The sequence below is a fragment of the Malania oleifera genome, chromosome 9 (assembly GCF_029873635.1).
Source record: "Malania oleifera isolate guangnan ecotype guangnan chromosome 9, ASM2987363v1, whole genome shotgun sequence".
NCBI lineage: Eukaryota > Viridiplantae > Streptophyta > Magnoliopsida > Santalales > Ximeniaceae > Malania > Malania oleifera.
In genome coordinates, this window is record NC_080425.1 from 92,966,108 (window position 1) to 93,038,196 (window position 72,089).

Here is a 72,089-nt window from a genome sequence, read left to right on the forward strand (position 1 = left end):
TGTCTAGGTGATTGTTTTAACCCATATAAAGATTTATTTAATAAACATGCATGATTTTTATTTATTTATGTATCAAAGCCCTCGGGAGTTTGCATATAAACTGTTTATTCTAAATTACCATGCAAACTGTTTATTCTAAATTACCATGTAAGAAAGCAATTTTAACATCAAGTTGTTCCAAATGCAAGTCATTTACAGCAACAAAAGATAATATAATTCTAATTGAACTATGCCCCACAACAAGGGAAAATATTTCATTATAATCTACCCTTTCCCTTTGTGTAAATCCCTTAGCCACTAACCTAACTTTATACCCAGGTGGTTCAATTCCAGGGATTCCCTCTTTCCTCTTAAAGATCAACTTGGATCCTATGAGTTTTGTTTCTCAAGTCTAGGCACCATTACTCATGTCTTATTTTTATTTAAAGACTCAAATTCTTCTTGCATTGTAAGAATCCATTTCTCAGTCTCTTTACTATCCATGGCCTCTCTAAAAGTCCTAAGGTCCACCTCAATTCCTGTTTCAACAACAGAAAGAGCAAAAGTTGTCATATCAGCTTCCCCATACCTTTGAGGAGGTCTTATGACCCTCCTCTCCCTATCCCTTGCTAGAAGGTAGGTTTTACTTGATATAGAGATTTTTGTTTTTAAGTTTTGCACCTCAGAATCTGCAGCATCTGTTTCTAAACAGTTGTGAGAAGTGGAGGGTTGCTCCACCTCAAACTGTAGGTCACTGGTATCAGAGTACTTGGCAAATTCATCCGAATTTTCTAGTTTCCCTCCATTACAGTTTCATTAAAAACTACATCTCTGCTAATAATACATTTTTGTTATCCAGGTTTTGTAACCCATAGTTTATAACCTTTAACGCCCTCTGGGTATCCCAAAAAAATGCATTTAATAGCCATAAGTTCTAATTTATCAGTTCTAATGTGGGCATAGGCTATGCACCCAAAAGCTTTTAATCCTTAATAATTAGCTGCCTTACCATACCAGATTTCTTGAGGGGTTTTAAAGTTGAGAGCTGAGGAAGGACACCTATTAATAAGGTATACAGCAGTGTTCATAGCCTCTGCCCAAAAAATCTTGTGCAGACCCTTTCAAGAATAGTCCTACACATCCTTTTCAACTAACTCATTTTGTTGGGGAGTTTCCCTAACAGTCTTATGTCTAGCAATGCCCTCAGCTTTACAAAATTTAGAAAATTCATTTGACAAGTATTCCAATCCATTGACTGTTATCAGTGTTTTAACTTTTCTGCCAACCTATGTTTCAACGAAAGTTTTCCATTCTTTAAACTTCCCAAAAGTATCACTTTTATGTTTTAAAACATAAACTCATACTTTCCTAGAAAAGTCATCTGTTACTGACAAAAAATACCTAGAACCACCATGAGAACTAATCTTAGCAAGCCCCCACAAGTCTGAATGTATGTAATCAAGAGTTTGTTTTGTGGTGTGAGTGGACTTCTTAAAACTAACCCTAGTAGACTTACCCAAGACACACTCCTCACAGAATGACAATTCCTCAAGTTTCCTATCCCCAAGCAACCCCTATTTCTCCAGCTCCTTTAAGCCCTGTTGGCTAACTTGTCCTAGCCTCTTGTGCCACAAGGAAACCTAATCTTCTACCCTGTGATTGATAGGTGAAGCCTCACCTATTATTGTCTTTCCTACCAACGTTTACAACCCATTCTATAACACCCCTTTCATCACTACAAGTGATCCTTTACATACTCTCAGGCTACCTCCTTCAGACTTAAACGTGTACCCTGTCTTATCTAAGCTACCAAGAGAAATCAAGTTTCTCTTTAGCTTAGGTATATACCTCACATCTATTATCACTCTTTCAATCCCATCATGCATTAGAAGTGTAAAGACCTGAAAAATAAAATAATAAAAGAAATTGGGAAAAAGGGATTTTTAGTTAAGGAAGGAGAAAACCGGTGACAATTTTTTAAGGAGGAATAATATCGGTGACGGTTTCAAGGTTTTACCGCGGGTCAGTAAAGGGTAAACAGTAATTTCTGAGCCGGTTAAATAGAAAACTAGCTACAGTTTTCTGAGGGTCAGAGAACTAGTGATAGTTTTCTCTGCGGTGCTGAATATATGAAAGTCTCGCGAGCCATTTCATTTTATTAATTAAATTCCTCTCTTCTTTTCTCTCATCCAACCCATGAACCCTTTTTCCTTCCCTTCTTGATTCCGGCTTCATTTAAGCTCGGATTGATGATCAGGAACCACCACGGGGTTCCTGGGAAGATTCTCTACAACGTACGTGGAGCAGATTTTCAAGTTGGGGTTCCGGGGTACCATCCCAAAACCAGGGTAAGTGGTGTATTTTAGGGCTTTTTAAAGTTAATTTGGAGTATATGAAATGTAGGAGGTGTTAAATGGAAGTTATTTTAGGAGTTATGTTGAATAATTTAGGAAAAATGTGTATTGCAGGTTTTTGGGCAATAAACGCTGAAGGACATAGAAAATTGGGTGTTTAGTGTAATTTCAGTAAGTCAGGTAAGGGGAATAAATTATAACAGTCTTTTATTGAAGATTATGGGTTGAGAAATATGTGAAAATGGTATTATATTATTATACCTGAAATTTATTATGATTTAAATATCAGATGAAATTTGTGTGGCATATGATTTGTATTTAAATATATTTGAAATTGAGTTGAATGATTTATATTGAGAATATGAGATTATAAGATGTGAAATGATATATGAGATTTGAAATGTGGAAAAATGATGAAAATTAAATACACTGGAATATGTATCTTGTGAGAAATGATGAAATGTGAAATATGGAAATGTGTATTGAGAAACACTGAATTACGTGAAATGAAATATGTATATGTTATTATGAGATGAAATAAATTTTGAAATGATGAAATGTACTGAGAATACTGAAAAAGTGGACATTGCAATGATAATACTGCAATGAGAATAATTATATGGGAATAGGGAATGTGAATATGTGAAATGAAAATATTGTAATTTTAATTTTGCAATATGAAAATGAGAAATATGATTATGGGAAATGTGAATATGTGAAATGAAAATATTGTAATGTCAATTATGCAATATGAAAATGTGAAATATGATTATGGGAAATGTGAATATGTGAAATGTGAATGTTGCACCGTTAATTCTGCAATATGAATATTAAATTGTTACAAATGAAATGTGAAATTCTGAAAAGTTAATACAGACATGTGATTGATGAAATGCCAATATCACATAATGATTATTGGTATATGGCAGTGATAACACTGGTGGATGGATATGGAAACCCAAATGATGGGTTGTAATATTGAGAGCACGGTACCGTTGCTAGTGGTGTTAGTGCAATCAAACGAACTCATGGAGCATGTGGTGTGACAATTGACTGAGTTGTATAGTAGAGTTGTTGTGCCCCCTGAGTTTGGATCAGGGCTTTTAGCTGGCCAGTCGTACTACAAATATGAGATATGTGATGATATTTGACCTAACTGGGTCGGCCAACCGCGGTTAGGTCTAGCCTTTGGGCCGCACAAACCTATTCATAGGGGGAAGCATGACATGGAAAGATATCTTTAGGGCAACCATGAGTATAGACACGAATGTATTGGTAACTAATAACACTCATGAGCTAGACATGGAAATGGAAAAGAAAAGAAAATGAGAATGGAATTGAAATGAAAATGGAAACGAAATGAGAATGGAAACAAGAAAGAAAATGAGAAATGAAATTGCGTGAGTTAATAAATAATTAAAGTGAAGTAAAACACACCGCCTGAGGGTTATTGAGTAAGGTAAGTGCTCTGATAAGTATCAGTTGTAACTGAACCCAAGTTAATCGAGCTAGGATGCAGACGATATCAAGGTAGAGGGAAGCTACTTGTATGGGTGGGTAAGCTTCCCTATTATCAGGAACTTCGCCGGTAAACTTGAGTTATGAATGAATGGTTTTGGAAATGGAAGCAAAAACTTATGAAAGCTTATGTTGTATATCTATATGATTATGATTGTGGAAATGGTATATTTTCTTATAAGATATTATTATTGAAACGAATATATGTCATTATATAATGAATCTCATACTGCCACACACTGTAGATAATTTATTCCATTTTACTGTAATGTGTCTCACCCAATCATTTAAATATTTCAGGAAACTGAACTAGACCCTGTGATAGAGCTCCGAGGTAGAGAGGAACAGATACCCTATGTAACGACCTGCTAAATATTTTTTTTATATATATATAAACTGAAGTTTACACTGCTCTGATACCTGCTAACTTAATTCTAACTACAGCCTAAGCAACGAGAAGCTGAATTCATATGTCCATAAACATATATATATATATTACAATACCAGAGTGTCAGAACATTCTCAAAATACACATATATAACTGAATAAGGCTACACAAAAATACTCCCCTCCCTAAAAGACTCACCCTACTAATAGGGTAGCACTGTAGCCGAGCCTGATCTGCTCGCCTAACTAGATCACCTGAAAAATGTCAATTAAATGGGGTGAGATGATGCTCAGTAAGACGAAATATGCTATTACTAGTGTGTAGCAAGTGAGTTACACGCTTGTAAAATCTGATTTAGAAAAATACTGTAAATAACAAAACTGAATAAAACATGTATACCTACTGCAATATAAATCATACCTATGTTACTTAACGTAAACTGATTTTTTTTTAATATTTTATTCATAATACTATTAATATCTATAGGTAAGACTATTTTCTGTAAAGCTGATCATACATGCATATAATAACTAAGAAAATTCTCTTGATGGATAACTGAAAGTCATGATTTAACCCCTCATGACAGGGTTGTGCGGCCCGAAGGCAGGACCTAACCTGGCTGGTCGACCAGGGTAAGTCAACTGAAACTCCGGCAGTCAGATCGGCCCCCTCAACCTATATCTGATGGAGAGCCTGTCCACAACATAGGCACGATCGACTTCTGAATACCACATACTATTTGAGTAGTGGCTCAACTTTGAATTGAATATAACTATGGTACCGTGCTCTACTGGTTGAATATGGTCCATCAGGGTCTGATACTATATATATAAGTAACTGATATTTCTAAAATATTGCTTTTACCATGATTTTGTAACAACTGGAATAACCATAACATTATATAAACTGATCTGAATAAACTGTAAATACTAAGTATTTGAGATATCTGCATAACTGAATAACTGAAATATCTGATTAACTGTAATAACTGAATGTTATGGTTCTGAGTTTTGTATATCGTAGTATTCTGAAAATGCTGTAAAATACAAGTTTCTATACGTATATTGTAAATCATGGTATTTTGAAAATTATATAAACCCTGTGCTAATCTAATTTTAAACTTATGTCACACAACTAAATATCATTATTATCAGGCTCTAAAATCTGTATATATGGTATGAATAATAATTTGCTAAAAACATACCATTTGTATTGAATCATAATAGAACTGCCTAGCATAGCATATTTCCCTTACCTGATTCTTGCTAAGATCCCTCACTATGACATGTCCTACACCTGTAGGGTTCCCCACTCAACACCCTGAAAACAACATTTACCAGAACAAAACATCACTATTACTTTGACTACTACATTTCCTACAACTGCTGAAAAGTCAAATATTAAATAAAAGACCTTATCCTGAATTTGGGATGAAATTCAACTTTGTCCCACCAACGATCCGCTCCGAAAGATTTGGAGAGAACTTTCCCAAGAGCGTCGTGGTGGCCTCAAATTGTCGATTTAGCGACCAACAGGGCCGAAATCGGAAAGAGAGAAGGGAGGAACCATAGAGGAGAGAGAGAGAGAGAGAGAGAGAGAGAGAGAGAGAGAGAGAGAGAGAGAGAGAGAGAGAGAGAGAGAGAGAGAGAACTTTTTTGAATTTTCAGCCTAAAAATATGAAATTTATGACTATTTATATAATGGGCTTCATCGATGAGCCACATCATCTCGTCGACAAGGTCAAGAAGGAGGTTTGTTGACGAATGCCTACTCCTCGTCGACGAAATTTAATACTTGGAAAAACAGCCCCTCGGTATCTTCTCGTCGACGAGATCCTTATGTACTCTCGTCGACGAATCCCCTATGTTTGTCAACGAGGCTTTAATTAATTTCCTTGGGTTATTACACCCTAAGTAGTCAGGGTGAGTATTTTGTACTAGGGAGGTTTGATTCCCCTAGAGTTCTGTGGTTGACTTGTATTTATGAATGGTAGTACTCTGGTATGTGCATTCGTTGTGGTATGTATGTATATATATTTGAATTGACTTCTGCTGTTAGGGTTGTGTATGAATATGATTGTATACTTAGTACCCACTTTCGGATTAGGTTATGTATTATAGTATCAGTAGTTGACGTGGCCGATATGTGGTGTATGTATTATTTATATGGAAAAAAAAGGTATGAGAAATTGGGACGTCACAAGAAGCCTCATTGTCCCAATACCCTATATTTTATAGGACTTATTGTTACCTAAGATAACATGATCCCCTTCTAAACATGTAAAAGATTCAAACTAGTTTTTAAATGGACACATATGGAAGGAACATCCTGAATCTAATATTCATTCTTTTCCAGAATCTTTCTCAGAGATGTTCAACACTTTTGTACTATCATATCAATCTAAAACTACAACTGCCATACCCTTTGGTTCAGAGGTGGTGGCATTGACAACTTTTTTCCTTTCAGGGTAGTCCCTCTTAAAGTGCCCTTCCATGTGACAAGCAAAAAACTTGAGTGCTTTGATTTTAGACTTTGATCTAGACCTCTTACCTTTTCATTTCTTGTTCCTCTTTTTAGACCTACTTCTCACATTTAACCATTCCCCTCTCTGTTTTTTATTAAAAAATATTTTTCTTTGTGGTGGCATGATGCACCTATACATTTGAAACAAGTGTCTTTCTCAATTTGCCAATTTTGCCCCTTCAAATTTGAATTCACCATTCTAACTCACTCAGCTCAGAGAGTCCCAAGCGCGCGCTTCTCTCTCACTCATGGCCGGGGCCTCCACCTCTCTCCGCCCCCAACCACCATTCTCCGTCCACCATCACCCCTTACCCGCGAAGCTCCTCCTCCTCCTCACCGTGTTACCCCTCTCCCTTGCAGCCTTAGCCTTCGTCCTCCAGTGGCGCGGCTGCGTCAACGATCCCGATTCCGAAGAGTGACATCTCTCCTTCCACAACCGCCACTGCTGCTACCGGCTGCTCCTCGTCCTCCGACTGCGTTCTCTTCCCCAGCAGGGTGTCGCCCTCTTTTCCTTACTATCGAGATTGGAAGTTCAATTACGAGTCTGATCTCAAGCTCAAGCCCAAGGTCCGATTCTTTTCAAAATTACAATTTGGTGACCACTCGTAGTCAAATTCCCGTAACTGCTGTCGATCTGTGTGTGTTTTTTTTTATTGGTTGTTTTAGTTTTATTTTTTGTGGGCAATGCTTGATTTTGGCGGGACCGAGGGTCAGGGTCCATGCAAAATGGGAAAAATGAGAACTACACAAAACACTCGAAAACAAGTTTTTATTAATGTTTCTGAATGAAAATGATGTGTTTTTTGATCTCCAAATGCTGCTTTGAATTTTAATGCGTGCTGATTGAAAAATGTTCTTGCCCTTTTTTTGTTTTTTATTTTTTTGAAAATTAACTTTATTTAAGAAAATTATTAACCTATTTTGGTAACCGATCAATATGCCGAGCATCTGGTGCAAGAAAAATTGTATATATTGTTAATGAATATATCATATAACACTTGTCCCACATTGGGTTGATAAACAAACTTTTCCCTTAGAATTGACTATAAATAGGATATCCCTCTTATATACAAATTACATCATTCAATACAATTCTCTTCTCTTGTCTCACTCTCTCTCTCTCTCTCTCCCTCTCTCTCTCTCTTTCTCTCTCAATATGGTATCAGAGCCACTATTTTTTTGGTGGTCCTTGACCTATCAAGAGTGGAGTATGTTTTGTGATTGCCACTACAAGTGGATCTTTCACATCAGAAATACTTCTTGTGCAGCCTTGGTATATCAAGAGTTGAGTATGCTTTGTTATTGCAACTATTATTAGTTGATCATTCACATTAGAAAAACTTCTTATATATCCTCTCCATACTTGTTCGGCTGCCTCTAGCCGCCGCCTTCGGCTGCCGCCACCGTTTCCGACCGCTCGTCTCAAGTCATCGCTCGTCTTCGGTCACCGCCTCCGACTGCCCGTCTCTGATCACTGCTCGTCTCCGATCACCACCTCCGATCGATTGTCTCCAGTCATCACTCTTGACTGCCCGTCTTCGGTCACCGCCTCCGATCGTAGGCTCCGCAGCTGCTCGTTTCCAAATAGCTAACTATTGTCGTGTATAGGTGTAGTGATATATTGTGTTAATTACATGTCTAAGGAAAATTCTGTCTAAGAAAGTGAGACTTAAGCGGTACATTGTGACCCCCCACTTCCTTGGGAATTTACCTGGTGTAATTTTGCACAATCATTCTCTATTCACCTGTGCAATAGTAAACTATGGAGCATCTTGAGGCTTCAAAACCCATTGCCATCATTATGGAAGGCCCTAATTACATTGTATGGGCTCAGGCTATGTCCAGCTTTCTCAAAGGAAGAAAGCTTTGGCGATATGTCACTGGCGATATCATCGAACCAGAGAAAATTGATGGTGAAGCCACCAGCAAATACATAGACCGTCTTGAGGAGTGGGATAGCAAAAGCCAACGGATCATCACTCGAATTTGCAACACGTGCATACACTCCCTGAGTCTCCAGTTTGGGAGATTCAAAACTGCCAAATCACTTTGGGATTTTCTGGAGAAACGTTACACCACCGCTGATTTGTCTCATCAATATCAACTTTTGGGCACCCTACACCGCATGCAACACCAAGCTGGGCAATCCATCAATAATTTCCTATTCGAGATGCACTATGTTTGGGATCAACTTGCTTCCTCAGAACTAGAATTTACAGATGCATCTAATGCTAAATGATTTTCCAACTATCGGGATCGTCAGCACTTGGTTCTTTTTCTAATGGCTCTCACTAATGACTTCGAGCATGTCCGTGCATCTCTCCTTCATTGCAGTCCCTTACTTGCGTTGGATCAAGCTGTCACTGAACTTCTCTCGGAGGAAACTCGCCTTGCCTATCGCAAGACAGCCCCCACAGATGTTGTCTTCGCCACTCCCAGGGGACCTCACTCAAACAACAAAGGGCCTCCATCTGGATCTTCAAAGAAATCCTACTGCAATTATTGCAGAAAATCGGGACACATTCTCTTGGAATATCCGGTTCGAGTTTGCCATTTTTGTCAGAAACAAGTCCTTGGTCATCTTCAACGTGATTGTTTCCAAAACCCCAACAGGCATTCCCAGCAATACCCATATACCCGTCTCGTGGTACTCCTTCTAGATCCGCCGCCAATACTGCTGAATGTCATCCTCCACTACTTCCATTGAAACGCTTTTTGCTTCTGACATAGAGCAAATTGTCCAACAAGTCCTTGCTCATTCTGGTAATCCATCCTCAAAAGCTATGTCAGTCACATATGGTAATTCATCTTGGTTCTTTGACTCTGCATGTTGTAATCACATGACACCTGATTCCACCCATTTTTTCCACCAAACGTCTTGCTGGCCATACTCCAGCCATTCACACTGTTGATGGTTCTCCTATGAACATGAGCCATATTGGAAAAATTTCAACAATAAACACTTCTCTTCTTGATACTTATGGTATTCCTTAACTCACTCTCAATCTTGTATCTGTTGATCAATTATGTGATTTCGGTCTAACAGTTATTTTTTCCGCTTCTGGTTGTTGCGTGCAGGTCCATAGACAGGACAAACTCTTGGGATAGGTTATAAGGTTGGACAACTCTTTGAGCTCATTAATCTTCACATTCCGTCTCATTTCTCCTCATCAGTTCAGATGGTAGCTTTAGTATCGTCCACACTATTCATCAGTCTTTGGCATTCTCGCCTTGGTCATGTGTCTGTTGGTCGCCTCCAAACTTTAGTGTCTAGTGGAAATTTGGGACTTGTTAATAAAGAACAATTTGATCGTCTTCCTTGTCAACTTGCAAAACAATCGGCATTGCCATTTTACAAAAGTGACTCCTTTTCTTCTGCACCATTTGACTTAATTCACTTTGATGTTTGGGGCCCATCTTCCACTGCTACTATGGGAGGCTCTCGATATTTTGTCATTTTTATTGATGATTACTCCCGTTACACCTGGATATTTCTTATGCGTAACAGATATGAATTACCCCAGTTATACATTGATTTTGTTACCATGGTCAAAACACAATTTTCTTGCAATATCAAAGTATTTCGTGCTGACAATGTGGCTGAATATACAGATTCTTGAGTCCTTAATTTTCTTCGCCAACATGGCTCTCTTTCTCAGCGTTAATGTCCCTACACCTCTCAACAAAATGGGCGTGCTAAGCGCAAACACCGAGACATTCTTAATATCGTTCGTGCTCTTCTCATATCTGGTTCATGTCCTGAACGTTTTTGGGGTGAAGCTGCTCTTACAGCTGTTTACACCAAGAACCGTGTGCCTTCTCCTATCATTGGGAATCAATCACCCTTTGAACGTCTCTATGGTCACCCTCCAGACTATAACGCTCTTAAGGTATTTGGTTGTGCATGTTTTGTTCTCCTTCAGCCCCATGAGCGTACCAAATTGGAACCTAGATCCCGCTTATGTTGTTTCTTGGGATACGACGTTGAACACAAAGGCTACAGATGTTGGGATCCTCACTCCAAACGTCTCAGAGTGTCATGTCATGTTGTTTTCTGGGAACACAAGATATTTACTTCCATATCCAAATTTCAACTATCACACGATAACACCTCGTACCTCTTCACCGATCTCTCCACAGATCTTTTTCCCGATACTTTTGAGACAAGCTCTTCATCTGAGTCAATTTCCCCAGCAACAGATCCACCTAACATGTCTTCAGATACTCCACCTGAGTCATCCGCCTTGCCTACTTTTGAGCAACTTGTCTCTACTGATGGATCCGCACCAATAGCTCTTGATCTCCCTCCTCGACGAAGTGACCTGGTAAAACTCCTTTTGTTCATCTTTGTGACTTTGTTTTGTCCACTACTTTTACTTAGCATGAACCTTAGTCTTATCGTGAAGCTAGTTCTAACCCTCTTTGGCAGAAAGCAATGGATGAGGAACTATAGGCACTCGAAAACACTCACACTTGGGATCTCGTGGACCTGCCAACTAGCAAACATGCTCTGGGATGCAAGTGGGTTTACAAAATCAAAACTCACTCTGATGGATCCATTGAGCGGTAGAAAGCTCGCTTGGTAGCAAAAGGGTTTACCCAGGAGTATAGGATCAACTATGAGGAGACCTTTGCTCCGGTTGCTCGTCTAACTTCCGTTCAAAGCTTAATTGTAGTTGCCGCTATTCGTCGTTGGGGTCTATTTCATATGGATGTGAAGAATGCCTTTCTTCATGGTGAACTTACTAAAGAAGTGTATATGTGTCCTCCTCTTGGTTCTTATCATCTTCCACATCAAGTCTGCAAACTTCGTCGGGCTGTATATGGTCTCAAGCAAGCTCCTTGGGCTTGGTTTGCCAAGTTTAGTACCATTGTTGGAGATTTTGGATTCACTTCTAGCCCGCATGATTTTGCCCTTTTCATCCGCAAATCAAACCAGGGGACTATACGTCTTCTCCTCTATGTCGATGATATGATCATCATTGGAGATGACGCATCCGGAATTTCGGCTCTCAAGACCCATCTCAGCCAACATGTCGAGATGAAAGATCTTGGGAAACTTAGTCACTTTTTGGGACTTGAGATCACTTTCTCAAACCAAGTATGCTTCAGATCTTCTTACTCGAGCAGGACTCACAGATAATAAGACATGCACCACTCCTCTTGAGCTCAACTCAAAACTCACTCCTATGGATGGTACACCTTTAGATGACCCCACCCTATTTCGCCAGTTGGTTGGGAGTCTTGTTTATCTTACAGTAATTCGCCCGGACATCTCTCATGCCGTCCACATTGTCAGTCAATTTCTCTCTGCTCCTTGCACACCCCATTATGCTGCAGTACTTCACATTCTTAGGTACATCAAGGGGACCCTATTTCATGGTCTCCATTTCTTTGCCCACTCTTCACTTGAGCTTCATGCCTACTCAGATGTAGATTGGGTAGGTGACCCCACTGATCGTAGATCCACCACTGGTTATTTCATCCTCCTTGGCGACTCTCTTATTTCTTGGCGCAACAAGAAGCAAATAGTTGTCGCCCGTTCAAGCACAGATGCTGAGTATCGTGCTCTTGCTGATACAACTCAGGAACTTCTTTGGCTTCGTTGGTTACTTGAAGACATGGGTGTCACTCATTCTACTGCTACTATTATTAGTTGCGATAATCAAAGTGCTATCCATATTGCTCACAATGATATATTCCATGAATGCACAAAACACATTGAGATTGATTGTCATTTTGTACATCATCATCTCACCCGTGGCAACATTGGATTATTATCAGTTTCTTCTATTAATCAAGCTGCAGATATCTTCACTAAGACGCATCCTCCTAGACGCCTTCAGAATTTAGTTTCCAAACTCAAATTGGTCTCCATTTTGCCACCTTGATTTTGAGGGGGGCTGTTAATGTATATAACATATAACACTTGTCCCACATTGGGATGATAAACAAACTTTTCCCTTAGAATAGACTATAAATAGGATACCCCTCTTGTATACAAATTACACCATTCAATACAATTCTCTTCTCTTGTATTGACTCACTCTCTCTCTCTTTCTCTCTCAATATATATTAAAGAGAAAAAAAAAAAGAGGAAGAACACCTTGCCCCATGGGATTAAACCAGGATAGGAGGATAGTGAAAAGCACTTGGGACCCAAGCATTTGGGTCTGTCAACACATTTTATAAGTCTTTTTTGCTCACGTATTTTTTCTTCATGCTGTTTTCTTTAAGGAGGAGGATCAGAGGATCCCTTTGTTCTGGATCTTTTTTATGGTGTAAGGATGAAAAAAGGGGGTCCGGGGGTGAGGTTTGGGTTTGTACACGAGTATTTTCCTAGAAATTATATATGTCAACCTTACAACTTGCATTTGTTATGATTCTCTTACAACTATATTATCAATGTGCAGATCTGCATAACCAACTAGTACATCAGTTGGTTTAGATCAGATTCTACCATGGGCGTTCTATCATAAAGTTATTGGGGTTACGACCTTTTTACTTTTTGTGGAAGGGAAGGCTGCATCTCCTAGCGTATCCAAAGTCCTGGAATCCATTCCCGTGAGTTTTTGCTCTGTCCACCTTGCTTTTGTGTGTCAAAGAGAAGCTTTTTAATAATTATTTTGGTTCTTTTTACTATTAAATGCAGTTGTCACATTTTTTTTTTTTTTAAATTGACACATTCTGTTTGTCTAATTTAATTGTTGATGGGGTTTCCATTTCTTTTGGAGGGGGTAGAAGTGATATACAGAACCAGAGAGCTAGAGGAGCTGCAGGCTAAAAGGTTAGTGGATTTTGCCAAGTTGATGGTTGGTTGGAGTTTGATGCTTTTTAAAGTACTCCTTTTTGTTTCTATGTTCTTTCCGCTAGAAATATAATCTAGTAAGTTTAGCCGACTTTAGATTAGAAAGAGAAATGCATATAAATCATTCTCTATGCATTATATTATATCCCCTCATTTTCATTATATGTGTATATTTGTCATTAACTATTATAGAACTCTTATATTTTTCAAGTTAGTTTTCTAGATGATTAGAAAAATGCTATTTGTTAAATATTCGACACAAGCAACTTTGCTAAACTTAAGCATATTATAGTTTTTTTTACTCCTGGTTTTACTGAGATATTTTAGTTTATTTACTAATTATTTATTATTTTTGTTTTTTCTGCGTACCATTAGCCGGATATGGAATGAAACATGGCTGTCAAATTTCTTTTACAAGCCTTGCAATTATAAACTATTTGTGAAGCAATCACTTAACATGGAAATGGCTATTATCATGGCTAGGGTATTTAAGATTCTTTTATTGTGCATTAACTTAATTCCGCATAATTCTTATTTGTTAATAAATAAGTTTTTCCCTGATCCTTATTGAGGGATTCTCTTGTGCATTAAAATGTTAGGATGCTGGTGTAGATTGGATAATTCATCTCGACACTGATGAGTTGGTACACCCAGCAGGAGCTCAGGAGTATTCTTTGTGGCATTTGTTGCTTGATGTGCCTGAGAATATGGATATGGTTGTCTTTCCAAAATACGTGATTGACACCTCAATTTTTTCAAAAAATTATTATCAACATAATGGTAATATTGATAATTCGCAGTGTTTTAAAAGGCGAAGGCGTAAGGCGAGGCGTAAGCCTTTTGGGACTTTATTTTTTAAAATAATTAATAAAGGAAAATTTTTATACATGGTATAAAAATGAGAAAAATGTTAGAATAATGGAGAAACAAATAAGAACATAATTCTTAAGTATCATATGGGCCAATTTTAGCTAACAAACTCAAACAATGCATGTTAAAAATAAGCCATAAGTTTACAAAAAAATGAGAAAAAGCCAAATTACAGCATCACAATGTCTCATCATCCAAGATTCTAATTTCTAAGAATCTAAATCTTAATCAACAAAGTTCAGATGGAACTATCTAGATCTTCATCAAAGTCCCCGTCTTCATCAAAATCATCTATAATAGGAGTTCTTCCACTAATAAATTCCTCTCCCACTTCAACATCATCGCCTTCCTCAATTGTGCCCAATGTTGGCCCCTCTTGCCTTTGTCGTGAGTGCCTACATATTCAATAAAGCTATAGGTTAGGAGTTAGGAGAAATGGAGAATTATAAATTAGTAATCACTAATCTTCCTTTTTCTAGGAAGATTAGAATGCGAGCTACCAGAAGCTTGTGTTGCTTGAGCATCATCTCCTTCAAGAGTACCACGGGCAAAGCTGTAATAGCATCAACATCTAGGAGATTTTCATCATCAACCCCAGAAGTATCTTTTGGGAGGATATGTTCTTCCTTCTTTGTGATCCATTCATCATCTGAAGCTACTTCTGACACCAATATTGGATCATAATTTTGTCTTCTTCTTATAGCTCTCTTCCTCAGTTTGGTGTTGTACTTGACGTAAACTAGAGCATTCAATCTATTCCTCTTTTTCGTATGAATCTACAATTGAGTTTAAGCCATTTAAATTTTTAGATATTAGAAGATATTTTCGTATTTGAGTGAAACCATAATAACATGACATTTGTAAGAAATAAGAACTAAGAACCTGCTCAAATGTGCTCCAATTCCCCTCACATCCACTAGCACTACATGTCAGGCTAAGAATAAGAATAACAAAATTCATCAATTCTAGGGTCTTTGTCCCAAAACGCTTCCACCAATCAGCTACAAAAGAAAAAAAAACATGTTTAAGTTCCAAGTTATAAGAAAAAACAAGGATAGAGTACCACTAATTAACAAATTTTTATTGAAATATTATTTTTACCTGGGCTTCTCAACATTCTGGAGTACAGCCACTCGAGACCCAAAATCCCCTCGTGCATTATCAAACAAATCCAATTGGATGTCTGCAGCTAGCCTCTCCTCATATGACAACATTCTATCCATGCATTCAAATAGTCCTTGCTTCACTTCTTCACAATCAGAGAAGTTGTCCTTATAACGCAATTGGGTATTTAAATAATATCTTGCAGCATGTAAAGTGCGATGAAGTTGTGGAGTCCATCTATCATCTAATTTGTTCCAAATGGGTCCATACTTTTTTTTCATTTCTAGAAAAAATTGCAGTAATTTTTTCCTTCGCCGAATCCATCATCTCATAGAGACACCCCATAGCTGGTCTTTCCTCAGAATCAACTTCCCTTAGAACACACACAAGAGGGACAACACTCTTAATAACATATGCCACGTGAGGCCAAAAATATTGGTCAAATAAAACTATGGAGCGACTCCTTATTCCTTCATGCATTTTTGCATATGTAGAAGTGCACCACATCTCCAAAGAGAACATAGATTGAAGGCCTCGCTTTTGTTTGTAAATGCTCTAAAGTGTCAAAAATGCAGTAGCAAAGCGTGTCATTGCAGGGCGGATGAGTTCTTTGTTGTTGGTGAAATGCTTCCTCATCATTGCAAGTACATAGGAATGATCTTAAATAAATTTCACAACTTGCTTAGCCTTTAGGTTTGTGCTTGCATGGATCTTCAATTTTGCTATATCCTCCAACATGAGATCCAAACAATGTGCAGCACATGGAGTCCAATAGAGCTTCTCCTTCTTTTCCGTAAGCTTTTTTCCACCATTTATCATATTCTTCGCATTATTAGTTATCACCTCCACAACATTCTCCTCACCAACTTCCTCAACCACCTCATCCATATACTTAAGCATCAATTCACCATTTTTTATAGAATCAGAAACATCAAGAATACCTCGTTTTTTGGATTTTAATAAAAGTAATGTTGTATTTATTTTTTTCTGGTTCAGGATTGTAGCATTGAACGAGATGATATCAAGGAACCTTTTAGGGAGGTAAGATTTCTCCTGTCTGTCCCCATGATTCTAACTTCCTAATTCAGTAGATTTGTGTTGAGTTCTGCATCATTTGGGACCCCTACAAAGTTATTATGAGAAAATAATGCATTTATTTGAATAGATGTAAAAGATATAGATTTTCTCCCTCATTGGCATGATAAAGTTTGTGATGATAGAACAGTAGAAAATGTGAGCATGAATTTATAGTCAACATGCTGCTGAAGCAACATTAATGTTGCCTCCATGAGTTGATTTGCATGTATGCATATCTGATTTCTTGATCTATGATGACATTTTTATTTGCTTGAAATATTAAACCAGTGGTTTGTTTTTGTTGTTATATTCTCCAATTTATTTGAGTTGGTTTAGAAGTACAAAATTCTTCATCAGTATAGCCAAATTCCAAGAACTCAAAATAAGGTTCATTTGCTGTCTACAACTTAAGCCTTATTTATTTTTGAACATGTTAACTATGGAAAGATTTAAAAAATTATAATCCTCTTTTATCTGGCCTACTAAGATCAGGTTTGGATGTTCTTATTTATTGTCTCATTCTTGCCATGGTTGCATTAGATCCAACCCTTCCTTTTTCTGCATGATGCAAATTACAATCAGTTGAGATTGGACAACGAAGGTATTTGTGTGGGAGGATTATGCATCCTTTAAAAGAGAGACTTTGATAGAGAAGAATTGCTGGATATTAAAGCATATGAAAACAGAAACAACAACAACAACAAAACCAAGCCTTAGTCCCACTAGGTGGGGTCGGCTATATGAAAACAGGAACAAAAAGAAAAAAAACGAAGCAGCAAAATTTTATCAGATTGTATATGATCTTAAGATGCTTCTCCATGGTTGATGCATCAGATCATATTGGATATTTCAATTATATTTCTAATGACATGTGGGGTGGGAGGGAGATTAGGGTCTCAATCATTTTTTTAATCATCCAGACTGCTTGTTCAATTATAAACCCTTGTATTTATGACAAATTAACTGCAATTGTTAAGGAGATTTATCTAAGATAACTAAATTTAACAACTAAATGAGTAAATTTCCTAAAACATCCCATTTGAAGTACAACCCGAATTTTTACAATTTTTGATAGGTTGTCCTTTATTGATATGGCCATCGGGAGAGTGGAATTTTGAATTGACAATTTATTAGATGGCAGCTTGATGCTCACAATGAATTGCTTTTGAAAAATTTTTCAATAGAAAAGAAATATTATAAGAACAAGAGAGGTACAAAGTGGAGGATAAGGTATTCTTCTAAAGGAACAAAACAGAAAAATGAAAAAAGAAAAGGAAAACAGAAAAAAGTAGAAGATGTCATGATGTAGAATCAAGGTGGTGGGGTTCGGGGGGTGGGGATAGAGGATGGAAGTAGGAGATATCTTAATTTCCAAATTCAAATTCACAAACCAACTGTTTTCCAGTACAATTGCATTCTAATTATAGGAAATACTAAAAACAAGGAAATTACAAACAAGCCCTTAGGAAGCTCTTATTTACAAACAGCCCCCCACCCCCCGTAAAGCCTACGTACTCTTTGACACATTTGGGTTTACAAACCAATGGCCTTGTTCCAACTCTTTGGATTTGAGCACCCTAATGGGGTGCAATCAATTTCCTCCTACCAAAAAAACTTGATTCCTTTGAGATGGGGAAAGCATTGAGGACTCAAAATAGTCCATCAGGACCATCACCATGAGAGGAATCATCATCTTGTTATAAGGAAAGAGCTGGCGGTGCATCTTGTCAACAGATTGGAATTTTCAACTGTCATGCTTAATGGACCAATCTTGAAGTTAAGAAAGCAACAATCATGGACCTTCAAGTTGGTTTTTTCCACCCAAGAGAATCTTTATGTCTAAGGGTATGGCTTGACCTTCAAACCCAACTTCTTCATTGCTTCTAAAGAAACAACGTTTGTACAATTTTAGTCAAAATACAAAGTCATTTTTGATAAATTGTTTGAGTTTGAAAAATGCTGGCTTTTTTTCAAAATGTTGTTTGAGTTTCAAAATGTTGGCATTCTTCATTTCCTTCAACTTATGGTATGAGAGTGCAGGTCGAAATACTAGATAATCTCCCTCGTTTTCATCTTCATATAAGTCATTTGGGATTTTTGTCTTAGCTTCTAATCTCGAACTGAAGGGTCCATGACTCCATGTAGCTTTGGAAGGCTTATAGTGCATATCCTCATCCATCTGAGTGGAAACCTAAACTACGTCTCCAACTATAAATTAAGAAGACATGGAGCAAGATACAAATTTACTAATTTTCAAAATATTATTTTTTATGCCTACGTGTACTAATTTTTTTTTCTAGTATTTTGGAGATAATCTAGTGTATCCTTGTGAAATTGTTAATTCAATGTGTAAAAAAAAAAAAAACAGAAGTCCTTGTATCCAAAAAATGATATGATTGTATGTATTATATACACGAAATGCACGTATTACAATAAAAAATAAAAAAACTACATCCATTAAAGGACAAATTGCTTAAAAGCATAAAACAAATGGTGGGGCTCAGTCTTGGTTTTGTGCATCTAGGGGTCTACGATAGGGAGATCCTTTCTCTCTCTCTCTCTTTACTATTGTGGTTTGAGTAGGGTAATTGAGAGAGGTATAGATAGAGGGTTGGTGGATACTGGAGGGGATTAAGGTAGGTTATGAGGATTGCATCATTTCACATCTTCAGTTCACAAATGATACTATTCTCTTCCTATCAAAAAACAGGGGCTGCTTCTTTAATTTGTTGACTATCTTACAGATGTTTGAGAAGTGTGGGCTGCTTCTTTTATTTGTTGACTATCCTACAGATGTTTGAGAAGCGTCCCAATTAGTTAGGCTTTCTCTAATAGTGCTGGTGGGTCTTGGTATTAATGTGGGTACTTTTGTTAGGCTTGCTGGTTGTGCTGTTTTGACTTGACCAATTAGTTATTCAGGTGTCCCCACAGGTGGTCAATGCTGACTCATTTTGGGACCCGTTTTTGAGAGAGTGGCTAGGAGGCTAGATGGGTGGAAGGGGGTGTTCTTCACTTTAGGGGGTTGTATTACCCTTATCCACACTTGTCTATCTTCCATCCCTTTGTATTACCTTTCTCTGTTTAGAATTCCTGTTAGTTAGGCCTGGGGGCTCGCGAAATTAATGAGGGATTTCTTATGATCAAGAGGGGAAGAAGGAATTAGAGACCATCTTGTAGGTTGGGAGATTGTGTGTAGGCCTAGAAGGGAGGGAGACTCGGGTCTTGGTAACCTGGTGTCCAATTCTCTTTGGCATAGGGTAACTTGCAGAGTTGCGGTACAAATGGTTGGAACACTAAAGTGGGAATTAATATTGCTTATTTGAGTCCGTAGAAGTTTGTATCTCAGATTTTTTGCGATCATTTCCTTCCTAAATTAAAGTTATGTAGTGGGTAATGGGGAGCGATTTGCTTTTGGGACAGCTGATGGGGAGATGCCTTTGGCTACTACATTCTTGTCTATTTCAAATATCTAATCTTCATGAAATCCCTATTTTTGCTTTTCTTATTTTCTTGTTTTGCAAGAAGATTGGCATTCTTGGAACTTCCATTTTGGGAGAAACCTTAATGAAAGAGAGATTAATGAGTTGGTTCTCTTGATCAGATTGCTTGACTCTTTTCATGTTCAAGTGGAGAGTGATAAAAGAGTTTGGAGCTTAGATCCTTTTGGGGAATTGTCTTGTAAATCTTTTCTCTCCTACTTGGCTTGTGACACTACTGCGGATCCTTTTGCATTGTATCCTTTGATTTGGAAATGTAAATCTCCCTAATAAAAGCTTTGATTTGGACTGCAATACTTGAAAGCATAAACATTAATGATTTGCTTGAGAACAGAAGACCTAATAAGGTCCCATGATTTGACGTTTGTGCCCTTGGTTTGAGTGGAGAGGCTTGTTCACATCTATTTCTACATTGTGCTTTCACATTGGCTATTTGGAATAAATGTGAAGAAAATGTTTGCAAATTCATAATTGATGGAAGATGTCCTATGAATGTGGTTTCTAAAAATGGAGTTACTCGTATGCAACTTCATTCGGAACCCCACCCAAAGCCTTATGACATATCTTGGATTAATAATGCTGCTGTACATTTTTGTGAAAGATGTTTGGTTTCTATCCAAATAGGTGACTATTTTGATAATGTTTGGTGTGATATCATATCTATGAATATTGGCCATGCACTCCTTACTTCTCTTTTGTTGGATGATTTGGGTGCTACTCAAGGGTGCGAGAGCACATATGTCTTTCACTATAATGATAAGAAGATCATTTTGAAGCCTGCTCTACCACCCAATCAAGGCAAAGAATCTGACATTATTGATCATGTTTATGTTACTCAACTTGAAGACACTACAAGCAAGGAACTGCATGTGTTTGAAGACATCCAAAGTGATGTAGGATGAAGCAAAATCTTTGGAAGAGCCATGTTGGAGAATAATTAAGAAGAATTGAGTTAAGGGATTATGGGTTCAATTAGTGGTTTATTATGTATTTAGTTAGTATAATCTTATGTGTATTTTGGGGGCTTGTTTGTAATATTTGTGTAAAGTTGGGGTATGCTTGTAATTGATGTAGTTTTAGGGGTTTATGTCTAATTTCATGTAAAGAGGTTTTCTTATTAATAGTGTGTGAAAGCCATGTTGTGGGCAGTTGTTTATGAATTTGAATTGTGAGTTAAATGTGAGTTTTCCGCCTGTATCTCGTCTTTCCTCCCTTCCCCTTCCTTCCTCTCTATTCTAATTTCTTCATGGCTGCAGAACTTTGATGCTGCGCCTGCATTAAAAAGCCTTTCAAACTTTCCTATTGTTAAGTTTGTCATTTCCGATGTGGTCAATGATGCCAATTCTCAATTCAAGTCTATGGTGCTGCCAGAGGAACGTGGTTTCTTGTACCACCCAAGCACTCGCTTTTGAAGAGTCCAAGTTTGCTTCTTACATCTGATCCTTCAACATTTCAAAATTCGAAGGCTGAATTTTTTATAGTAGGGAGATATTTGATGTAGGACAAGAAGCTGGACCATAGGAAAAGCCTGGTTAGAGACTAATTCAGAAGAACTGGGTCAAGGGATTGTTGATTTTAGTCAATAATTTATTGTGTGTTTTGTTTAATTAGTATAGGATTATGTGTGTTTGGGGGCTTGTTTGTAATATCTGTGTATTTTAGGGGTGTGATTGTAATTTCATGTAGTTATAGGGGTATATGTGTAATTTCTTGTGTTATAGGTGTGTGAAAGACATGTCGGAGGAGGTTATTTTTGAATCTTTCTTTCCCCTTCTCTCCTTTATTTCTTCCAATATCTCTCTTGGCTGTGGATCCTTGATGCTGTCCTGCGTCACATTGTCCTTTGAAGCAACCAGAAGAGAGAGCTAATAACAATGTCAGAAAACCCGTTCTGTCCTAAAGTAGTTGTATAGGTAGAGAATGACCCTTAAAAATGTGGGGATTCTTTGCAATATGCCCCATACAGTGAAGATAGCACAATACCTCAACCTGCTGGCATCCTTGCTCCTCCAAAAACCTCTAAAAGAAATAAGCAGTGAGGCACACCCTACTGAACTAACCAAACTGTCTCTTACATGAACTCCAAGCTGTGTGCAAGAAAAGATGGGGGTGCGTATAATGAATATAAATATAAATTTTTGATTGCAAAAGGAGTATATTAAGAGAGACAATACAGGAGAACAAGGAAACCTCCTAAAAAGGAGAAAAAACATAAAAACTAAAGTATAACAACAATACAATTAATACAAAAACAGCAAACAGATCATGCTGAACACCTTCAGGACACAATCCCTTGAAACAACCAGCGGCAACAGCCCATAAAGAAGCCAAATACTGAATCTCATCCCAAACAAAAACCCAAGAAATCTTCTTCGCCTTAAAAATGCAATAGTTCCTTTCCATCCAAATACTTCACAACACAGCAAACAAACCACATCTTGATAGAGCAGCCTTGTGTCTTTGCCCATTCCGAACCCCAAAAAAGAAGTAGCCAGTTCTACTCTGGAAAAACCCAACTTTCCCCAATAAAACCAAATAACTTGTTCCAAATTCTCCCAGAGAAATAATATTGAAATGCGTAACTCAAGCATTTGGGGATAAAGCCTAATCAGGGTTTGCCAAAACCAACAAATTGTTCGTATTTAGTCGATTAAGGGTTTGCCAAAATCAAGTAAAGGCCTTGGCCTTGGAATTTTCGCTCCCCAAATATGATTAGTAAGAGGAACAGAAATAGAAGGGCAAACCAAATGAGAGGAAAAGAGTTTACAAGATAAGTCCCTTGAAGAACCCAAAGTCCATACCTTGGAATCCCTACTAGGTGAAGGCTGAGAATCCCCAAATAACTGCGCAACGAAGAAATCCCAATAGCCTCACTATCATTAAGATTCTTGTGAAATAAAATCAAAATGAGATTCCTTTTGACAACTGTAAAAGAAGAAATAAATGCGTTATGCAACAAAGAGAGAAGATAAAGATGGTTGGATGTGACAGAGAAAGAAGCATCCTCTACCCCAAATCCTCCAAAAAACAGACTGAGAGTGATCACCTGTTTTATATTCAACAGAAAGCAAAACCAAGAGAGAAATTAGTGAAATGAATTTCCAAGGATTCTCATGAGTAGCTCGAGTACTAATCTAGCACCCTAACCATACTCTTGCAAATCAAATTTGCTTTTAATCGCCTTATGCCAAAGGGAGTTAATTTTCTAAAGGAAACTACTAGCTGGAGCAGTATTTTACATACCTACTGGTCAAGTCATCCCTCTTCTCATCCATTCTCAACCAAAGAAAGTCTCTCATTACTCTCCCTTTTAACTTCACCACTACCCCCAACTAGAATCTTGAACAAGGACAAATAATAGAAGTAGAAGAAAGATAGGCCTGGATCAAAGTGGTATACCCACCCAAAGAAAGTTGGGTGCCTTTCTAACCATTCATGTTCTTGGAGACCTTATCAATAACATGTCCAGAAAATCCAAAGAATGAGGATTTATCACTTATGGGAAGTCCTAGGTCATAGGCAATAAACTATCTACTAAAGAAGCAAATTCAGAAGCCTTTATGATGATGAAATTAATAGCAGCAATTTCACTCTTGCCTATCCTTGAGCCAAAAACCCTTGCAAAAATTTAAAGAAGGGCAAGAATTTATCTTTTTTAATAAAAGAAGAAGATAATTCATTAAAGAAGAAAGAATGTACAAAATGGACAAAAGTCAATCCTCCTAATAAGAAAAGAGTACAAAAAATAAGGACAATCAAAATAATTTTCTGCCAAATAATGAATCCTGTCCTAGAGCAAAGAACACCTCATCTTCTTTCCTGTGAAAAAACCGTGCATTCTGTCCCAATCAAGTACCCCACAAAACTGCAAAAATCTCACATCTCCATAAGGCTGAGCCATCTCTTCTCCTTCCAAAACCTGTAAAAGAAAATATCCAACAACTTCCCCATGAATTCTAGACAAACCCAGTCCTCTCCAGACACTGCAGAAAAAGCTGACAGACGGATTGTCAACTGTCAAAACATAAAGGACACACATCCAGAGATAAAGGCTTAGAAGGCTTCCTACTGTGCAACAGATTGTTGGTGTTAATTCTGTTAAGAATAACTATCCAAATAAAAGCCTTGATTTTAGAGGGGACATTAGCCTTCTAAATAGTACAATGAAGTGGAAGGACATGCCAACACGAATTAAATGCTCGAAAAGCGATTTAACGGAATAAATCACTGAAGAATCTCAAACCCAGGACTGACAACCCCTGCTGTTGGAAGGATGACAGCAATCCAAGAACAACAATAAAAAAAAAGAGTTCCTCCACCTTCCTATCATTAAGAGACCTACAAAAATGGAAATCCCAAGGATAACTTTGCTCATTTGACATCAAAAAAGAAGAAATGACACATTATGCACCAAGGAAATATGACACAAACAAGGAAAAGTAATGAAATGAGCAGAATATCATGAAAGGACCCCCTATCATCGTCGTGAATAAAATTTTGTAATCAACCTGCCAATGAGACACAACATCCTTTGTGTGCATAGTGTTGTTTTTGTTCCACATTGGTAGAAAAGTTTCACATTGGTAGAAAAGTTGTTTTGAATTTTTTCTTTATTTGTCCCACATTGGTGAGAAGTGTTTTTTGAACTTGAGGTTGAAGCTATATAAAGAGCTCAACTCTCCATTTGTAAAACACACTTCAAAGTTGTACTTTGTCAAGAAGTAGTGGATTGATCGTTGGCGCCCGAGGACGTAGGTAATTCTGTACCGAACCTCGTTAAATTCTTGTCTTGTTTTTTTTATTGTCTTTTATGATTAGTTTCTGCATTGCTTTAGTTTCTTATATATTCAATAGAATTAGTTGTAGTATTGGTGTTTGACACAAGTGGGGTGCCTGACACAACTATTGGTATCAGAGCTAGGTTGAATAGTGTCGATACATAGGTGTTCCTCTGTTAGGATGCTGGATTCCATGTTTGATGCCTAAGAAAGACCTTGTCTAAGCGAGTGCTCAGAGACCATTGTGGCTCAATCGCTCCCTGGAGGTCGGTCTGGTCAAAGTGGAATTTCATAGGATAAAACAGAGTAGACACAGTTGGTACGTATTATTCATCCTAGGCCTTTTGCTTTGTTGGTTGCTATTGAATATATAGAAGATGGTAGAAACTAGTGCAACAGTAGAAGAAACTCTGTCCACACAAACTCCAATCCCTTCGGCTTCGACATCATCGTTAAATACGATAGCTAATGCTCAGTTTGAGGTGGAGAAATTTGATGGTACCAATAATTTTGGTATGTGGCAATGTCAAGTGATGGACATCCTATATCAGCAAGAATTGGATATTGCTTTGGATGATAAACCAGTGGATATGGGTGACAGAGATTAAGAAAAGATCAATCGTCAGGCATGTGGTACAATTCGTCTGTGTCTCGCTAAAAATCAGAAATATTGTGTTATGAGGAAGACATTAGAAGATACATTTATGACTAAGAGTCTGGAAAATTGGCTTTATTTGAAAAAGAAATTGTTTCGCTTCTAGTATCAACCAGGTATTTCGATTAATGACCACATAAATGCTTTCAATAAATTTTGGCCAATTTGTTAAATTTGGATGAAAAGGTGAAAGATGAGGATAAAGCCATATTGTTACTGAATTCTCTCCCTGATGATTATGAACATCTGACCACCACTTTATTGGATGGGAAAGATAAAGTTACTTTTGATGCTATTTGTATCGTATTGATTAGTACTAAATGCAAAAAGAAGGATCGGAGGGTCCATAAGGAAACAACATAAGCACTAACAATATGGGGACGTTCTTAGAGTCGTAAGCATGGAAGAAGGAGTAAATCTCATAGGAGGAGTAAATCTCATGGGAGACTTGCTAAAGATGAATGCGCCTTTTTGTCATGAGAGAGGGCATTGGAAGAAAGATTGCCCTAAATCACAGCAGAAGAATAAGGGCAAAGCACATTCTAATGTCAATATAGCCAATGATGATGGAAGTGAGTCAGATTTTTCTCTTGTTGGAACATTTTCGTCACATTATTTTGGTGAGTGGATTTTGGATTCTGGTTGTTCCTATCACATGTGTCCCAATGGGGAATGATTTTCTAATTTTGAAGAATTAGATGGTGGAGTTGTTTTTATGGGAAATGATAATACCTGTAAAACAACTGGAATAGGATCAATACAGTTGTAATGTCAAGATGGAACTATTAAAACCTTGACTGATGTTAGGTATGTTCCATGCCTAAAGAAAAATCTGATTTCATTGGGTGTCTTAGAATCTAAAGGGTTCATTATCACTTTGAAAGATGAAACCTTAAAGATTAAATCAGGTGTGCTGGTGGTGATGAAAGGAATGAGGAAAAATAACTTACATTATTTACAAGGTAGTACAGTTATTGGCTCAGCAGCTGTTGTTTTTGAGAAAAATGCAGGTTCAGATACAACCTGGTTATGGCATATGCAGGAGAAAATTTTTTACAACAATTAGCTAAGCAAGGTTTGTTGAAGGGTACAAAGGTGTGCAAACTTGAATTTTGTGAGCATTGCATTCTGGGAAAACAGACTAGAGTGAAATTTGGCACTGCAATCCACCAAACTGAAGGTATTTTAGACTACATCCATACAGATTTATGGGGGCCCACAAAAACGGCTTCATTGGGTGGTATGCATTATTTTATCACTTTTGTGGATGATTTTTCTAGGAGAGTTTGGGTGTATTCTATGAAACATAAAAATGAAGTGTGATATTTTTCTTAAGTGGAAAAAATTAGTTGAAACTCAAACTGACAGAAAGATTAAATGGCTCAGATCAGATAATGGTGATAAATACACGAATGACCCATTTATGAAGGTATGTCAGGATGAAGGTATTGCTTGACACTTCATAGTTAGAGATACACCACAGCAGAATTGGGTAGCAGAGTGCATGAATCAGAATTTGCTGGAGAAAGTTCGATGTATGTTGTCTAATGTTGAATTGGAAAAAAGGTTTTGGGTTGAGGCTGTTAGATATACGTGTCATCTCATCAACCGTCTACCGTCATCTGCAATAGGGGGAAAAACACCCTATGAGGTATGGTCTGGAAAGCTTGCTAGTGATTATGATTCTTTACATGTATTTGGTACCATGACTTATTATCATGTTAAAGAATCTAAATTGGATCCAAGAGCCAAGAAAGTAATATTCTTGGGAATTAGTGCAGGAGTAAAAGGATATCGTCTTTGGTGTCTAGAGACGAAAAAAACGATTTTAAGCAAGGATGTGACTTTTGATGAACTTGCGATGATGAAGAAAACAATACGCAAGGAGTCACAAGTTGAATAGAAGACCAATGGTACTCAACAACAGGTGGAGGTCGAGACAATTTTGGGAAACCTAGTGAGAAGTGAGACTACACAAGGTAACTCTCCAGTTACGGTGGGGAATAGTGTAGAAGAAGAGGAGATTTCAATTCGAGAATCTTCACAGCAACAAAAATCAATTGTTTCTCAGAGGCCAAGACGAGAAATTTGAAAACCTGCTCGATATACTTATATGGTGGCCTATGCACTTCTAGTTGTGGAGGATAATGTTCCTTGCACTTTCAAAGAAGCAATGAGGAACTCTGAATCAGAAAAGTGGAAAAGAGCGATGGATGAAGAAATGCAGTCTCTTCATCAGAATCAGACTTGGGAGCTAGCCCAACTGCCTAAGGGTAAGAAAGCAATTGGTTGCAAATGAGTTTATGTAAAGAAAGAAGGATTTCCAGATGCAAATAATGTTTGCTTCAAAGCTAGATTGGTAGCTAAAGGCTACGCACAGAAGAAAGGCATTGATTATAATGAGGTATTTTCTTCAGTTGTTAAACAATCTTCCATTCGAATTTTGTTGGATTTGGTAGCACAATTTGATCTTGAACTAGTTCAGCTCGATGTAAAAATTGCATTTTTACATGGTGATTTGGAAGAGGAAATCTATATGACTCAGCCAGATGGATTTTAGGTTGCTGGAAAAGAAAAGAAAATTGGGTATGTAAACTGGGTAAATCGTTGTATGATTTAAAACAGCCTCCAAGACAGTGGTACAAACGATTTCATCAGTTTATGATGGGTCACAAGTACATCAGAAATAAACATGATCGTTGTGTTTATTTTCGCAGACTACAAAATGGATCTTTTATATATTTACTCTTGTTTGTTGATGATATGTTGATAGATTCTGAGAACAGGGAAGAAATCAACAAGTTGAAAAGTCAGTTAAATCAAGAGTTTGAGATGAAAGATCTTGGTGAAGCAAAGAAGATACTTGGCATGGAGATTCGCAAAGACAGAATGAGAGGAAGAGTTAGTTTGTCTCAGAAACAGTATTTGAAGAAGGTTATACAGAGTTTTGGCATGTCTGAGCAGTCAAAACTAGTAAGCACTTCTCTTGCTCCTCATTTCAAATTTAGTGCGGTTTTATCTCCTAAATCAGATGAGAAACGTAAATATATGTCACAGGTTCCTTATGCAAGTGCTGTTGGTAGTCTGATATATGCAATGGTTTGTATTAGACTTGATATTTCACAAGCTGTTAGTATGGTGAGCAGGTATATGCATGATCCGGATAAAGGACATTGGCAAGCTGTGAAATGGATTTTGAGATATATTATGAATACAATTGATGTTGGTATAGTATTTGAGAAAAATAATACTATTGATCAACTTGTTGTTGGATATGTGGATTCTGATTTTGCAGGTGATTTGGATAAACGTTGATCAACTATTGGATATGTTTTTACATTTGCTAATGGTCCAGTGAGTTGGAGGTTTACCTTACGGTCTACCATTGCCTTGTCGACAACAGAAGCAGAGTACATGGCAGCTTCAGAGGCTATTAAGGAAGTTATTTGGTTGCAGGGTTTACTTGAAAATTTGGGAATTGTTCAGAAGCACATTGTTGTATTCTGTGATAGCCAGAGTGCTATTCATTTGACAAAGAACCAAGTCTACCATGCACGAACGAAGCACATCGACGTTCGGTTTCATTTTATGCGGGATATTATTGATGGAGGCAAGATACTTCTTCAAAAGATTGCTATAACTGAAAATCCCGCAGATATGTTGACCAAGATTGTGACAACAATCAAGTTCAAACATTGTTTGGACTTGATCAATATCCTGCAAGTTCGAATGTTCTTGGAAGGCGCCGATGACGTGGAACTCCAGAGAATGTTGGTTACTGAAAATTTGTTGAATTTATTGTCAAGGTGGAGATTTGTTGTTTTCCCACATTGGTAGAAAAGTTTCACATTGTTAGAAAAGTTGTTTTGAATTTTTTCTTTGTTTGTCCCACATTGGTGAGAAGTGTTTTTTGGACTTGAGGTTGAAACTATATATAGAGCTCAACTTTCCATTTGTAAAACACACCTCAAAGTTGTACTTTGTCAAGAAATAGTGGATTGATCGTTGGCGCCCGAGGACGTAGGTAATTCTGTACCGATTCTCGTTAAATTCTTGTCTTGTGCTTTTTACTATCTTTTATTATTAGTTTTTGCATTATTTTAGTTTCTTATATATTCAATAGCATTAGTTGTAGTATTGGTGAGGCTTGTTAACACTGGAGGAGTCCAAAGGTGTGCTTGATACACATGGGTGAGCACCAACTTGACTCAAAAGTTTAAGCCTATTGGGTCTTGGGCTACACCATGTATACAAGTACCCATCAAATACTCACTTTTTCCAATGTGGGACAAACTTCACAAGTGGAATTCTCAACAATCTCCCCCTTACTTGTGAGTTCCAACTGCTCCCCCTTGAACGGAAGCTCCACCACATGTGAGTTCCAACTGCTCCTCCTTGAACGGAAGCCATGCATCTTCTCTCTTATGGGACAAATTCTCCAACAGTTTCCTCAAGTGGGCTGTCTTACATGTCTCAGATTGTATTCCAAATGGTGTCTCCAAACCAATCCTACCTCCCATGTCTTGATCCAATTTGGATCTATCTTGACAGCTTAGATGATTCTTCTTAGCCTCGGTCACACACTTTTACATCCAGAGTTATGAACCGTCGGCTCTGATACCACTTGTTAACGCCGCAGGAGTCCAAAGGTGTGCTTGATACACATGGGTGAGCACCAATTTGAATCAAAAGTTTAAGCCTATTGGGTCTTGGGCTACACCATGTATATAAGCACCCATCAAATACTCACTTTTTCCAATGTGGGACAAACTTTATAAGTGGAATTCTCAACACATGGCAAGATTTTGTGCAACTTTTATATGTTGCACTATCAATCAACATGTGAAAGGCACCCAATGCAAGAATAAATGGAGCAGAGATAACGGGTCACCTTGACGCACCTCACTCAAAGATTAAAACCAAGTCTTAGGCTCCCTATTAATAACTGAAAAGCAGCACTACACAAATGAGCACTAATCCAATTTTTCCATTTGGAACCAAAGCCAATTTCAACTCACTTGTTGATAAGCATTTTCAAATGCCAATTTAAGTGCAATGTGTTCACCCTTCCTCCTCCTCACGTCCCCAACAACCTCATTCATCACCAGAAAATATTTGCATGCCACCGACAAAGCACTCTTAAGTAGCAGCTCTGAAATACTCTCTCAACCTATCGGCTAGAATCTTCAAAATAATTTGTTTTCTTATACATCTAAGGTTCCCAGCACAAAAAGCATTCCTATTGGATCAGTTGTGTCATAAGATAAGGTACTACATCAGTTATCAAACACAAACTTGTTAGCATTATAATGAAAATCCAATTGGTTGAAATATTTCCATAGTTCATCAATCTGTTGCACGCACATATAAGCCTCTCATTAAGCTTTCCTGCAATATGGAACACTTGAACTGAATTAGATCTTTTTGCCACTTTATACTTCACACATACAGAAGAAAATGGTAGGAAGGATACCAAGGTTCTACAAGGATTGAGATTTCCCCCCCTTTTGTTCAACCATTGTTCAGGTATATTAGGTTGGAAATTGGAATTCTATGCTATCATTTAATGAAGTTAATTCTACATAAAAACTGATGTTAAATCACCCTTCACTTGTTTTGGTAGGTCTTGCATTAATCTTAATTTATCTATTTAGTGTATACACACACACACACACACACACAGATATATATATATATATATATATATATATATATATATATATATATATATATATATATATATATATATCATGAATTTGATGGTAACCTTGGCTATTCTATTAAAAAGGAAATTAGTGCAGGATATTTGCATAGGCTTGATTCATGAAAGAAAAATGCCTTTATATGCGTATAGGCGTCGATGTTCAAGAAGAATTATGAACGTCTTCCAAATGAAACATACTTTGACACATACAAAAAGCGAACCCGAGATAATCCAAATTATTTTTTGACTTACTCAAATGGGAAAGCAGCTGCTCGAATTTAAGACCATCTTTGTCCCAGTGGTGCACACAGATGGGACAGTTATATGAAAGACCAAAAGTATGGCAACACTTACATTTCTTTATCTATACTGTCGTAGTCAAATTCATGTTCAGTTTGCTTAATTTTCATGTTCAGTTACCATGTTCTGTGAATTCTTTGAGAGTGAGATTCAATTCGAAGAGGCTGCTGTTCTACATTACTCATACACCAAAATTTTAGACTTGGTTTCTAGACGTGATCGGTGTGGTTACAAGCCTACAGAGGAGGATGTCAAACGATGCTTCATGTTGGATTTTGGTAGATCTGTAAGTTTAATACCCTTTTTTTTTTGGGTTCTTGTTATGTTTTATTGGTGATTAATGAGTGCATGAAGCTTCAACCTATTGCTGTGGCAATCGTAGGCAATGAAGGAAGGGGAATTGTCCAAGATTAGTCCAGATTGAAGGGTCAATTTTGATTTTTTAATAAAATGTCATGCAGGAATTTCCTGTGATGGCATATGATTCTGGTAAAGATGAGGTCGCTTAGGTCCGTGAGGGAATGTTTGTTCATGGAGCAAGGTTATGACGGCAGGAAAGAATCAGATCTGTGATTGTTGTGGGGGTGCGATGCTGATCCTGATGCTTGGCCATGAATCATCTCCTGATCCTTAAGCGTTTGGATGGGGGAGGGGGAAGGGTGGCAATGGCTACAGAGGCGGCTAGGGTTTCTGAGAATGGCTGTGGAAGAAGATGTAGTGAAGGGGCCGAGTCTTGCGAAAAGTGGGCTTGGTGAGTTAATTGGAAATGATGTGGCTTTGAGAATGGGTCGGGGGATGATGTTCAGGTAACACTTGATGTTTTGGGGGAACAAAGTAGAGATGAGGCAATTAACAATTAGGAGGGTAGGACAGCAAGGTTTATCTTTATTGGGCAGCAATGCAGGATATTGAAAGAGGGGTTCAATAGAAAAGAATATTAGAAAGTAAGGATAATGGAACAAAGCAATGGGAAGATAAATCAGAGAAATGAAAGTGATGTCACTAGTGATTTTGCATGTGATGACAGTCTGTTATTTGATGAAATTCGGGAGCAGTACCGAATTTCACTTGGGAATGTATCAAATGTGCCTCTATCTCTGATCTAGGGCTTGGAGATATTTCCTTTTTTTGAGGAAAAGAACAGTTGTGTATGTATGGTATTTTGGCTATTCTTGTGGAGGAAGATTAATGGAAGGATGTAACGGCCCAACAAATTTTGGATAAGATGCGGTAATGGCTCTTTGGACCTGGAGGAAATGAAATTCATCTAGATGGTGGTTCTAGAAAGGGGAAGAAAATCAGTGGGAGTTAGAAAACTTGTGGTGTACTGTGAATTATGATGGCAGGGGATTAAGAGGGGTTTTATTAATTAGGTTCTGTTAGTTTTTTTTTCCCTTTCCCTTTGTTTTATTCTTTCTATGGCTGTTTATTTTTTAGGTTACAATTTCTCTTTTCTTCCTCCTTAATATATATATATATATATATATATTTTATAGCAAAAAGAAAAAAAAAAGTGCATAGGTGCATTGTACATAATAAAATTCTCTATTATTTTTAGAAGCATATTATTACAAAAAGAAGAAATCTGCATTTTTATAATTTTCTATCCTGTATATATGAGAAATTTTTTGGGACTGCATCTGTTTTGCTTTTCTTTAGCTCCATATTTTTTTAAGATTAATTTAATTGTTGTATCCTAACTTTTTATTTTTGTAATAAATTATTGTTTCATATAAATCGTCTTTTTTAGATCATGTTGGCATAATTTATTTTTTGTAATTATAGAAAAAATATTCCTATTATCTCATAGTATTTGGAGTTTTGAAGGTTTCACAAATATTCTGGAAGGTGTATTTTTCTCCATAAACCTAGTAAGGTTGTTTTGAACATTTGGCTAGTTGTATTGGAAAGCTTTTCTTAAAAATATAGGCCATGTTTGGGAGCATGGGTTTCAAGCATTGAATTCTGATTTGTGTGGAATTTTAAGGAACTTGATATATTTTTTTACAAGTGTACAATGTTTTGTACAAATCCAAATCCAAATCCAAGATTTGAACTCTAGGCTCCTCGACGCAGGGTTTTGGTATTTAACTTCTGACACTTGTAGATCACGTCAATCGATTTTTATTTCTATATTTGCTATTAGACATAAGCATAGCTTAATAATGGCGGGTTTTTGGATAATTCATAGTTTCATATAAATGGGAAGCTTTTATTTATTTATTATTTTTCATAAAATAAATGGAAAGCATTATTGTTTTTAGTTTTAAAATTTTCATTAAAAAAAGCAAGTAGATATTTGAAAATTTGGTAACTATAAATCACTCAAGAACTATGCTGTGACAGTGTCGAAAATTCTAAATTGTTTTTTTTCCCCCTTTTGAAATGTTACTATATTGTTCAGGCAATTGTTTTTGTTAGGCATTTGTAACATTTGTAAAACAATGAATCTGTTAATACCTCTTTTAGTCATTTAGATAAATAGACATTAAACATATAGATTAGAAAAACAGAAGGCATTTATGGTAATTTAAATAGTAATAAGTGCCGTTTTTTTTTTTTTTTTTAGATAAACTAGTATGATTGAGCTTGTTAATGATGATTTTATCTTTGGATATTTGTTGAACACTTTCCCATTTACACAGTTTATCAGTATCTATTAATAGATAAACATTAATGTTTTTTTTCCTTTTGGTTTTTCAGAATTTAAATAATAACTGGTACACCTACAATATCTTTTAAATAGTTGGTAAAGAGTATCTTTGGGAGAAAATAGTGCACCCACACTTTTAGCAAGTCATAGATATAAATTCTGTTATTATTGCTATTTTCATTGTTGTTTTTTAAACACACACGTGCATAATCCTATGATCTTTTATGAGGTTTATGAACTTACCAGGTCTTAGAATAATAGAGTTGTTCTCATGGTGCTGTTCATCTTTATTTGCTTTTATGGATTAAATTATCCCGAGGACATGTCAAATCATGAAGTATTGAGTATGTGCAATGTCCTCCAACTTTTGGATTATTGCCTTAACTTGTGCAGAATGGCAGAATTGTATTTTTGTAGCTGACCTACTTAGTGGGACTTGAGGATTAGTTGTAATTGTTATATGTGCAATTGTAATTATGCTTGATCTTGGTGCTGATTCTCAATGGAACAAATTGTTGGATTGAGATACAATTAGTGTTTGCACTGGAAATATTAGGGACTTATATTCAAGAGTGAAAATGTTTTAAATGGATCCCCAAGTGACAGTGGACGTGAGGATGAGCTAGAATAGGATCTATGCAATTTGGAGTGATATTGGACTGCTCATGTGGTCTTTCAAAGGATCCACACATAGAAAGGGGAAGGAATGAAGAGGATGTGGATATAAAGTGTTGATAATGCTTTGAACATAATGGTCGCAAATAATGTGAACATGACGGTGGTGTGAGCTATATCCCAATCATTGATAATTTGTGTACTACAGTTGACTGCAATGTTGGATTTACTTTGGGATTGGTTTCTTGGTTATTCCTTGTGGAGTTGATTCAAAACACAAGGTTGGGAAATCATTCATGCTGGATGAGGTGTGTATTGTTATTGATTGTTATGTTTGCATAAAGTATTAGATACAAAGGGTCTATTTTCTAGAGTCCGGAAAAACCACGTTTTTTGGGAGGAGTACAAAGTTTATTTTTATCATGGTATGAATTCCTTATGCTGTGAGTTCCACAATAGTGTGAGCTCTTTAATTCCAAATCTAGCTTTCCTAATATATACTCTTACCAAAACTGAGGAAGTTGCCTTGCGTAGATTTTTATGTTCTGCAACTATTCATTTGCAAGAGATAATTAAAGCTTTTCTCAATATCATAAAAGCTAATCATTTGCACATTATGGAAGACATTACACTTATTCAGGCTTGTCTTGTTAGCATCCCTCTCTATGTCTTATCCATTTCTAGAATTCCTGTGTGTGGGAAGCTAGAAATATTGAGAAAATCATGAGAGATTTCCTTTGGACTGGGGTGGGGGATGATAAAGATCATTTGGTTAGTTGGAAGGTTGTTTGTAGGTCTAGAAAGGAGGGGGCTTGGATCTTGGAAAGTTGATGACTATGAACATTGCTTTAATGTGTAAATGATTGTGGCATTTTCCATTAGAGGAGCCTTCCCTTTGGCACAAAGTAAGTAAAAGTAAATATGGATTGCATGGTGATGGGTAGGATGCTAATTTGGGGCCGTGATGTTTTTGTAGGAGTCCTTGGACGACTATTTTAGTTATATCCTCTTTTTATTCCTTTGTACTAATTTTTGTGGGTAATGGGTTTTGCATTCAGTGTTGGGAAGACATTTGGGTCGCAAGTTCCTCACTTTGAACTTTTTTTTCTCATTTGTATAGACTATCCTCTTTGCACAATTAACCTGTTTCTTTGTTTTTCATTTCCAACTAGGAGGATTTCTCTTGGGATTTCCTTTTTTGTAAAGCTCTTAACGATATGGAGGTGTCAGAGCTCACCTCCTTGTTATGTTTGTTAGAGGGTAGTATTTTGTTGAGTTGCGCATAGTATGTGGAGACAGTAGCACCACTCCCTGCAGCTTCTGTTGACATTGGAGACCGACGGCCACCAACTTTGCCTACCATGGTTGACATTATGTCACCAACCTTTGAATTTTACCCTCCATCCATGTATATATATATATATATGTGATGTGTTGTGTGTAGATGCTGTGAGTAGAGCTGTGTGCGTAGTGTGTGAAGAAGAGAGTGTTGTGAGAGAGTTGAGTTGAGAGCAGTAGCCTCCTCCTCTGTAATTATTCTCCCAGTTTATAGTGAGATTGTGTGTGCTCCGTGGACATAGGTCAGATTGGACCGAACCACGTAAATCTTGGTGTTTATATTTTGCTTGTGTGTGATTGTTGCTCCTAGATCCACCCCCAACAATTGGTATCAGAGTCAGGTTGGGGCAAAATCGCCAAATCGAAGCAAAATCCCATATTAGAGCCTCTATCTAGTATCTCAAAACTGCCTTTTGAGGCCACTATCGTGTTCCTCTTGTCGAGATAAAGCCAACGATGGTAACCGGAGCTCGAACGGAGCTCAGACGAAGTCACACGTGCCTACACGCGTTGCTAACGGAAAGATGACGCTACCACGCGCCTGCACGTGCTATCATGCGCCTCCTGGCGATCGGCGATTGCCCTTACACCCCCCCCACGCGCCAGCAAACCCTCGGCAACACTGAAGGTTGGAGACGAGCTGACGTCAGCGCCACGTCAGCCTCCAACTAGCCAACCACGTTGCCCCATGTGTTGTCCGAGTTAGCATCCGCATCAGCAAGTTGTCAACGGGTCAACGACCGCATCAGTGCGCCACGTCAGCACCCACCTGTTTGTACAATCACCACCACATCAGTTGGGACCCACGCCACGTCAGCTATTGGAACCTATAGTGTGCCCCACGGTGCCATGTCAACAGTGGGCCTTGCATAGCTTTGTCAACAAATGGCGTCAGTGACAGCTAATGGCGTCAGGTATATTTCGTTAACGGAGGATATATTTTATTATCTTTGACCAAAACTTTGACCTGCCTTTTCAGAGCCATTTTGGGTTCGTTTTTCGAACGACTTGAACCATATCTAAGGTTTTTGGCCATTCTGGATCCAATCATGCTGCTCGTTTGAGCTAATTCCATCTTTAGATCGGCGAATTGAGATGTCAAACGAAAAGAGCTCATAGATTGAGATGTTTGACGGCACCAATTTCAGTTTCTGGAAAATGCAGATTGAGGACTACTTGTTTGGTAAGGAGTTGCACTTACCATTGAAGGAGAAGCTAGAATCCATAAAGGAGGGCGAGTGGGAGTTGCTTGACCGAAAAGCTTTCGGAGCTATCAGAATGATGTTGGCAAAGTTTGTTGCCTTCAATATCAAGCACTTGACAACCACAAAGTTCCTTATGGATGTGCTCTCCAACATGTACGAGCAGCCATCAGCCGCTAATAAGGTACACTTGATGAAAAGATCATTTACCATGAACGTGTCTACAGGTAAAAGTTTTAGAAGACATTTGAATAATTTCAACGAGCTGTTGGATCAACTCGCCTCGGTTGGAATTACGTTTGACAATGAGATCCGTGCTCTACTGATTCTTAGTTAGCTGTCTGAGAGTTGGAAAAGTATTGTTACTGCGATCAGTAGCTCCACAGGAAAATTGAAGCTGAAGTACGACGAGATCATCAGCATGATTTTGACGGAAGAGACCGGAGTGTAGTCAAACAATGCCTCCACTTCAAGTTCAGCCTTGAACGTGGAAAGTCGAGGGAAAGGAAGTGGGCATGGACGATCAAACAATCGCGGAAGATCTAGAACCAGGCGGTTTAGATCCAAAAATCCTAGAGGTTCTCAAGGCACAATGAATGTTGAGTGCTGGAACTATGGAAAAGTTGGACATTTCAGAAACCAGTGCAAATGTTTGAGTAAGGAATCTGAGGTGAAGACAGAAGCAAAACTCGCCTCTTTCTTAGGAGAGAAAGATGCATTGATATGCTCTCTGTAGAGCAAATAGGAGTCTTGGGTCTTAAGACTCTGGAGCCTCATTTCATGCTACTTGTAGTAGAGATTGCCTAAAAGAGTACACACCAGGTAATTTTGATAAAGTGTACCTTGGCAATGATCAACCTTGTGACATAGCCGGCAAGGGAGTTGTGAAGATCAAGATAAACGGGTCATTATGGAAGTTGAAAGATGTTAGATATATTTTAGACTTGAGAAAGAACTTGATCTTAGTTGGTCAACTGGCAGGTGAGGAATACACGACGACATTCATTGGTGATGAATGGAAGGTTTCAAAGGGTGTACTGACAATTGCATGAGGTAAGAAAAGCGGAACACTGTATCTAACCTCCAATGCCTCCATGTCTATTTTAGTTGCTGTAGGAAATGACGATAGCAACATTTGGCACTAAGGACTTGATCACGTGAGCAAGAAAGGACTCCGGGTGATGCACTCAAAAGGAAAATTGAGTGGTCTATGGTCGGTAGAGATTGACATGTGCGAGGATTGCATACTTGGGATATAGAAGAGGGTTAGTTTCTAGACAAACACCCATGCCCTAAAGAAGGAGAGATTAGAACTAGTCTACTCAGATGTATGGGAATCGACGCCTGTCTCATCCATAGGCGGAAGGAATTACTTCGTCACATTTATTGACGATCATTCTTAGAAGGTATGAATTTACTTTCAGAAGTATAAGTCGAAAATCTTTGATGCTTTCAGGGTATGGAAAGCAATGGTTGAAAATGAAACTGGTTGGAGAATCAAGAAGTTGAGAACAGACAATGGTGGTGAGTATGAAGACCCCGGGTTCAAGAAATTTTGCTATGAGCACGGTATAAAGATGGAAAGAATTGTGCCAGGTACGCCTCAGTACAACGGCGTAGCCGAGCGAATGAACCGAACGTTGACTGAAAGAGCCAGAAGCATGTGTATACAGTCAGACTTACCATTGCAGTTTTGGGCAGAAGCAGTCGACATAGTAGCGTACTTGATTAATAGGGGTCCATCAGTACCATTGGACCACCGTATACCAGAAAATGTATGGAGCGGAAAAGAGGTGAGACTTTCACATTTGAAAGTTTTTGGTTATGTTGCATATGTACATATCAGTGATTATGTTATAAACAAGCTTGATCCTAAGTCCCGAAAATGCACCTTCGTCGACTAAGGTGAATATGAATATGGGTATCGCATTTGGGATGATGAAACAAGAAGTTGTTAAGAAGCAGAGACATGATTTTCAACAAAAAAGTGATGTACAAAGACAGACATAACAAAATCCACCGAGCCTATTTAGAGAGAGTCAACCTATACATATGGATGATATCCCAGAAGGTGTCGGGACGCAACTGAAGAATGCCGAGAATCCTCAGGCGGAGGAACCAGTGGAGCAAATCGTCGCACCACCACCTCCTACTCCAGCTCCGGAGCTTAGGAGATCTTCTTGGCCCCATGTACCAAATAGAAGGTATATAGATTACTTACTTCTTACAGATGGAGGAGAGCCCGAATGCTATGAGAAAACATGTCAAGTGGCAGATACGAGCAAGTGAGAGCTTGCGATGAAGGACAAGATGAAGTCCCTCACCTCCAATAGAACATGGGAACTAGTTGAGTTGCCCAAAGGTAAGAAGACCCTTCACAACAAGTGGGTGTATAGAATCAAAGAGGAGCACGATGGCTCCAGGAGGTACAAGGCTCGGTTGGTAGTTAAAGGCTTCAAGCAGAAGGAAGGAATTGACTACACCAACATCTTTACACCAGTTGTGAAGCTGACAACCATCAGATCAGTCTTGAGCATTGTTGCCTCAGAGGATCTACATCTCGAGCAGTTAGATGTGAAGACAGCATTTCTTCACGGTGATCTTGATGAAGAAATCTACATGCATCAACTAGAAGGATTCTCAGAGAAAGGTAAAGAGAATATGGTGCGCAGGTTGAAGAAAAGCTTGTACGGTCTCAAACAAGCTCCCATTCAATGGTACCAGAAATTTGACGACTTCATGCACATGAACGATTTTCAGAAGTGTAACGCCGACCACAGTTGCTACTTCAAGAGGTACCAGTTTAGTTATATCATTCTGTTGTTATATGTGGATGACATGCTAATCATAGGACTGGATATATAAGAGATCAGGAAATTAAAGCAGCAATTGTCAAAGGAGTTTAACATGAAGGACTTGGGCTCAGCAAAGCAGATACTTGGAATGCGGATCTCTAGAGATAAGTGATAGGAACGTTGCAGTTATCTCAGTTGGAGTACATTAGTTGTGTTTTACAGAGGTTTAACATGAGCAGTGTCAAAACGGTAAATACACCATTGACAGAACATTTTCGCTTCTCCAAAGATCAGGCTCCCCAGACAGATGAATAAAAGGACTTCATGGCTAAGGTACCAAAGGACTTCATGGCTAAGGTACCTTACGCCTCAGCCATTGGAAGTCTTATGTACGCCATGGTTTGTACCAGACCGGATATTGGCAAGCAGTGGGAGCTGTCAGCAGGTTCATGTCAAATCCAGGGAAGACTCACTGGGAAGCAGTGGAGTAGATCTTGAGGTACCTCAGAGGCAAATATTGATAAGTGCTTATGTTTTGGCAAATGAGACTTGAAAGTCAAAGGGTATGTAGATGCCGATTTTGCTGGTGAAGTTGATCACCGTAAGAGTACCACCGGATATGTGTTCACTATTGGCACAACAACTGTTAACTGGATGTCGCAAATACAAAAGATTGTTGCCCTATCCACTACAGAAGCTGAGTACGTAGTAGTGACAGAAGGTGTTGACTACAGAGAAGTTAAAGTTGTGCTCAACTTCAGTTGGTCATCATGCTTGAAGACAGATATGAGCACATCATTTTTACAATGGTTGAGATGGTGTCTTCGTTTCCAAGTGGGAGATTGTTGAGCTGCGCACAGTATGTGGAGACGGTAGCACCACCCCCCGCAATTTCGGTTGACATTGGAGACCGACGGCCACTAACCTTGCCCACCATGGCTGACAGTAAGCCACCAACCTTTGAAATTTACCACCCCATCCGTGTATATATATATATATATATATATATATATATATATATATATATATATATGTGATGTGTTGTGTGTGTAGATGTTGTGAGCAGAGTTGTGTGCGTAGTGTGTAAGGAACAAAGAGTGTTGTGTGAGAGAGAGAGTTGAGTTGAGAGCAGTAGCCTCCTCCTCTGTAATTATTCTCCCAATTTATAGTGAGATTGTGTGTGCTCTGTGGACGTAACCACGTAAATCTTGGTGTCTATATTTTGCTTGTGTGTGATTGTTGCTCCTAAATCCACCTCCAACATATTCCTTCTGATAGGAAGGACTACTGTTCATGGATTCTTGATTCAGTGGGATACTCTTGTAAGTCCTTTTTTTGGCATTTGACCCATAAAACCTTTTACTTCCTATTGGAAGGCCAAATCCTCTCAAAGATTAAGACTTTTATTTGGTTATTTGTTCTTAATAGAGTTAATGCTAACAATTTGTTGCAGAGTTGGAGGCCTTTTAAGGCTTTGTCTCTAGGTATTTGTTTTCCTTGTTTTGATATTTCAGAATTTGTCTCTCACCTGTTTCTGCATTGCTTCTTTTCTTGGAGGACGTGGAATAATCTTTTTGGTTGTTTGGACTTTGGAGAGAATTGGGTGTCTACAGAGTTGGTGGAGGATTTTTGGCTATCTCTTTTTTAGTTTCTGGAAGGTAAAGATGGGTCTGCTTTGTGGAGTGTGTTGGGCTTTTGTGGAGCCTAGTTGCGTTAAATTTGGATTATGACCCAACCTTTCTTTAATGAGAGATTTCTATCCTAAGGCTTAGTCCATGGAGTGAAGGATTGGGCTGTAGGGCCCGTTTTGTAGTCCATTCGGAACCCTGTGCGCAGCATATAAAATGATTGTTTTTGGATGATTAGGGTAAGCAGTCACACTTCGCAAGAGAGCGAGAGAGAGAGAGAGAGCATTGTACCGCCGCACTCTCTGTATTTTTCTTCCTGATAATAGTGAAATCGCCGCAACTTCGTGGACGTAGGCAAAATTGCCGAACCACATAGATACTGTTTTGTGCGTATGATTGATTTTTCTTTGGCGTGTATTCTTTCTCTATTTTGTTTCTCACAGGTTTCGAAAATTTGTTCTTAATTCCCAACAACTGGTATCAAAGCCTAGGGTTAGGTTTGAGTGGGAGCAATGGCAGAGGAAGCGGGAAAGGTGTCTGGAATAGAAAAGTTTGATGGCATATACCTTGGATTCTGGAGGATGCAGATCGAGGATTATCTCTATGGGAAGAAGTTACATCTACCGTTTCTAGGAGAAAAGCCTGCTACTATGAAGGACAAGGAATGAACTTTCCTTGACAGACAGGTACTGAGAGTTATAAGATTAACTCTGTCTAGGTCTATTGCACACAACGTTGTGAAGGAGAAGACTACAACAGATCTGATGAAGGCTTTGTTTGGTATGCATGAAAAACTGTCAGCAAATAACAAGGTATATCTGATGAAGAAATTGTTTAATTTGAAGATGGTAGAGAATGCATCAGTAGTACAACATTTGAATGAGTTTAATACTATCACAAATCAATTATCGTCTAGAAATTGATTTTGATGATGAGATTCGTGCATTGATCGTTTTGGCTTCGTTGCCAAACAGTTGGGAGGCAATGAGGATGACAGTAAGCAACTCTACTAGAAAAGAAAAACTAAAGTATAATGATATACGAGATTTAATTCTGGCTGAGGAGATTCGCAGAAGAGATGCGTGTGAAACCTCAGGATCTAGTTCTGCCCTAAACCTTGAGACAAGAGGCAGAGGTAATGACCGAAATTCAAATCGGGGTAGATCAAAATCCAGAAACTATAATGGAAACAGAAGTAAATCTAGATTTGGCCAAAAGGGATAATGCTGGAATTGCGGGAAAATGGGTCACTTTAGGAGACAATGCAAAAGCCTTAAAAGAAGAATGAGGATGATTATGCTAATGTTGTAACAGAAGAGGTACCAGATGCACTACTTCTTGCAGTAGACAGTCCACTTGATGATTGGGTTTTGGACTCATGAGCTTTGTTTCATACCACTTCCCACCATGAAATCATACAGAACTATGTAGCAGGAGATTTTGGTCAGGTGTATTTGGCTGATGGTACAACCTTGGATGTTGTGGGTATGGGAAACGTTCGGATGTCGTTGCCCAATGGGTCTGTTTGGTTATCGGAGAAGGTACGACATATTCTTGACCTGAGAAGGAATTTGATTTCTGTCGGACAATTTGATGATGAAGGGCATGCAATGTTGTTTGCTGGTGGCACTTGGAAGGTTACAAAGGGAGCCAGAGTATTGGCTCGTGGAAATGGTACTCTATACATGACCTAAAGTCCAAGAGACACAATTGCAGTTGCTGAAGCAAGTACTGATACAAGCTTATGGCACCGTAGACTTGGTCAAATGAGTGAGAAAGGGATGAAGATGCTGCTGTCAAAATGGAAACTACCGGAATTGAAGTCCGTTGATTTTGACTTGGGTGAAAGCTGCATCTTAGGAAAGCAGAAAAGGGTGAGTTTCTTGAAAAGTAGTAGAACACCGAAAGCTGAAAAATTGGAGTTAGTGCACACAGATTTGTGGGGGCCTTCTCCCGTTGCATCCCTTGGAGGTTCAAGGTATTACGTTACTTTCTTTGATGACTCAACTAGAAAGGAATGAGTTTATTTTCTGAAAAATAAATATGATGTTTTTGAAACTTTTAAGAAGTGGAGACTATGGTTGAGACAGAGACAGATTTGAAAGTAAAGTATTTGAGGTTGAACAATGGAGGAGAGTACATAGATGGAGGGTTCAGAGAGTATAGTGTTGCACATGGAATCAGAATGGAGAAGACCATTCCTAGGACACCACGGCAAAATGGTGTGGTTGAGCGCATGAACAGAACTCTCAATGAGCATGCTAGGAGTATGAAGTTGCATACTGGACTACCAAAAACTTCCTAGGCTGATGTTGTTAGTACTGCAGCTTATCTGATAAATCGAGGACCTTCAGTTCCCATTGAGTTCAGACTTCTTGAAGAGGTTTGGAGCGATAAAGAGGTAAAGTTTTCTCACTTAACAGTTTTTGGTTGTGTTTCTTATGTTCATATTGATTTTCATGCTCGTAGTAAACTTGATGCAAAGTCCAAAATATGCTATTTCATTGGCTATGGTGATCAAAAATTTGGCTATCGGTTTTGGGATGAACAAAATAAGAAAATAATCAGAAGTAGAAATATGATATTTAATGAACAGGTTATGTACAAGGACAAGTCAACTGTAGTGTCAGATGTCACAGCGATTGATCAGAAGAAATCTAAGTTTGCTAACTTAGATGAGTTGACTGAAAGTACTATCCAGGAAATGGGTGAAGATGATAAGGAGAATGTAGAATCACATGCAAATCAAAATACACTTGTAGCTGCGGTCCGTAGATCTTCCAAGACCATTAGACCTCCACAACGTTATTCACCTGCTCTAAATTATCTCCTACTAACCGATGGTGGTGAGTTAGAGTGTTATCATGAAGCCTTGCTGTGACGCCCCGATTTTCGTACAATTTTTTTTCAATAATAATAAATAATTACACGTCATTCACAATACCCACAAATCGGCCACGTCAACAATCCTACTATCATTCATACGACCCGACCCGCATTGGGTACTGGGTAAAAAGTTATTTTATTATACAACCTAATAGCGGAAGATAGTATATACATATCAGTCAGAATACAATATTCAGAGTATCAATATACATATACACAATACTTCTCATACCCCAAAAAAAAAAAACAATACAACCCTAATCCAAACTCACCCTATATATCAGGGTTCCAGCTCCTTACTATCACAAAGCTTTATCACCCGGCCGGTCTCTATTCCTTGAAAAATTTAGATAAATTGGGTGAGATACATCTCAGTAAGAAGGAATAAATTATTTACAGTATGTGACCATATGAGTTCAATTATAATACACTTTACTTTTTAAATCATCGTTTCATTTGAGAAAATACACTGATATACACATTCTCATAAACATATAGATATACAACACAAGTTTTTATAAGCTTTAAAATCATTTCTCAAATTCAATAATTTCCAACACATATTTACCGTGAAGTTCCTGAGAATAGGGAAGATTACCCGCCCATACAGGTAGCTTCTCTCTACCCTAACACATTATGCAACCACGTATGACCACATCTGATACGTATCAGAGCACTCACTTTACTCAATAAGTCCTCAGGCGGAGAGTTTCACTTCGTCTCAAATATGTATATTATCAACTCACACAGTTCTATTTCTCAATTTTATCATTCTTCATTTCTCAATTTTCATTCTTTCTTTCATTTCTCATTTTAGCCAATTTTATCATTCTTTCACTTTTCATTTTCATTTTACTTTCCGGCTCATGAGTATCCTTGGTATCAAATACTAACATCGCGTCTGTAACTCATGACCACCCTCAGGATCTTTCTATCCACACCATGCTTCCCCCCATGGTCAAGGTTGTGCGGCCCGAAGGCTGGATCTAACCGCGGTTGGTCGACCCAGTTAGATTAAATATCATATCACATATCGCGTTTGTAGTACGACTGACCAGCCTATAACCCTGATTCGGACTCAGGGGGCCCAACAACCCTACAAAATGGCACATTCGACTATCACGCCACACGCTCCAAGAGTTTGTGTGGTTGCACTAACACCACTAGTAACGGTATCGTGTTCAATATCATAACCATCCAACAGGATTTACCACCATATATCCGCAATCATTATGCGGTATTGTAAGAATCCGGAAAATATAAAATAGATTTCTGCAGATTTTGTCGACGAAGGCAGTAGACTTTTCGTCGACGAAATTCAGAGGTTCATCGACGAAGAGAAGCCAAGAGGTCTGGAAAATTTAAATATCAGACTTCGTCGACGAGGCTACCGGCATCCGTGACGAAATCCTTGATTTTTCGTCGACGAAGGTACTTTTCGTCGACGAAACCGGGCGGGTCAAAGGCTTAAAAAAGGGATATTTGGGTTTCTTCTTCACTAAGTTTCTCTCTCTCTCTCTCTCTCTCTCTCTCTCTCTCTAAACTCTCTCTATTCTCTCTCTCTCTAGATTTCCTCACTGGTCGTTAATAGAATCGGAAATCTGAGGTTACCACGAGGATCGTGGAGGGATTCTCTACAACTTCTGTGGATCGGAATCTCGGTTCAAGCGTTTTTGGGTTTCGGGCCAAAATCGAGGTAAGACTCGGTTTTCATTTTTGATTCGGTATATGTGTAGTAGTATGGATTATAAGCATGTTTAGTATTGTGATTTGTAGATTTCGGAGTCTCGATTCGTAGTTTTGAGGGCCGTAGAGTTCGTGGTTTGGTTTCGGGTTGAGGTAAGGGGATTCTGTTTATATTAGTTCATTTTCGAAATCAGGATTGGTAAGCCTGTAGGTTACGATCGTATGTATGTTTTGACTATTTATTTGGGGAAATCTATCAGGTAAAAACACGAGATTTTCGGGTTATAATTTTCAAGAAAATTGGGAATTTCGGGTATCATCTCTTATTTGATTGGAAAACTGTTTATGTTGTTTAAACTGTATTATTGAGGTGACTGTAATCCATATTTGCATAAACTGTATACTTGAAATTGTAAACGATATGATTTGACGTAAACCAAATAAGTGTCGTACGTGTGTATGTGTTTATGTTGTTCCAGGTATTTGTGAAAAATAGCTATGTGGCGGCTTATTACTGTACGCTGAAATGTATAAGGACGTGAGCTCCAAAGTGATTCCAAGTTTTGTGAAAATCGGCTAGGGGTGGCTAACTACTGTATGCCGAAACGGCTAGGGGCGGCTAACTACCGTACGCCGTAACAGTTAGGGGTGGCTAACTACCGTACGCTGTGCCTTGTAACGGCTAACTACCGTGGGCAAGAGTGGTCGGCTCTATATCCGGGGTGCGAAATATCACCAAGAGTGGCCGGCTCTATATCCGGGGTGCGAAATATCACCAGTATGATTTGGTTGGTCACCGAATGTAGCAACGGACCACAGTGGGCCTGGGTTGACGCAGCGTAGTTTGCACATGGTAATGTAATCGGGGTTAGACCAGGTGACCTTGTGTAGTTGCATGTGTAGCAATGGATCCACAGTGGGCCTGAGTCGGAAACCTTCGTAGTTTAATGTGTTGGAACGTAATCGCTGTGAGACTTGGTTACTTGTGCAGTTGTGAGTAGTGTGACGACACTGACCATATGTATGTATGTATGTATTTGAGTATCGTATGAACTGGAATGGATTTTGTGGAAATACTGGAACTGTATGGAAATGTATGGAACTTGTTTTGAAACTGTATGTATGTGTTTCAAATTGTATCGTATGTATGTGTTATGAAGTATGAAAATGACACTAGTATGCCACACATTGATATAACATGTTTTCTCCCTTACTGAGAGGTGTCTCACCCCGAATATATACAAATATTTTTCAGGTCCTTCGGGTAGCCGAAACTAACATCCTAGCATTCGGAAGCGGGGGGTGTGTTTAGCTACTGTTAGTACCTGATAGGTACGAATATTGTAACCGGATTGTCCTGATGGATTTTGTAGACACCCGTGGTTTGTATAGTAATTGTAGGTATATTTAACCCTGTATGGTATAGACTCTGGTATGGTACAGTTTGATGTAAAGAAAGACCGTATTCCGCTGCGTATATTGATGAATATGGACATGTATTGTATGTATGTATATAGGGCATCCGTTACCCCACATGGTCAGACCCTCTTGTATATGGCATCATGTATGTTTTATATTGATACAGAGACAGGTTAGGTTACTTAATTCACCCCTAAGTCCCATTTCAGGGTTCGAGGCGTGACAGGTATTGACATTTTATCATTCATATTTCACGTATATCCATATTTCTCATTTTTGTATTGCAGAATTAACATTGCAATATTTTCATTTCACATATTCACATTTCAATATCAGTATTCTCAACACATTTCATCATTTAAATGATATTTTCTCAGTTCATAATTCATCTCATCTCATACTATCATATGCATATCTTATTTCACAATTACTCAATATTTCTCGAAACACATTTCCATATTTCACCTTTCTTCATTTTCTCAGAGAATACATTTATTGCACATTTTACTTTCATCATTTTTCCACATTTTAATTCTCATATTAAAACACATTTCAGTATCACATATTTCATTGGGTAAATCATCTAACTTAATTTAAACATTTCTCAATATAAATCATATGCCACACAAATTTCATCTGATATTTACATCATAATAAATTTCAGGTAAAATAACATACGCCATTTTCACATATTTCTCAACTCATAATTTTCATAAAAAGACTGTTATAATTTATTCTCCTTACCTGACCTACTGAGAGTCTCGCTAGAATCCTAAATTCTATGCCTTTGGCACTCGAAATTCAACTTTTGTAATTTGCATTTTCCTCATATTAATTAATCTATTTCTCCAAATTAATACTCATCTAGTCTTTCTTAGGCTCCATATACCTCAAATTAATATTTAAACTATTATTTAACACCCTTACTTAATTTTCTGAATTTTACCTGCGGGTCCCAAAATTATGCCCGTGACGCTTACCTGGACCCTAAATTCTAAAAATCCTACTTCAGCCCTAGATGCTCAATATTTTAGTATTTCTAAATTAATGCTAATTAATTTAAAATAAGCCTCTTAATAACCCTCGCACCTCAAATTTGGGGTTTTGATCGGACACCCCCGTGAGAATTTCGTCCTACTGGACTTGTAGAGAATCATCCCTAGATTCTCGTGGTGGTGTCCGTTCATCAATTGAGCTTATAATTTGTAAGAAATTAAAGAAAAATGAGAAATTGGCTTATCCCAAGAGATATGCCTATGCTGCTTCTACCACCAGTAGAAATGACGGCAGTGAAGAATGGAGTCCAGCGGTATCTTTGGATTTTCGATCGAACGAAAATCTGTCATGAAATCGAGGAGAGAGGGAGAGAGAATGAGAGGAGAGAGAGCGTCTGCGAGAGCAGAAAGAAGAAAAGAAAAGAAAAGAAGAAGAAGAATAAACATATCCTGAAGCTTCTCAACTTCAGGATAACTACTAATAATAATAATAATAATATATTTAATTAATAATAATAATAATAATATATTTAATTAATATTAATAAAAATAAAAATAAATTTTAATTATTATTTTTTTCCTTTTTCTTTTTTTTTTTTAATCCGATTAATTAATTAATTAATTAATTACTTTTTTTTTAATAATATTTTTTTTTGAAAATCACTCTATTAATATTCTATAACCCTTTTTGGGGTTATTACACTTGTAGAATGAAAGTTTAAGCAAGTGGGAGTTAGCCATGAAGGATGAGATGAATTCCTTGTTGGGGAATCAGACATGGGGATTGACTGAATTGCTAGTAGGGAAGAAGGCTTTGCACAACAAGTGGGTATACAGAATAAAGAACGAACATGATGGTACCAAGCGCTATAAAACGAGATTAGTTGTCAAAGGGTTCCAGTAAAAGGAGGGCACTGACTTCACAAAAATATTTTCTCCAGTTGTGAAGATGTCGACAATTAGACTGATATTGGGAATGGTGGTTGCAGAAAATCTACATCTTGAGCATTTAGATGTGAAAATAGCATTCCTTCATGGTGACTTGGAGGAAGACATCTACATGATTCAGCCAGAAGGGTTCATTGTCCAGGGATAAGAGAATTTAGTCTGCAAACTGAGAAAGAGTTTGTATGGTCTAAAACAATCTCCAAGACAGTAGTATAAGAAATTTGATAGTTTTATGCATAAAATTGGGTTCAAGAGATGTGAAACTGATCACTGTTGTTATGTTAAGTTCTTTGACAATTCTTACATCATTTTATTGTTATATGTAGATGATATGCTCATTGCAGGGTCTAGCATTGAGGAGATTAATAATCTAAAGAAGCAATTGTCAAAACAGTTTGCAATGAAGGATTTGGGAGCTGCAAAGTAAATCCTTGGAATAAGAATCATTAGAGACAAGGCTAATGGTACATTGAAGCTTTCACAGTCAGAGTATTTAAAGAAAATTCTCAGCAGGTTCAACATGAATAAAGCTAAACCAGCGAACACACCTTTGGGTAGTCATTTCAAACTAAGCAACGAATAGTCACCGAAGACAGAAGAAGAAAGGGACCATATGAGCAAGGTGCCCTATGCTTAAGCTATTGGCAGCTTGATGTATGCTATGGTGTGTACAAGGCTAGACATTGCATATGTAGTGGGAGTTGTGAGCAGATTCATGAGTAGGCCAGGAAAGCAGTATTGGGAGACAGTCAAGTGTATTTTGAGATATCTGAGGGGTTCATCAGATACATTTCTTTGCTTCATAGGTGCAAGTTTGAAACTGCAGGGTTATGTAGACGCTAATTTTGCTGGTGATAATGATAGTAGAAAGAGTACTACTGGGTTTGTATTTACTCTGGGTGGTACATCTATATCTTAGGCTTCAAATTTGCAAAAGATTGTTACTTTGTCTACTACAGAAGCTGAGTATGTTGCGGTAACTAAAGTTAGAAAGGAGATGATTTGGCTACATGGTTTCTTAAGACAAATTGGGTAAGAAGCAAAAGATGGACAATCTACACAGTGACAATCAGAGTGCAATTTTTCTTGTCAAAAATTCGGCTTTTCATTCAAAGTCGAACCATATACAAACAAAATACTACTTTATCCGTTACTTTGTTGAAGATAAGTTGGTAATACTTGAAAAGATCTGTGTATCAAAGAACCCAACAGACATGTTGACTAAGGGTGTTACTGTTGAGAAGTTGAAATTGTGTACGGCTTCAGTTGGTCTTCTAGCTTGAGGACAAGAGGATAAGTTGTAGGGATGAGGGATTGGTCATTTGGAGGATTGCAGTCGATATTGGTGATTGAACTAGTCTCTAAGTGGGAGATTTGTTGGGCTTTTGTGGAGCCTAGTTGCGTTAAATTTGGATGATGATCTGACCTTTCTTTAATGAGAGATGGCCCAAGCCACAGCGCTCATGGACTAAGCGGCCCAAGCCGTACTTGTGGGGGTTCGGGGGCAACGGCCTTGGGAAAAATTTTTGGGCCTGTTTTGTAGCCCATTCGGAATCCCGTGTGCAGCATATAAAATGATTGTTTTTAGGTAATTAAGGTAAGCGGTCACACTTCGCGAGAGAGCAAGAGAGAGAGAGCATTGTACCGCCGCACTCTCTGTATTTTTCTTCCTGATAATAGTGAAATCCCTACAACTCCGTGGACGTAGGCAAAATTACCGAACCGCGTAAATATTGTTTTGTGCATGTGATTGATTTTTCTTTGGCGTGTATTCTTTTTTTATTTTGTTTCTCACAAATTTCGAGAATTTGTTTTTAATTCCCAACAGAGCATGCAAATTTTTCTGTTTTCTGGGGGTTATGGTTGGAGAGGCATGCCTTTATTTTCATGGAAAAGAGGATGTCTTCATCTTTGCGTCGGGGTAGGGTTCAGTATTTGGCATCATTGTGGGCTTTTGCAGCTGGCTGTTTTTAGAGAAGTTTCTTTTTCAAATTTACAACGTGATTGGCAGGCCATGTTATTTTGATTTTGATTTGTTTTGTTCATCTTCTAAGGAGGATTTCGTTTTGAAATGCTTCTTCTCTAATAATATCGTCTTTTTCAATAAAAATAATTTGTCTTGATATGAATGGCTGCAGGCAATTGAGTTTTTTTCAAGCTCCATGTGTTTGAAATATCTTACAATCTTACATGATAAAATATATGCACTGCAGGCGTTTATTATTGCTTCAACTTTAACTGATGAGGAAATGCTAGACTGGTAAATATTTGAACTGCAGAAAATATTTCTTTTCTTTGAGTTTGTCCCTGAGAAAATTATTGGCATTTTGAGTACCACTAAATTTGGTCTTTGCTTCTCCTTTAGGTACCGTTAATATGTTGTATGGCACGACAAGTCACTAAAGATCAAACTGCTGAAAGGAGGCTTTCTAACTTTCATATATGCTCCGATGGTAAGAGAGCGTGTCAATTTTTTAAAACAAAATCATCCCAAGATAAAAAGGAGCTGAACTGAAAAAAAAAAAAAAAAAATTTGTGAAGCCCAAGGTTCTTTGAATGGGTTCTGTTATTTGGATTTGAGATGGGAATGGGAAATGAAAACATGTTGTTAGGAAATTTAATAAAATAAATAAAAATATATGTATAAACATGATTCACAAATAGACTGAGACACAGATATCTCACTTTCTTTAAGTAGATTTAAGCCCTCTATGATTTTTTTGCTTAACCCATGAACCGGTGCAGTACAAGTCCTCAAGACTTGTCTTACTTAGGATACAACAGTTCGATTTGAATCGTGTGACTCTCAAATTCTGTACGGAAGAGTCCAAAACTTCACAAAAAACACCTTTTTGTGCTCGTTAAGATACATGCTCTTTCCCAAGACAATAAATAAAATAGTAATATTGAAATACACAAATAAATCTCCCCACATTTTAATATTATGCATGTATCATGCATATAGAGAGTGTAACAATCAAAGATAAATAATTATGCATAATGAAGGTGTGCTCTACATTGAACCTTCACTTGGTGAACAATAACCTTTACTTCAGAGCCAATAGTGGTCTCAGACTTGAACTATGATTGCTTAAAGGAAATAAAGTATAACTACTCATACATAACCATTCAAGTGTTGACATGAGCTTTAACAACCAAAACATTTCGGCTTTGTGCTAATCTCGGTTTCATGAGAATATTTGAGAATAAGCACAATTCTCATAGAGAGTGACTCCACTCTTATGCTCACATAGGTGAAATCTGTCAATGGTACTTCTGTAACTCTAACACCTTACTCATAAGAGTCAAATTATTATTAAGAGTTTTTGAAAAACTCAACCTCCTCCGTTAAAGGATAAATACACTTACATCATAGGGATGAGTTTAAAAATAATAGTGCATTTCTTATGACCACCATATGATTCATTCTTTCCATTGAACCCAATTATAGGATCTCTGGTCCATGGGTTGGGTATCCTCATACATGGTTCATGATTTTATAGACTTTAATTTTATCCACCTTGATGTATTCCAGACCCTATTTCTTGCTAAGGCCTTAGGTAAGATTCTCAGAATATTTATATAACTCACATTAATGATGCTACTACTCAAATATGATCTTACTGTACTGTGTTTTCTTCTTATGAGTCTAGATTTACGGTTATAATAACGGTTATTCACTCTTACCAATTGCAACAATATTATTACAATTAATTAGGATGGACAATATTGGTTTTTTTCAATTTGGAGTTTTATACAACATATTTCTCAACTAACTTGCTTCTTCACTAGCTGACGCTAACGCAATAAGCTCAGCTTACATAGTTGAATTAACAATTATTGTTTGTTTTTAGATTTTCTGCAAATAGCACCTCCACCTAAAGTTAAAATATAATCAATGGTAGATAGAGAATCATCTGACAAAGTATTCCAATCAGCATCACAAAAATCTTCAAGTACAGCATGATACTTAGCAAAAAACTAGCCATAATTTTTGGTACCTACTAAATATTTCATTACATGTTCAAGAGCATTCTAATGTTCTCTACCCGATTTGCTAAAAAGCCTATTAAGTATTCCTATTGCATATGCAATAGCAGGTCTAGTTAAATCTTGCATATCTTAGGCTACTAATAATGGTATTATATTATTTTTTATTAACCACTCCATTTTCATTCTTAATAGGACATAAGTGATTACTTGAATCAAAAGGAGTAGTAACATGCTTGCACTTATCATAGCGATATTTATTAAAAAAAAATTCGAAGTAATGCAATTGATCAAAAAATATACCATTGCACAATCTTGTAATCTTCATGCTTAAAATGACATTAGCCTCACTTAAATCTTTCAATTCAATATATATTTTTTTAGCATAGTTCTAGGCTCCTTAAAAGGAGTATACACTTTGAACCAACATTTATCATAACAGACATGCTTATTAGCACCTGAGTCTGCCCACCACCCCTCAATAATGTGGACCATATTTGTATCAATATGTATCGTCACAACTGGTTCCTCAACTATATTAGATTAAGGAATAGGTCCATGTTTTTCGAAATATGCAAATTTGAGCAATATGCTCACTTTTGCCATAAATATAACAAACATTGTTGTTTTTCTTGTTTTGATTGTAAAGGGGTTCTTGGTTCAAATTCTTTTGATTAGGGTTGTCCCTATTTATTTTGGGAGGTTTACTATTATTTTTCATATTTCTCCTTTTAGGTTTTAATTAAGGGTTTTTAGGAAAAAGACCTTTATTGTTGTTGGTATTACCATTTTCTTGTAGAATTGCATCTTGCCTTTCTGCCTCCTCGGTATCAGACTTATTTTACAAAATCTTCTAATTTTTCTTTGCATAGGAGTAAGTAATATCATAATAATCATAAAAATGATCGGCTAGACAATTTAAAATGTAATACCGACATTTATACTCATTTTTTCGTACTGTTCCAATTTTTTGTGGTGATTGACCAACTCATCTTCATTCATTTTTTCGGTATCAATGTTTTTTGGATCCTTCTCGATGAGAACGTAAGCAATTTTGATCTTGAAGTGAGATTCTTTAAACCGAAAAGGCTTGTTGAGATCTCCAACATTTTCATTTGGTTTCTCAACATTAGACTTCATATTTTGAATCTCCTTAAAATTATTAGGAAATTTAATAAAATAAAAACAATAAAACTTAAACACAAATAGACTGAGGCACAGATTAAAGAGATTCAAGCCCTCTGTTGTTTTTCGGCTTAGCCCATGAATCGGTGCAGTATAACTTGTTGACTTTTTGAGTCTGTCATTATGACAAATCACATTATCTTATTTGTGTGTTAAGTGTATGAACATGTTTACTTTTCTTAGCACAAATGACAGATGAGATATGGAAGCCGAGAAATACTAAAACGAGCATATCATTCGGCGCAATTCATAATATTACAAAGGAGCAGAGCATGAAATTTGTTTTTCTTTCAAGTTGTATTGTAATTGTAATAAGTTTTTTTATGGTCTGTAATAATTTGAATATCATGCATAATAGGGTTTAAATGCTCAAAAGGCCATAGACTGATCGTAAGTAACCAAACCTGAGATCAATAGACACTGGATTTTTGGGTTCAATTTAAAAGTTTAGGTCTTAGATTGACCTTAGGTCCTCAAGCACCACATGAAAAATCCCCTCAAACTCACAAGTCATATATATGCAAGTAGGGGTGAAATTTAAGCAAAAATTATGACCTATCCTTTTTTTTGAATGGGCTTCGGGCGACTGAACTCAGCGCGTTAAAAACGCCTCAGTTAACCGAATAGGTAAAAAGGTCAATAGTTGACCAAGCCTTGGGCGACCGAACTTAAAATGAACACACTATCCATAGTTGACCGAACATATGAACTGTCACTTTTTACCTTCCCCGGGGGCGCCCGAACTCCAAGTTCAAATATACACCGGGCGACCAAAGTATGAAGTTCGTTAGACCGAACTGACCACTGGGCGATCGAACCTCAAGTGTTTGGAAAATCGCCTTGGCCTAGCCACCGAACCTTCACTCGGGCACCCGAAGTCAAAAAGTAAACTTTTCTAACTGTATTTGTTCAAGTGACTGAATCTCTTGGGTTGTCATATTTTTAATCGCAGTAATTGGCTTTAAACAGGGGTTAATTATTAATTAATATTTTCAGAAATTCCATCCGTGTCCCCAATGGTCTAAAATTAAGGGAATTCTATATATAGCCTTCATTTGTCTAGATTAGCAATAAGATTAGCAAATAGACTAGAAAAAATTCCCTCTGATTTTTCTTGAACTCCCATTGCATATACTTTATATTTTCAAGCCTATATTTCATACTCTCATATATTCTTGCTTGAAAAAATTTTTCAAAACCAAAGAGTATTATTTGCTTACTCCTTTCTTACAAACTAATTGCAAGTTAGAGGGAATTTGATTTTCACTTGCTGTATGCTTCATACATTATTTTAAAGCTAGTATACTCTCTCATTCATTATTGTTGAAATTATTTTTAGAGAGTTAGCTTAAGTTGATCCCAGATTATTTCATTGATAAATATTATCTTGAGATAACTTTTTTTAACTTGAGGATCTTTGCATCTTTGTTGTAAGATTCAAAGGTTAGATTTTGTGCTTATCGTAAAATATTTTTGAGAAGCTAATCTTAACTATCTCTTGATTTTATTGCTGAAAAATATTATTGAGGTATTTGCTTAAGGTTATTTAGATTCTGTGATTGCTTACATTGTAAATACACATTCTAGAATCAAAGACCTTACTCACTCACACGTATACTTTGATACATATCTTGTTGTGAGTAGATACACTGTTTAGAACAAATCTTACTTGAGCATTAATTCTCTATCATACATGAGTGCATTGTTTACTGTGTTGAATTGTAGTACATATCTGCTTGTGTAGAAGCATTTGAATTGTACGCAAAATTATATTGATCTGTTTTATTCCAGGCGTTGGCCTGAGGTGGGTATTCTCTGCCTCGTAACCGGTACTGCTCTACCCGTTAAGTGAGCATTAGTGGAATCCTCATAGCTAGTGTGGCTTGAGGCGGGGACGTAGACACAGTTGGCCAAACCCCAATAACATATCCTGTGTCATTCTCTTTTCCTACACTATTTAATTTTTCATATTTTTTGTTTATATTTTAATTTCTGTGCACGCTTGGGAAATACTGAGATTGCTTTAATCATTTAAATATTTGCTCAATTAATCACCAATGTGATTGAAATTGCATAGAACGACTCTAGGTTGTGAAATACTGCTAATATTTGGTTAAATCGAAGAATAAGTTTAAAATTCTAATTCACCCTCCTCTTGGGAATACATCAATTCCAACAATTGGTATCAAAGCCTCGTTGCATAGCTTTAAACGTTTTTGCAAAAGATCGCAATGACTCACATTGGTGTATCCCCATTCGGAGAGGGACGATCACCTTTCAGTCTTCCATTATTTTGTGGTGTTGATTACACCGCCTGAAAAATTAGAATGAACATATTTATAAAATCAATGAACTAGAGGGCCTTGTAGGTGATTGTCAAAGGAATTTGTATGTCAGCTGACAAAAATGATATAAATTTAATGCATGTAAATTCATATGTCATGGAATTATTATATTGTGCTTTAGATTCTCATATTTTTCATGAAATTATGACATATAAATGTGCGAGTGAAATCTAGGAAGAGCTGGAAATAAGATATGGGGGAGCCAAAGAGGAGGAGCATACCACTCCAAACATTTCAACCCCAAACGATGCTGAAATGGTGAATCATGAACTAAATGTCTTAGTGGAGGAGGAGGCATATGTATCTCAACCTTCTTTACTAAATGATTCATATGATGCATCTGATGATTCTTTTGTTGAACACTGCAATATACCTTGTAATGAATCATTTGATATCTCTCGTGATAATAGTGCTAATGATGCATGCATTGATTTATACAACTGTTGTAGTAATATACCTTATGATGAATCATGCATTAATTTCAATGATGATAGCATGACCTTAAATGAAAAACTAGAAAAATATTTATTTTAAATATACAAGCTTCTAGTTCGGGTGTCTAAGTAGAAAAAGTTCTGGAGGAAGGAAAGTAAAAGGATAGGAAAATAATTAGAAGATCTAAAAGAATATCATGCAATCCTTAAAAAAAAATAAATTGAAAAGATGCTGAAAATTATCTGCTTAAAGGAGGAAATAGATGATTATTCTAGAACTATATTCATAACTAAAAATAAAAAAAATAATCATAATAAACCCTTTGGAATAAAAAGGAAAATTCTTTTCAAAAAGGGTTCAAGCTTGATTCATAAATCTCAGTCATTCATCTGCCTCTTTTTGTAAAAATATAACAAATAAGCAAAATCCTTCACGCATATACAAAATTTGCTTATTTTGTAAAATGATGTGGCACATTCGATTCACTTATCTATCTAGAAGTGCCAGAGGCTTAGATAAAGAAATGATGTGGTTTGTCATGATGTTGAATCCCGTAGGATCAAAGGAAGATCGAATCTCTATAGGAATTAAATAAATGTTTTTTAAATTCTTCCTTAGTTCTAGAGGTTAGGATTAGTGGTGACTAAAAGGCTTAGGAAGTGGTTCAGGTTTAAAATGTAAAAACTTAGTATACGCATCCACTTCCAAATGGACACGACATCTTTGTTAGGTGAATAATTCTTAATGCTTAATCAATATCTAAATAGGGATATGTTAAGTTAAGCACATTTCGTCCATCACACAAGTTTGCGGTTTAGGGGATCCATCTTACGCTATATATCATTTAATCCTAAACTCACTTATTTGTCATAAAAGCCTTGATCAAAATTCAATCACCACTTCAGGTTTAAGCACTAATGATCATAAATGCCTATTATACAAGTGCAAATTAAAAGACATCATTCTCGTAATCAAAATTAGAGGCATCTACTAAAAGAATCAAGCTCCTCATCTAAGTAAATCAAAATGATTCCTTTGAACCTAAAATATAAAAATCCTCTAATCTTGGTTCACCATCTCCTCCATAGGAACTCCTTGTCAAACCACAATCACATCTAGTAAAGTTCCATCCCTCCATCGGCTCGTATCCTGACATAAATCATGATCATAACCAAAGGGTTCTTGCCATCCTCCAAAGAGCATAGTCCTAAGAATTCAAACTCCTATATGCTCTTTGCCCAAGCCTAGACCTATTCGCTAGCATGAAAATATTTTGAACATTGTCCACTTGTGCTCACTTCAGAATACTCTTCTGAACTTAATGATGATTTAATTGTTAAAAGTATTTGTCCAAATTTGCTTCACAAGCTCTCAAACTTCAATTAAATCTTTTAAGAGCTTCAAATGATGTTGAATGGCTAAAGTTGGTTGCACTAGGTCTCAATCTAGATTAATGCATAAAATTCAAGTTGACCTATGCACATGTTGTTTAAACCGAAAGTCATTCCAACTTGTGTCTCTCACGTTTTGAAGATCATGAGAAAAGAGGCATACATTGACTTATCACACTTAAACGAATATTCATTGTGACTTTTAGTCCGATAAGCCTAAAACAATCAAAGCCAAGCTTGAATCATCGGAGATCTTAAAACCCTTGGCTGATTTCTTGAAAAATAGATGAAGGCATAAGATTGCATTAGTGCACAACTCAGGGGGAGCACTTCTCCTTAAAATTTTAAATCTATCAAATGCTCCTATAATCATACTACATATTTATATGCTTTTATGAACAGCATTGCAAACTACTATCTATATCTTCCAATAGATAGTTTATCTATTATATGAACTGTCATTTAAGCTACCTGATTGCATGCTTTATCTGGAATGCCTCCTGCATGGCGGATGCAGTGATGTGAATTGCAAGCTAGTAGTGGATCTTAGGTTGTTGCATACTTTGTATGATCTATTTTATTGAAAACAACCAATTATCAGGTACGAGTTTTATGGGAAAATATCCGATTTACAGACGGCATGTTATCGAAATTTCTATAAAATTTTCTCAAAATGAAACTTTGTACAAAGATGATTGTGATAAAATGAAAGTTAAAATATTTTTTAAAGAATGAGGGAAAATCAATTGAATAATTAAATTTCATCCTCACATAATCATTGAACTAATTAGGAGAGCTAAGTTATATCCTTATAGAAAGATCATAAAGGACTCACATGCATCACTTCACCTATTGAATATTGAGACTCTTCTGAAATCCCTAAACATTATATCCTGCTTTTAAAGTTTTATGATTTGATATGAAATGTTCTTGGGTCATGAACTCTATTGCATGCCTTAATATGTATTTTTTGATGCATTTGCACCTATAGAAATGACTGTACTAATCATAATGTAGTTGATTAATAATCAGTATGGTTGGTTTAAAAGATTTAAAATGATGGCTTATACTACTAAGCATAATGAAATTAGTCTTTAACCTGCACCTACGCAGTCCTTCGCTCCTCTCTCCCACTCTCCTCCATCTCGTCTCCATTATTCGACCGATCAAAAATCTGAAAATACCGTTGAACTATGCTTGCCGCCACCGACATTTCTACTGGGGTGGATCTGTCGTGGGAGCAGCGTAGGCATATCTCCTGGGATAAGGTCAAATTTTAAACTTATCTCAAATTTTCTTAAACTATAAGCCCCATTAACAAACGAAAATTGTCAGAAAACTCGTGGGGAAATTCTCTACAATCTAGATAGAGCGAGTTTTAGAATCGGAGCTCCGAGGTATCAATCCTAACTAGAGGGTAAATTTGATAATTTAGACTTTTATTAGGTTATTTAGGGTATTCAAAACTTAAGGAAATTTTAGGAAAAGTTACTCTAGGAATTATAACGAATAATATGGTGAAATTTGAATTTCAGGATTCAGGAGTTTTTGAACACCTGGGGCGTAGGCCGGGGTGTTATCGAGTTTTTTTTCAAAAATCAGGTAAGGGGATTAAGTTAAGTCAGTAATTTTATAAAAATTGAATCAATTAAATTGTTATGTTTATATAAATTTATTTATTTATTCATTTGAGAATTTAAAGGCTATTTTAGAAACTAACCATTCAAAATGGATTTTACAAACGTAGGATATATGGTATGGTATTTTTGAATAAAATGAACGGTAGAAAGCTTGTTTGTTTATATAGATTTATTAAAATGTAGAAAATCGTGTGGCAGATGATTTAATTTGTATGGATTATTGTATATCTGGATTGAGATTTTGAAATACTGAATTGTTTGAAAAATACAAGAATTGTTGTGAAAAATATTAGAAATGCTTGTGAAAATACTGGAACTATTTATGAAATGCAAGAGTTTGAACTAACGGCCAGTGGCCAAGTATTGTTTGATTGGCTAAGGGCCAGAATTATTATTTGATGGCCGAGGGTCGAGTTTTAAATGATGGTTATATGCTGGATTGTATTTTGTGGCCGGAGGCCAGATTTTTGGAATAACAGGAAATATATGTGAATTAACATTTTAAATGGTGATTTCTGTTATCTAAATTGCATGATATGTTTTAGGAACCCTGAAGACCAGTGTATTATGAGTACGGTACCGTTGCTAGTTAGACCATGTGCACCCACACTGTCTGGATAGAAGTGTAGGGGGTCCAACTGACTGCCTACGTGAGGTTGAAGTAATGGCGTCGAATCTGTAGCTTTGCTGTGGATGCCTGCAGATGTGTTTGCAGAGAATGTTGTATTTGACTTTGTTTGGGCTGATTATCCAGGCTTAGTCCAGCCTTCGAGCCGCACAACCCGTGCCATGGGGAAGTAAATGATGTGTGTAAAGACCCGAAAAATTAAAATGATTAAAATAATTAGAAAATAATAATAATAATAATAATAATAATAAATAAAATAATAAATGAACATATAAAAGAAATAGTATGAAAAAATAATAATAAAAATATATATGAAATAAAATGAAATTAGACTAATTATTAATTAGTTAATTAATTAAATATTATTTAATTGAATTAATAAATTAATTAAACGTTATTTAAATAAATTAATTAAGTAAATTATATAATGGGTATATATATATATATATATATATATATATAAAATAATTTAAGATAGAATTAAGTGAATTGAAATGTCCTGATCCACGCCCCCCCCCCCTTCTCTACAATTGCCTCTGCAATTGTTCCTACCTCCTGCGCAGCACGCTCACCTCCATCTTCCGTCTCTCTTCTTCTCTCAATTTTTCGGTGAATTTGCAGCGGATCGGGAAACGGAAGGTGCCGTTGGATTCCTGGTTCCGCTGCCGACATTTCTACTGGAGCAGATTGGTCGTGGGAACGACTTAGGCACTGCTCCTAGGTAAAGCTAATTTTTTCCTATTTTCTCAATTTTGTTTTAAATATACTGTTAAATCGGCGAACGGGTACCACCATGTGGTCCTAATCATCGTCGTCGTCATTTTGACGTAGGTAATTTTTCAATTGGGATTTTCTAGGCCCTACTCCAAAGCGAGAGTGGGATTTGGGAAATTTAGCAAATTAGTTAAATTTGCGGGTATAATTATAAATTAAAAAATTATGACCCTAGAAAATATTTAAATAGTATGTTATTTAAGAATAATTTAAGTGAAATTAGGATTTTTGATTCAGGATCCGGGTGAGCGCCGCAGGTATTTTTTCAGAGTCCCTGTCGGTGTAGTTCAAGAAACAAGGTAAGGGGAAAAATATATATTAAATCAGAAGTTTTATGAATTAAATGAAAAATAAATTGTGTTATATGTACGTGTAATTTTTTAGTATGGGAAAAATGCCAGCCATTTTAATTATATTTTTTTTTTGAGTTTAGGGCTGTTTATTATATATGTATATGTGAAAATAAACTGAGAAAAGTGGAAACATATTTTTCAAAGTATTTATGTAAGAAATAAAAGGTATTTTTAGTATATAAACATTAAATGTTGGTTAACTTATTTTACAGGCAGTGTATGAGTTTTATTGCTAAATTGTGTGGCATATGTAAAATAGAATTTTGTATGAAATTATGTTATATATACGAAGTGCAAGATATATAGAAAATGAAATGAGCATGAAAATGATATATGAAATATGCTGTATGTGAGTGTTAATACAATCATGGAAACAACCACGGCTGAAAAGATGCCGACCACAGCTGAAAGGATGCCGAAACTAACCAATCACGGCTGAAAGGATGCCGATCACGGCTGAAAGGATGCTGAAACTAACCAATCATGGCTAAAAAGATGTCGATCACGGCTGAAAGGATGCCGAAGCTAACCAACCACGGCTAGAAAGATGCCGAGTATTTATGAATTAAAATAAAAATGAGTATGAAATGAAAATGAAATGAAAAGGGAAATGAATGGAATGGAAATGTGAAATGTGAACAGATGTGTATGATTGACTAATGATAAAAAGAATGATGTATTATGATATTAGAAGTATTTATGTATGTAGAACATGTTACGTTTGGGCGGGGCGCACTCTTCGCCTGAGGGCTTGTTAAGTAAGGCGAATACACTAGTAGTTTCAGATGTGGCAGTAGTTACATAACGCACTAGGGCAGAGGGAACCTACTTGTATGGGTGGGTTGGATTCCCTAACCTTAAGGTCTTTGCCGGTAAACTATTGTTGAACTGTGTGGGTACGAGATTAATCTACCACTTAAGGGCTTACTGAGTAAGGTGAGTGTAATAACTCGAAAAAAAAAAATTAATTAAAATTATTAATTAATTAAGTGGTTAAACACTATTAAATTAATGTATTAAATAAACAAATAAAAATAAATAATATGAAAAAAAGTAATTGTTAATTAATTAATGAATTAATTGAATATTATTAAATTAAATAAATAAATATATAAAATAGTAAAGAAAAAAAAAGAATAAAGATATATATATATATATATATATATATATGATATAATATTAGTATGTTAAGTTAAAGTAAAGAAAAGAAAAAAAAAAGAAAAGACAAAAGGGAAAGAAGCTTCAGATTTCAAATTGAAATCTGAAAAATTTGACTTGCAAAGAGCTGCGCCTCCCCCCCCTCTCTGGAATTCCTTCGCCGTCACCGTCTCCGCCTCTCTCTCTCCCCTTATTTTTTGATAAATATTCTATCGATCGGGAAACGAAAGGTGCCGTTGGGTTCCTAACTCCGCCACCGACATTTCTAGTGGAGCGGATTTGTCGTGGGAACGACTTAGGCCCTATTCTTGGGAAAAGGTATATTTTCCCTAATTTCTCAATTTCTGGTTAAATTTGCTGTTGAATCGATGATCAGGCACCACCACAGGGTCCTAATCGTCGTTGTCGTCATTTTGACGTAGATAATTTTTTAATTGGGGTTTTTTAGGTCCTACTCCAAAGCGAGAGTGGGATTTGGAAAATTTGGCAATTTGGCTAAATTTAAGGGTACATTTATTTATTTAGGAATTATGACCCTAGGAAATATTTAAATAATATTTTATTCAAGAATAATTTATTGGAACTAAGAATTTAATTTCAGGGTCAGGGTGAGCACCGCAAGTATTTTTCGGAGTCCCTGTTGGCGTAATTCAAGAAATCAGGTAAGGGAAAAAATATATATGAAATCAGAATTTTTATGAATTTAATGGAAAAATAAATTGTGTTATATGTACGTGTATATGTTTCAGTATGGGTAAAATGCCAACTGTTTAAATTATATTTTTTTGAGTTTAGGGCTGTTTATTAGATATGTATATCCGAAAATGAACTTATGAAAGTGGAAAAATATTTTCAGAATATTTATATAAGACATGAAAGGTATTTTTAGTATATAAACATTAAATGTTGGTTGGCTTATTTTACAGACAATATATGAATTTTACTGTTAAATTGTGTGCATGAGAATTTATGCAAATATATGTTAAATGTATGAGATGCAAGCTAAGTAAGTAAAACATTGAGAATAAAATATGATATGGACAATGTTGCCTGCATATGTTAAATGCAACCATGTAAATGTAAGACAGCTGAAAGAGAGCCATGTTAGCAGATCTAGCACACTTCTGTGTAGACTAATTAATGACAGCTAAAAGGAGTTGTGTTAGCAGATTTAGCATGTTTCTACGTAGACTAACTGATGATGGCTAAAGACTAGCTGTAGTACGAAGTAATGAAATGAAAAGTTATGCAATGAAATGACGATGAAATGACAATGAAATAAAATGACAAAGGTAAATGATGTAAATGGGAAAGAGTCACTTTAAGTGAAATGAAATGCAAAGTTAAGTTATGAACAGGAATGAATGTGCATGAATGTATAATGACAGAAAAAAATGATGTATTATGATAATAGAATTATGTATGTACGTAGAACATGTTACGATTGGGCGAGGCTTACCTTTCGCCTGAGGGCTTGCTGAGTAAGGCGAGTGCACTAGTAGCTTCAGATGTGGCAGTAGCTGCATAACGCACTAGGGCAGAGGGAATCTACTTGTATGGGCGGGTAGAATTCCCTATCCTTGGGGCCTTTGCCGGTAAACTATTGTTGAATGAGTGAGTACGGGATTAATTTAACACTTGATGGCTTATTGAGTAAGGTGAGTGCCCTGGTATGCTTTATCTGCGCCCTTTGGGTTGCTTAGGAATCAGGACAGAGGGGTGCTACTTGTATGGGCGGGTAATCACCCCTATCCTCGGATAATCTCGTGGGTTAAACATTTGCATGTGTTTGATTAGGTTCAGGGAATGATTTCAGAAATTATGTTAACGATTTTCAAATGTTAAAATAATATGTCATATATAAACTCATGTTTGCCACACATTGTTTTAATATATGGTTTCTTCTCTTACTGAGATGTGTCTCACCCGAATATGAATTCATTTTTTTTAGAATTTCTCAGGATCGAACTTTGAGAGCTCGAGATTTTATAACATTTTTGGAAGATATAAGAAAAAGAGTATATTTTAATGTTAATTATAATGTGTATATTTATGTTTTAAGTTAGTTATGAAAGGATATTTGTGAAACATACTGGTATTAGTGGATAATGTTTTGGAGACATGTATATATTTGAACACTGGTGGATGATTAATTTATTATGGTTGGTAGTTAGAATTAGTAAACTCTGGTATTATGTTATATGGAGATTATGGTTATATTTTCCGCTACATATATTATGGATTATGGATTATGAGGGATTCTGTCAGGTATTATGCACCGGACTCTGGTTTAAGGGTTCGGGGTGTTACAGTGAGTGCTCTGATATGTTTTAATTGTGACCTTAGGGTTACCTAAGTATCAGAGCAGAGGGGTGCTACTTGTATGGGCGGGTAATCACCCCTATCCTTAGGTAATCTCATGGGTTAAATATTTGCATGTGATTGTTTAGGTTCAGAAAATGATTTCAATGTTATATGATGATTTGCAAATGAAATAAAAATGATATCTATTTATCTCATGTTGGTCACACGCTGTTTTAATAAGCATTGTTTCTTCCCTTACTGAGATGTGTCTCACCCGAAAATGAACTAATCTTTTTCAAGACTTCCAAGAGATCGAGCTTAAAGAGCTCGAGCTGTTATAGCACCTTTGAGGAAAAGGATATAATTTTGATGTTTTGGGAATATAAATATTTTATGTATTATGTTTGAGTCTTTTAAGTGTTTGAGTTTTCTGAGTGATAGATGGTTGTGAAACATACTGAAATTTGGGGATTTTGTTTTGGAGATATGTATTTATGTGAATACAGGTGGATGTATGTTGTATGTTAGAACGTAGATGGATGTAGAAAACTCTGGTGTTGTATATGTTGAAAGATTTTAGTTATGTTTTCCGCTGCATAAATGATATTAGAATGTGTATTATTAAGTAAATGAATTGATTAGTAGCACTCTGGGCCCACTTAGGGGGTCGGGGTGTTACAACGTGTTTGTCATAGGGAGTGTCTTATATGCATATCTGTTAATTTATGTAAATACGGTTAATTAATAAGATAATTTCAAGGGCTTACTGAGAAAGGTGAGTGCCCTGGTAGCAGTAATGGTACTAAAGTAGAGGGAAACTACTTGTATGGGTGGGTAATCTTCCTTATCCTCGGCTAATTGTGTGTGCGAGTGTAAAATAAGAATGTTTTCATAAATGTGTTTATCTATTTAGTGAACTGGTTATTTTCGGTACACTAAATGCATGCTGGCCATACACTGACATTAACTTAGTTTTTCCCTTACTGAGCTGTGCCTCACCCCTACTTTACAAACTGTTTTTTCAGGGAATCCTGGAGATCGGGTCTAGCAAGCTAGAGGAGTCAGGCTAGTGATGTAAATTTTATGTAGGTAGTGTGTAGATAGAAATTTTATTTTTGTTTAGTTTTACGGGATGTAGTTATGTGGAAATGGATATATTCGTGTATAAAAATAGTTAAAACTTTGGTAATGTTATTTGAGGATTTTATATTTTATTTTTTGCTGTATATGTGTGTTTTATATTTGATGAATAAGGTATCAGGTACATTAACGTCACTAAAGTAGCACTCCGGGCCCACGTGGTGGATCGGGGTCGTTACAAAAATGGCACCATATAAGGCTTTGTATGGTCGCCGATGCCGATCTCTGTTGTACTGGGATGAAGTAGGCGAGCGGCAGATTTTGGGATTAGAACTTGTTCAGCAGGCCTCTACAAAGGTCGAACTTATCCGGGAAATGATTAAAGCAACCCAAAGTCGGTAGAAGAATTATACGGATACTTGCTGACAGGAGCTAGAATTCGAGATAGGTGGTTTGATACTCTTGAGGATTGCTCCGATGAAGGGAGTGATGAGGTATGGAAAGAAGGGCAAGCTGAGCCCTAGATACATTGGGCTGTTCGAGATTCTAGAGAGGATTGGTTCGGCGATGTACATGATAGCACTACCCCTAGCGCTATCCAAGATACATGACATGTTCCATGTGTTCATGTTGCGGAGGTACATTCCAGACCCTTCATATGTGATCAGTTATAAGTTGTTGGAGATCGGGGATACTCTAGTATATGAAGAGTTACCAATTCAGATTTTGGATCGGAAAATACAGGAACTGCATACTAAGGATATACCGTTAGTGAAGGTGTTGTGGCGAAATTATGCAGTTGATGAGGCTTCTTGGGAATTAGAAACGGAAATACGCTAGAAGTACCCACTGCTATTCAATGAGAGCTAGTGCTAAACGGGTGAGGGTATAGTTGTATGTAGAGAGATTAGAGTAGGTTGTGTGGTTAGTTGTGTATAATTTTAATTATGGATTGTCTTTGGGAAACTTTGTTATGATTATTGTAATTTCCCAAATGCAGTATTGTAACCACAGTATTCCTCCGCCATAAGTGAGGGTAGTTAATAAACTTGGGACGGGGCCGCTATGTGGGTGACTACTAACTCTTTTGTAGACAGGGATCGTAAATTAAGGAGATAATAGGTAGTAGTTAAGGAGGGGAGAATGTAGTGATCTTAAAAAATAAAAATTAAAAAATTAATTAAAATTTAAATTTAAATTTAAAAATGATTAATTAATTAATTAATTAATTAGTATAATTAATAAAATAAATTAATATAATAATAATCTAATATTATAATAAAATATGTTATATAATATAGGTTAACTTATCCTGAAAGATCTTTGATCCTTCAGGAAGCCTCTATGTTTTTTTTTTTTCATTCATCCTGCGCACAGAGCAGCGTTCTCCATCTCCTAGTCCCCTCTCTCCTACTCTTCTCCATCTCGTCTCCGTTATTCGGTCGATTAAAAATCTGAAAATATCGTCGGACTCTACTCGTCGCCACCGACATTTCTATTTGAATGGATCTGTCGTGGAAGTGGCGTAGGCATATCTCCTGGGGTAAGGCCAAATCTTAAACTTACCTCAATTTCTCTTAAACTATAAGCTTCATTAACGAATAGAAATTGCAAGAGACTCGTGAGGAGATTCTTTACAATCTAGTCGAGCAGGTTTTCGAATTGGAGCTTAGAGGTACCAATCCTGAATCGGGGTTGAGTTTGATAATTTAGGTTTTTATTAGGCTATTTAGGGTATTCAAAACCTAAGAGAATTTTAGGAAAAATTACACTAAGGATTGTGACGAATAATATGGTGAAATTTGAATTTCAGGGCTTAGGGGTTTTTGAATACCTGTGGCGTAGGTCGAGGTGTTATCAGGCTTTTTCAAGAATCAGGTAAAGGAGATTAAGTTAACTTAGAAATTTTATTTAATTTGGACTCATTTAATTAATATATATTTATTTATTTATTTATTTAAGAATTTGAAGGTTATTTTAAAAACCAACCGTTCGAAATGGATTTTACAAATCTAAGATATATGGTATGATATTTTTGAATAAAATAAACGGTGGAAAGTTTGTTTATTTATATGGATATGTTAAAATGAGGAAAATTGTGTGGCAGATGATTTAATTTGTATGAATTATTGTATATCTAGATTTGAGATTTTGAAATATTGAATTGTTTGAGAAATATTGGGATTGTGAAAAATACTGAAAATGCTTGTGAAAATACTGTAACTGTTTATGAAATGCAGGGATTTGAACTAACGACCAGTGGTCGAGTATTGTTTGATTGGCCAAGGGCCAGGATTATTATTTGACGGCCGAGGGCCGAGTTTTAATTGATGGCTATATGCTGGATTGTATTTTTGGTCGGGGTCGGGTTTTTGGAATAACAAGAAATATATGTGAAATTATGCTTTAAATGGTATTTTCTATTATCTAAATTGCATGATATGCTTTAGGAACCCTAGGGACCAGTGTAGTGTGAGCACGGTACCGTTGCTAGAGATTTTTTATGTTGTCGTGTGCGCCCACACCTGTGCTAAGAGGTGTAGCGTGGCCTTATCCGATTTGCCTACGTGAGGTGAATGCACCCCCCTGGGTGAGGGCAATTGGACCAGCAGTTGGAGCTGCGTGTACCCGCAGAGTATGTTAGCGGAGAGTATAGATGACTACTGTCTGGGTGGATCCCCTAGGACATTAGTCTAGCCTTCGGGCCGCACAACCCGTGCCATAGGGAAGTAAATGACGTATTTGTCACAGGGAGTGTCTTATATGCGTATCTGTTAATTTATGTGAATTCAATTAATTAATAAGATAACTTCAAGGGCTTACTGAGAAAAGTGAGTGTCCTTGTAGCAGTAATGGTACTAGAGCAGAGGGAAGCTACTTGTATGGGCGGATAATCCTTCTTATCCTCGGCTAATTGTGTGTGTGAGTGTAAAATAATTTTTTTTTCATAAATGTGTTTATCTGCTTAGTGAACTGGTTATTTTCTATACACTAAATGTATGCTGGCCACACACTGACATTAACTTTGTCTTTCCCTTACTGAGTTGTGCCTCACCCCTACTTTACAAACTATCTTTTCAGGAAATCCTAAAGATCGGGTCTAGCGAGCTAGAGGAGCCGGGCTAGTGGTGTAAATTTTATGTAGGTAGTATGTAGATAGATATTTTATTTTTGTTTAGTTTGATAGGATGTAATTATGTAAAAATGGATATATTTGTGTATAAAGATAGTTAGAACTCTGGTAATGTAATTTTAGGATTTTATATTTTATTTTTGTTGCGTATGTGTGTTTTATATTTGATGAATAAGATATCAGATACACTGACGTCACTAAAGTAGCACTCTGGGCCCACGTGGCGGGTCGGGTTCGTTACAAAGCGTGTCCCCAACGATTATAATTTTTGGAAAATCTATAAATACTCCCTCCATAACTCAGATTAATAACTTTGATTAGCCCAAATTATTTCTCTAATCCATTGTTAATCAAAGTTCCCCAAAACGTTTTTTAATTGCTAAAATCATTCTTTTGGGGTAAAATCTTTTACACAAATCTTTTCGACTCTCTTTCACGCTATTATTTCAAAATCATTTTTAAGGAGAGTATTTTATTTAAGGCATTTTAGTTGCATATACTCTCACTTGTTATTTATTTTTCGAAAATTATTTTTGAGAGTATTGCTTAGACTTTTCCCGGTTATTTCTTTGATAAATATTTTTGGGGCGAAAATTATTTACAGCACAAATATTTTCTTGAACTTAAATTCCTAGATTCTCCAAATATTCTTTATTTGTAAAAATATTTATAGGAGATTAATAATACTCATTTTTCATATACATTTTATTTGTACAAAATTATTTGATAGCACCCTTACTTTACTGAGCATAATGCATATCACAAAATAGTGCATATATTTGAGCTTAAATGTGTACATATTTGCTTGTATTTTCAGAAGCACTATTATGTACAAAAATAATTTTTATTGCATCGGTTGGGTTCAGCCTGGAATCGAACTGGGGAGTCTCAGCCCCGTAAGTGAAACTAGTTCGGTTTAGCCCGAAAATTGAATTAGGGAGTCTTAGCCCCATAAGTGAGATAAGTTGGACTTAACCTTGTAATTGAGTTGGTGTTTACCTCGCCCCATAAGGAGGGATTGTAACGGCTTCTGCTCCGCCTGTTTAAGTGAGCAGGTTTAGTGGAATCCTTAGAGGGTATGTGTGTATGCTTGTTCATTTATGCTTATAATTATTTGCATGCACACTTTTATTTAAATGAGATATGATGCACGTGTATGTTCACACTTATAGTGTGACGACCTGCTTAATTTCCACATTTTTTTTTATATTACAAAATCACAAATCTCAACTCAGCAGATCATAATCCACCTGGACCCGTGGGTGCCAGGGATACATCAGAACACATAATGGAAGCCTAAGCAACTGGAAACATACAATCATATACATCTCATTATACCATACATCACAATACCAGAGTTACTACAATCATTGTAATATATACACAACACTCAATCTAAAAAGATGTCTTAGGGCCATTTCCATAAAATACATCCGACCCTATCAAAATACTTACCCTTCTAGAAGGGCAGATCTACCATACTAGATCAGTGAGGCTTTACTTGCTCTCCTATCAGGGGCTCCAAAAAAGTTTATAAAATTTTGGGGTGAGACGCCTCTCAACAATTGAATAAACTAATATCAGTATGTGGTAACATGAGTATTCCGTGTTATACATATACCATACAGAACATATTCAGTAACTATTTTGTCAAATCTGGGAATATATATATATCATCAAAACATGGCTGAACATTCTGCATTTCATAAACATATTCCATCTTATATAATAACAATACAAAAACATTCCTAGTAGGTTAGCCGACTGTTGTCATGTATTACCCCCACATGACTAGGTTATGTGGCCTGAAGGCGGGATTTGACAATAGTTGGCTGACCACTGCCAAGTCAAAAGTACAGTCTGTAAGTCTGATGGGTCTGCCAGACCTGGTCCGTACACCAGGGGCGCTCACACACTTCTTATAAACCACATCAACCATCCAATCTCACACCA

General features: G+C 36.8%; 1 pseudogene; it reads left to right on the forward strand.

The window, feature by feature from the left end:
* Window positions 1-6,990: 6,990 nt before the first annotated feature.
* LOC131163580 (glycosyltransferase-like KOBITO 1) lies at window positions 6,991-54,466 on the forward strand (annotated as a pseudogene).
* Window positions 54,467-72,089: the final 17,623 nt, after the last annotated feature.